Source organism: Thrips palmi, unplaced genomic scaffold (genome assembly GCF_012932325.1).
Source record: "Thrips palmi isolate BJ-2018 unplaced genomic scaffold, TpBJ-2018v1 HiC_scaffold_10, whole genome shotgun sequence".
In the NCBI taxonomy this organism is placed as follows: Eukaryota; Metazoa; Arthropoda; class Insecta; order Thysanoptera; family Thripidae; genus Thrips; species Thrips palmi.
Genome location: NW_023144621.1, coordinates 17,361,047 through 17,429,545, shown reverse-complemented (window position 1 = coordinate 17,429,545; position 68,499 = coordinate 17,361,047). Strand labels below are relative to the sequence as shown.

General features: G+C 62.8%; 2 protein-coding genes and 1 long non-coding RNA gene across 3 annotated transcripts in view; all 3 read left to right on the top strand.

Annotated features, from left to right (window-relative positions):
- Positions 1-362, top strand: part of LOC117653848 — a 61,707-nt gene extending 61,345 nt beyond the window's left edge. The window contains exon 3 of the long non-coding RNA XR_004588253.1: positions 320-362. This is a non-coding gene — a long non-coding RNA (uncharacterized LOC117653848). The remainder of the gene's footprint in view (positions 1-319) is intronic.
- Positions 363-48,326: 47,964 nt separating this feature from the next.
- On the top strand, positions 48,327-62,963 carry LOC117645793. The gene is made up of 30 exons (XM_034386221.1): positions 48,327-48,371; positions 48,461-48,637; positions 50,265-50,338; positions 50,384-50,528; positions 50,927-51,220; positions 52,412-52,593; positions 52,671-53,079; positions 53,154-53,764; positions 53,849-54,134; positions 54,210-54,317; positions 54,564-54,847; positions 54,920-55,103; positions 55,180-55,386; positions 55,514-55,560; positions 55,657-55,715; positions 55,794-55,915; positions 56,000-56,119; positions 56,231-56,358; positions 56,792-57,274; positions 57,362-57,532; positions 58,574-58,811; positions 58,896-59,182; positions 59,252-59,380; positions 59,490-59,694; positions 59,776-60,109; positions 60,296-60,486; positions 60,559-60,762; positions 60,833-61,019; positions 61,092-61,227; positions 61,314-62,963. The coding sequence occupies exons 1-30, from the start codon at positions 48,327-48,329 to the stop codon at positions 61,363-61,365; spliced, it is 6,099 nt and encodes a 2,032-aa protein (XP_034242112.1). The 3' UTR covers positions 61,366-62,963.
- A 396-nt stretch (positions 62,964-63,359) lies between these two features.
- On the top strand, positions 63,360-65,587 carry LOC117653845 (syntaxin-1A-like). Its single transcript, XM_034399801.1, has 10 exons — positions 63,360-63,443; positions 63,682-63,825; positions 63,928-63,990; positions 64,066-64,165; positions 64,242-64,316; positions 64,398-64,565; positions 64,751-64,827; positions 64,900-65,037; positions 65,186-65,296; positions 65,397-65,587. Exons 1-10 carry the CDS (start codon positions 63,414-63,416, stop codon positions 65,466-65,468), a joined length of 978 nt encoding a protein of 325 aa, XP_034255692.1. The 5' UTR covers positions 63,360-63,413; the 3' UTR covers positions 65,469-65,587.
- The last annotated feature ends 2,912 nt before the right edge of the window (positions 65,588-68,499 follow it).

Below are 68,499 nucleotides of genomic sequence, written 5' to 3'. Positions count from 1 at the left end.
GTAGGTCCCCGTGGATGACGCAGTGGTCCATTCCGAGGCGCCTTGCCTCCAACCGGCCGGCCATTCGTCCAAATAACGCGCCGCCACGGCGGCTGTAATGCGACTTTAAGCTTTCGGCTGTACCGGGCCGCCGCGCCGTGCCGTGCCGTGCCGCGCCGTGTGCAAGACGGATCGGCTCAACGTGCTCCGCGATCTTCCTACGCACTCGCTCACGGCCTGGAGCACGGCCTGGAGCACGGCCTGGAGGCTCCAGCCTGGCAGCGAGCCGCGCGGCGTAACGACAGTCCGAATTACCGATTCCTCTTCCTTTCTGTTGCAGTGTAACGGACGGCGATGGAGGGGCCGCAGCGAGGAGGGCCGGGCCTGGATCCGCAAGGTAAGCCTGCAATCACCGCCACCGCCCGCCGCCGTGCCGCACGGCCAGAGGCGATATGAAAAAAAAAAAAAAAAGTGTCACTGCGCAGCGCTTATGCAGCGACCGGTCCGATGAAGTGTAGCGAGAGACGATTAGTGGTGCACCCTGGTGTCCGCAGTGTCCGCAGTGTCCACTAGGCAGGCCGGGAACAACAGAGGGCCTTCGTGGGGGCGGGGCGGGGTGGGGCGGGGTGGGGCGGGGTGGGGTCGTGCTCCCGCTGTCACATTTCCGATAACTGTCCTGTTTGCACGGCTTGGCTCTTTCATCCTCGCCACCTTTTTTTTGTAACAAAAAAAAAACGAGAAAAAAATCCCAACGAACAAACGCCAGGGTTTCACCCCCTGGACTGTCATTTTCTTTTTTTTTCCTTTCACGCGCATTAATTAAGAAACAATTTTTATTCGGGTCACTGCCCGGGCCCAGCTTTTGTCTTCCCTCGTCGTTAGTGGACAGATAAAAGGGCAGTCCCACGTGTATCCAGTGCCCCAACCTCTCCTTCCACCGCCATATTTGTCTCTCCAACTTTGCATGTCCATCTTTGTTTCCCGTGTTTTTGTTTTTTGTTTTTTTCTAGCCCCTTGCTAGGAGCCCCGATAAAGCCTGCCGCCTCGTCCGGGCAGCCTCGGCCACGGCCTTGGCTACGGCCTGGTCCGCACCCCAGGCCGTGTCCGCAGTGTACGGTGTCGACTCGCCCTAATTTTACGAGCGGCAGTAACGCTGCCGGAAGTCCGCATCCCTGTCCAGCATCAAGTTGGCTGGGCCTGACAGGGCAGGGTGCAGTGGCCACGCCGAACCCGACGAGGAGCCGACGTCCGGGCTCTCCCAATACGCAGGGCTCCGCCATCCGTCCGTCCAACCCAACTCCCCCCAACCCGCTCCGGTCCGCCGGTTCGGCGGTTTTTGTTCAAATAATCATGACGAACGCCGCTCGGTGCGCGTACCCCTTTTTTTCCCGCCGTGGCCGCCAGCTGGCCGTCTTGCCGCCGTCGGAGGCGAGCTGAACCACTTTCCACTCGGCTAGGCATCAGTCCCGGGGGAGGAGGGGGAAGTTAGCCCGCGGCCGCCCCCGGGCCGGGCTGGGCCGGGCTGGGCCTCGCCACGAGACGCCGCGACAGCCAGGCGGATGGACGGACAGGCAGACAGACAGACAGACGGACAGACAGACGGACAGACAGGGCAAACGGACGGAAGTAGGAAAGGACTGCTGGACAGAGGCGATATCCGGGCGGCCTTCCGCTGGGAGGGACAGCTGTGCCCCGGTGCGACACCTGCCGCTGCGCCGCGCCCTGCCCTGCCGAGCCGCGCGGACGCGATGACGCCACCATTTATCACCTCGCCGTTCGGAGGCGTCGAGCCTTCCCGGACGCGGACTCGTCGCCTCGCGACAATCGGCAACCGTGGCGTCCGCCTGGCAGCGCCTGGCAGCGCCTGGCAGCGCCTGGCAGCCGCGCTAAGCGGAACGTCAACCCTTCAGGCTTGAGGCTTCGGGCCGCTTCGGGCCGCTTCGGGCCGCTTCGGGCGCACTGCGGACGGAGGGAAGGCGTTTGCGCAAACAGATGGGATTAAACGCGCTGCGGAGGCGACACCGTGTCCGCAACGGGTCCAGGTTAGCGCGACCGCCCCGCGCGTGCAGGCGTGGCAGGGGCCGTGGCAGGGGAAGGCGGATGGCGGCAGCAGCGTCGCTTTCGTCGCTCTGCCTCTCTCGCACCTGCAGGGGACGGCCCACGAGTGCGAGAGAGACTCCCAGTCTGCAGCGGCGGGGGCGGGCCGAACAGCGCGCATCGCTGCTCGAGGAACAACGAACAACGCGGCTTTGAAAGCTCCGGGTGCCGCGCCGCGCCCTGGCAGTGTTTCGATGGAGGCGGGGCGGGGCGGGGCGGGGCGGGGCGGAGGGGTTTTCACTCGCAGCCGGACGTGATCTCTCTGGGCGGGGTGGGGCGAGGCCAGTGTATCCGGGAGGTGAATTTATTCAATGCTGTTTGCCGCCTTCCGGGGCGCCGCCCCGCGCGACCCTCGCGGGCCCGACCCTCGGCCAGCAACCCTGTGGCGGGGCGGGGCGGGGCGGGGCGGGGGGGCGGGGCGCAGAACAGCCACAGCCAAGCCCTTAGCGCGGACCGCACTGCAACGTTGTACAACGGCCCTGTTTTCATCTCCCATTCATGCCCCTCCCCTCATCATCCTAACTCGCTCCGCGGCTCCAACCTACTTCTTTGTACCGTGCGGCACGAGGTGCGGTACCTCGCGGCCGTGCCGTGCCACGCCGCGAGCAGTCTTGGGGCGGCGGTGTCTGTGTGTGAGGGAGAGAGTGTCAGTGTGCGTGGCCGGGGTGTGGGTCGGGGTCGGGGGTGTCTGTGTGTTTTTGTCAATTCAATTCGATTCGCCTTGCTCCCCTCCATCAATCAGACCAAGAACCAGGACCAATGCTCGACACACGATCGCACGCCGGCGTGCGTGTGTGCGTGCGTGTGTGCGTGTGCGCCTGTCTGTTTTCCATCATTGTCTTTGTGTTTTCTGTCCGCACCCTGCCTTCCCCGTTTTATTCCTCCCCCCCCCCTTTCAATTGCGGCCCCACCCCTCCCGCTCCCCTCCGCGACCCCGCCGCCGGCCCCAAGCTGCACGCTGCCGCTGCATTGTTAATGTCCGTGACGAAAGCACGGCGACATGTCGCGGGCGTCTGTCACCCGCCAGCGCCGCCAGCGCCGCCGGCGCACCCTTCCGGCTCACAGAGGCGCTTAAAAACAAAAATAGTTGTTTTTTTTTTTTGAAAAGTAACAAACGGGGAGCGGAATCGAGAAAGTTATTCCGCAGCGCGTTGTGTTTTAATTCCAAACTCGGAGTGCGAGTTCGGCGCGCGGCTGCCGGTGTTGTGGTCGCGGGGCCGCGGGGCCGCGTGTGGTGCACTGGTTGCAGGGTTCGTCCACCTGGCGCGATGCTGCGGCCGGTGTGCTCTGCACGAGGTGTGGCACTGTGCATGTCGGCCGTCCAGTTTTACTGCCACAGGTGCGCGGCACGGCAACACTGTTACCCAATAATGCATGGCATGCTCATGTCAAGGAGTCTTGCTGCGTATTTCAAGCGGGGTGGTGCGGTGGTTGTGGTGGTGCAGGGTTCAACATTGCCACTAACGTAGCTACTCTCACACTGCATAAAAACTTTTGCGACAGGAAAGTGGTTGGGTAAAGCGGAGGCGTGTGCTGAGTCTCACCTCGGTGGACCCTGCAGCCGCTTGCTGTAGGTTTCCTCCAACCTCACCTTCTTCCTCCACACCCACATACAGTGTGCGCGCTGCTACGTGGCTGCTGGCTTCAATCTCCCCTTATTATTGGCGCTGGAGTCCGGCCAGCCCGGCCAGCCCGGCCAGCCGCCGGGGCTGCGAAGAGACATCCTTTCTGCTGCGTAAGGATGCCACCCCGCCCCCCTCCCCTCTTGGTCGCGGGCACCTGAGAAGTCTTCGTTAGGCGATGCCTCGGGGCGACGCTGCCACCCCGGGCGCCACCACTGGGCGCCACACCACTGCCTGTGGAGTCACTGCCTGCGGAGTCACCACCTCGGCCTGTGGACAGCAACCCCCACCCCCGGCCATTTCGCGCACCTCGGCACTTTGAGGCTACGTAAACACGGGGCCAGCCGAGGGCCAGCCACCCACCACGTGCCCCACACAGACCCACACACCATCTCGCAAAAATCCTCCACAATCTGAGGGAAGCCGCAGGACAACACGCACACACCTACACCTTCACACACGCGCGCGCGCGCGCACACACACACACACACACAGAGTCGAGGTCGAGTTTACCTTTCTGGGCCGGGCAATATGGCTGGAGGTCGGCGACGCGGCCAGGCAGGCAGGCAGGCCAGGCCAGGCAGGCTTTATAAGGACGCGGAAGCGAAGAACAACAACACAAGAAAATATGAGCAGCGAAGTGGCAGACGGGGGCAACAGCGGGTGTGGCGGAAAGGGGGGTAGGGGCTGAATTAAGCGCGCCAGATAGGGAGCTAGGTCAATGCAGGGTGCTAAGCCCGCGCGAATCTCTCCGGGGAAGAAAGACAGGGGGTGGGGCCCGAGGGGGGCCCGAGGGGGGCTCACGGGGACTTGAGCAGAGCAGCCAGCCCGAGCCAGCCAGTATCGCAGTGACGAAAAAAAAAAGAGAGAGAGCAACAAGTAAATCCCGCCTCCAAAGAAATTCGGGCTGAAACTTTTGCAACAGACACAGGTCTCTGCGCTGCCTGAAGTTCAGAATGGGATTCGTTCGGTCACCTTCTCGCGAAAAGTTTGAGTTTCTGATTAAACCCCCCCTCCCCCAATTTTCCCCGACGACGCCATAGATCTGACATACCATTGGGCTTTGGACCCCCCATTTTCATGAAATATTCAGAACAAACAAATTTTCTTTCCCCCACGGATATATATATTCCGATCTTTCCGGTGAGACCCGGAAACGGCAAAAACCCCCTTCCCCTTTAGGGGATCGGAAACCGGTCCATCCAAATTGGGAGGGCCCAAATGAGCGCGCCCCGCCCTCAAACACGCAAAAAGGGGCAGTAAATGATGATTCCCCCAGAGCGGCGTGAGATCGAAAAGGCCACAGCACGCACTCTTAAACAAGACCCCGCACCAAATTTGCAAATTGAATTACTAAACCCCTTTCCCTATTATACAGGATCTCATTTTTTTGAACACCAGACATCAGAAACATTTCTGACGGTTAAAATTTCTGATAAGTAGCAGGGGGTTTTCAGCGATCAGATCGACTTATCAGAAAGGCCATCCTTTTCGATGTCTCTATTCTGATAACCTATGAAAGTATCAGAAAAAAACATTTCTGATGACCTCTTTCTGATAAATCATTGATGTTATCAGAAAATACTCGAATCTGATGTATTTTTGTCAAGTTATCAGAAAATCCACCGTTTATCAGAAAATTTCTGAGTTGATTTACACCAGTGAAGAAAGAAAGAGTCGCAGGCCGTGGGGCGAGGGAGAGGGGAAATGGGGTGGAAGAGCGGGCGTGAAAGCTCGCGGACGGGCAGGACAGGCGAGGTCGCTGGGGGCCGCCGCCTTGGCCGCTGCGCCACTGCCAATGATCCCAGAAGTGGCATTCGTTCGCGTCGAGCCTCTCGCGACAAAAGGAGAGCACTTTGGATTAAAGGTGCGCTCCGCAGTGCGCAGCGCGCAGCAGTGCGCCGCCAACTCTTTCCAGCAGCACACGCCACGCCATACGACTCCCACGGCGCTGAGCCCCCCCCCCCCCCCCCCCCCGCGCCATACGGCGAGTCACTAGCAGCGCGTGTTTAGGGACGCTGCGACCATTTCCATGCAAATGGAACCCCGGCGCGGCTTCACCCGCAGACACGGCGCTAACAATTAGGCCTCGCTCGCTTGCCGCACGGCCTCGGCCACCACGGCCCACGGCCTCGACCACGGCCCCCTCGGACTCAGGCCGATCTCCCCGATCCGTGTCCCGGTGAGCCCACCCGAGAGGAAGCGGCAAAAAGCCGCACTCTGCCCCTGTGATTGGGCGATTTTTGCGGCATCGCCCGAACCCGCCCCCGGATCCACCCTAGCGGCCTAACGGCGGTGAGTTGGCAGTGTAGAGGAGAGGAACCTCACCGGGAGAGCGAGCGCAGCCTCGCATGCAAAGCACGCAAAGTGAGCAAAGGCGAGAGAAATACAAACTAAGAAGATTACCGGCCGAGAGCGGCGCGCACGAGCGTCGAAAAGGCACACAGCACGGCACTGGCTTAAACACGCGGCGGCGGGGCGAACCGGGACCAGGGCCCCGCAGGGCGGCGCGACCGAGGGGCCTCTCAGTCTTCGCACTCAGGATGCACCCCTGAATTACTCATGCATCGCCGTTGAAAATCGACCAATATTGTCCATAACGATTACTGTTGCGATTATTGTCACAAATTCTTCAAGGTGTACCACTTTATAGTATTACTATAAATGGGAAGTTGATTGACTGACGTCGGCGACGGCGTGGGTTGCGCCGCCGCGCCGCTGGAGTCCAAAAGACCCCGCCGAGTACGCGGTATCTTGGCGGCGCGCTCCATTGCCTGCCCGGCATGCCCCGCTCGTCGCGTTTCCCTTGGAGGCGTTAGCGGCGTTAGCGCTCGCCCGGGTGGCTCAGTGCTTCACTCTGGCAGCCCGACTGGCGGGACCACGCGCCGGGGGCGGGCCGCTGGCAAGGGTTATCGCCGAGGGGGAGACTCCGGTAGCGGACATACCCCACGCGGGCAGAGAGCGTTGCCCCCGCCGCTGGGTGGGGGAGGCTCCCCGGCTCCACCTCGCCTCCACAGGGGGTAGTGCAGCATCTTCCAGCAGCCCTGCCGCTGGCGCCGCCTGGCGGCCGCGCTGTGAAACCGGGAGGCTGGTTTCCGTGTCGAGTTACGCCCCCTCCGCGGTTTACTCTCCGCGACTCCCATTTCCTAAACCAATTCACTGTCTTGTCGGAAATGTAAATGCAAACACACAAACAAACCACAACGAGGTAAAGAGTTTTAAATACTCGAGCGTACAGCTTCTCTGCCATCCGCCGGCACAGCAAAGTTTTCCGCGTCGTTTCCTCGTAATCGGCATGTACCGCGATCCCTGCCTCTCGCACTGGAGGGGTGACGAAATGAATTCAATTGCTGCTGATTGTGCTCCTTCCTCGGTTCCCTCATAATGCTCCAAGTTGTCCGGATCCATCCTCTCCATCAAGGCCGCTCCGTTGCAGACGCGCGGAGCACAAAACGTTGCGCCGTGTGAAAGGATAAAGTGTTCGGAGTTGGCGATGTTTTTGTTTCGTTTCTCGTTCTTTTCCCGAGGATGGCGTTTCCGAACCGAGGACTGATCCGAGCGCCGTCTTCGTCGCCCTGTCTCGCTCGCACTCGTGGGGCGTCCCGTGTGGGTGCGAGAGAGACAGAGCGACGGAGACGACTTTCGGCGCCAGTCTGCTGGGGATTCGTTCGGCGGATTCGCCGGATCGGCTCCCCTTCCGTCAAGGGCCTGCCTGGCGGGGCGTGGCGGGGCCCGGCTCCGTCAAGGACGACGGCACACGTGGAGTGGAGCGTGAGCCTCCGCGACTCGCCGGGGACGGGGACATTTTCAATCCTAGGCTGTCATAGTCGAGGCGGCTCTCGTTTTCCGCTCGAGGCGGCAGCCAGCCACGCAGGGGGGCTCTTTTCTCCCTCTCGCCCCGACGGGCCGGCCTGCGGGTGCGAGAGGGGCAGCCTGCTGGTGTGTTCGGGGACGAACGGCAGGCCGGCAGGTTAATGCATCAATGTTGTTCCGCTGAGTAATGGCAAGCATCAGGCTCCCCCCTCCAGGGACCGCACGGCCCGCACGGTCCTTGCTTCTTGCTTCCGGTCCGTGACACAAACAACCAAACAGCCCGACAATGCCAGTGTGTTTCTCCGATTCGGCTCCCGGAACGGCCGGGACGGCCGGAACGGGCCAAACCAGCCTCATATCCGCCCCGCCCGCCCCGCTGGATGTCGTTGGAGGTCGGCGGCCTGCTGCTGCCGTGCTGCCGAACGAAGGCTGGCAAGACGGCAAGTTGCTAAGAGTTTTAGCCTGATTGGTTCCGGAGCGCAACGAGAGTCTTGCCCGGCCTCCATTGTTGATGCTGTACTGCCTGGTGCTGCGCAGCGCTGCGACGGTGAGGGGCGTGGACTCTGTTGGCTCGTGCCTCGCAGGAAAGTGGTGTGGTGCTGCGTTCTACAAGAGCGCGGCCGAAAGTGAAACCAGACCCGCAGCAGCGCCGGCAGCGGCTTTCTCTGTGACCTCATGAAATATATCACTGCCACGCGGACTGTGTCGGGTGAACACTCAGGAGGAGGGGGGGGGGAGAGAAAAGGCAGGAGGGGGGACTCACTCAGCATTAGCTTAGCAAGTCTATCTCGTTGGCCTCTTCGTCCATCTTTAATAATACTTTGGTCTGCTGCCGGACGCACGCGAGGCCCGGCCTAGGTTGCGCTGTCTCCCTCGCACTCATGGGCGCCGCGGCGTTGCGAGAGAGACAGACAACAAAGCAGTGTTCGAAGTCGTTCCGCTGCTACGCGGGATAAATAACCCCCCGGCCAGCGCGCGGCAGGGATTGTTTGCGATTGTTTTTTAAGCTCCGAATGGCCGGCGCAACGCGGCGCGCTGCGCTACGCTACGCTACGCTACGCTGCCCTTCCGGGCGTTTCGAACGCCCTAATTAAGACCCGGCCCGATGAGGTGTGCGTAATCTTCCCCTTTTGAAGCCGCCTCTATTTCAGCCGCGTGAATTGCTGTTTGTTTTCCCGCGCCCCAGCGAAAAGGGCGCAAATAGCGCGCCGCTATAGAATTACGCGATGAAAGGCCGTTTAATTGCAAACAAAAATCGTGAAGTACATAATCAATTATATTATTTTTTTCAGCGGCAAGGCAAACAACACGATATGCGAAATACGTACAGCGTGGCCGCACCGGTGAATAGGCTTAACGAATGGGGGGAGGGGAGAGGGAGGGGGAGATGGGGAGAGGGGGGAGAGAGACAGCGTCGCTGCGTTTCGTCTAACAAGCTCGACGGGTAGAGTTGCAAGGGGAGGCGAGACGAGAACAAAATAGAGGTGAGGTGTGGAGCTGGCTGGCTGGCTGCCCGGGGGCGGCCCGGTCCACCGCGGCGCTTGACCGACTAAAGTTTCCATTGAGGCCACGCGGTAATGAGACAGGTGCACCCGGGGGAGGGTGGGACGGGGCGCCACACTCGCGACACTGCCAAAAGAGGGAGGGGGGACAAACGAGGCGTCGGCAAGCAGCAGGAAGGGAAAGGCGAAACAAAACATAAGCAGAGATGAGCATTGTGTGGTCGGCACTACTTTGGCGTGGGACCGTGGGGCCGTGGGGGGTCTCGGCGCCCGGCGAGGCGTCGATGACGTCATTGGCTGGACGAGGTCAAGGCTCGACCTCCACTTGTATCTGCCAAGCCCGGCACGCCAATTAATTATTGTGCAGCGTAGGCTGGAGAAGTGGGCTGAATGTGGGCTCATCCGCCGGACCAAGCGGACTGTGCTGCCTTGGGACCGCATTCGGAGATGGTTCCAATCGGAAAATTACTCTAAGGCATATTTTTCCCGCCCGCTACTCTGTGTGTGTGTGTGTGTGTGTGTGTGTGTGTGTGTCGTTGCATCCGTGTTAATGATGGCCGTTAAGAGGTTGAAGCCTGCTGCACTGCACAGGCTTACTGTTTTGTTTTTGTTCCCGCCGCGCGAACTGTCTCCCTTGTTTCGAAGCACGCCGCGGCGGCCGCGGCTTCCCCAATAAACTGTGCCATGCTCGGTGCCATGCCATTCATCGAAAAGTTGTCGCTTTATTTTTTCATTCCGCGCCCCCTTGCCGCCGCTGCCAACTTTCCGGGGCCTTTTCCCCCGCCTCCATGGCGGGTTTACTTCATTTACTGCTTTGCATGGTTGTCGGGCTGGCGGGCTGGCCGTCGGACGACCACTTTGCGTCACAGCGTGACGTGACTGCGACGGTGTGCGTGTGCGTGTAGGTGTGTCCGGCCAGGCCGAGGGATGGCCGAGGGCACGGCGGCCCCCCACGTCCTCACGTCATTTCATCATCAACAGCCCCGTGCATTTAGGGGAGGGGACGCGGTGACACGGACCGACGGCCAGGGGAGGGGGAGGGGGTCCAGAGGTCAACGAGGGGAGGGGCGGGGGTGCTGGTTTGGCAAAAAGGCGTGAGTGGAGCAGGGCGAGCAGGCCGAGCAGGGCAATGGAGGCGCTTTTTGGCGGGGTGGGGAGGGGCACGTTGAGGTAGGGGCGTGCCGGGGGGAGGCCGTCGGGGTGGGGGGTGCAGCCTCCGAGTCGGGAGGCAGCTCAGTGGCGCTCCACTCGGCGGGCTGTTCGAACGACCACATCGCTCCGAGGCGCCACGCGGAGGCCGCACCACGCCGCACCACGCCGTGCGCGTCGCGACAGTCGCACGACGAGCACCGGGAGTACCGCGCCGCGGTCGACGGGGAGGTCGCGGCCGTCACGCCGGTGAGGGTCTTGGACGCGGCCGCTGGACGTCGTCACGGCGGTGACCATGTGGTGGTAGCCGCGGCAGCGGCACTCGCCCGGGAGGAGAGAGGAGGAGGCCTTCTCGCCTCAGCGACGCACAGGTGAGGGGAGGGACGGCGACCAGAGAGCTTTCAGAGTCGCGGCTCGAAACCGGGATTCCCCTGTCCCCACTGTTTATTTGTTTCCGTGATGGTGAAACTCCGCACACGAACAAAAAAAATTAATGTAATTAGTCAAAGTTTATTTAGGGAAAATGTGTGCAAAGCAGGCCCCAAAGTGCCAAGCCCGCGTCCCACAGCGCCGCTGTCCGCTACCAGCAGCAGACTGATTCAGAGAGTCGTTTTGGTCGCTCTGTCTCTCTCGCACCCGTGGGGCGGTCCGTACAGGTGCGAGAGACGGAGCAACAAAAACGGCTCAGTGTGCAGCAGTCCCCGCCGTCCCGGTGCTCGGCGGTCGCGGCACAAGCAGGGCATAACCTTTTACGCGCCGAGCAGCGCCGCACCGTAAAAACGCGTTCATCTCTCATTGACACTTCCGATATTGTTGTTGAAGCGGAAGATTTACGGTGCGGCCGCGTGCTGGCCGTGGAGGCCGCGGAGGCGGCCGTCATGCAGGCACTGCTTGATGCATGGCCTGGCCCCGCCCCGCCCCGCCCCGCCCCGCCCAGGCCTTCCCATTCGTATTCCGCGAATTTGATTCCCTTATCTCCGGGGGACCGTCGTCACTGGAAGTGGCGGTGGCGGGTAAAACTTTGGCCGCACCTCTTCCGTCGCCCCTCGCCGCCGCCCCGCCGCCACCGACGACACCACGACCACGGCCAAGAAGTGAAATCTTTATCCGCCGCGCGGGGCCTGCCGACTGATTCCGAGGGTCGTTTTGTCGCTCTGTCTCCCTCGCACCGAAACGGGCCACCCCATGAGTGCGAGAGAGACACAAAACGATTCTCGGCCGGCTAGCCGCGGCCAGCCCTCACCGCCCGTTATTGCAGCGCTTCGCTTTTATGATTCCCGGCTTAGTTTCATTTGGCGGACAAAGCCACGCGGGAGAGCACCGCCTCGACGACGGGGCCGTGCCGCCAGGGCCTTGGCCAGGGCCTTGGCCAGGGTCGCCTGCTAGGCCGGTGCGACGCGCCCAAACACGGCCGAACTGCTTTTGTAGTCGCGGCGCCTGCTGCTTCGGCCAAGCCGCTCCAGCGGTATCGTCGCTCCGTCCCTCTCGCACTTAGTCCCTGGGGTGTGAGAGAAAGACAGAGCCAAGCCCCCGCACCGCAGCCGGCCCCGCCGAAATCGGTCCGCGATCCTCCGCTCCGCCGCTCTGCGTCGCGCTGCACAATGGCTGGCCCGGGCAGCTCGCCGCCCTGGAGCCTGGCACGGCCTGGAGCCCGCCTGGAGCTGCCTGGAGGCTGCCTGGAGGCTGCCTGGAGGCTGCCTGGAGGCTGCCTGGAGGCTGCCTGGAGGCTGCCTGGAGGCTGCCTGGGGCTGCCTGGAGCCGCCTGGATTGGGCCCGCCTGGAGGCTGCCTGGAGGCTGCCTGGAGGCTGCCTGGAGGCTGCCTGGAGCCTGCCTGGAGCCTGCCTGGAGCCTGCCTGGAGGCTGCCTGGAGCCTGCCTGGAGGCGCCGCCGTTAGCGTCTGGTCCGCCCTTTTGTAGCCGCCCCGAATTATTGGCTACGTATTTTCTCCTCGGGGACGCGGCAAATTACTCACACATTGACCCCCCGTGCTGCTGCGTGGGGCGTGGCGCGGCGTGGTGGGGCGCGGCGGGGCGGGACGGGCCGAGGTGCGCGCGCTACTACTTAGTTGGATTGGCAAACAAAATTAAAGGCGGGCGTTGTTTCTTGACCCCGTAGAAAGCGCGTCGGTGGACGGCAACGCGGCGCGGCAAGTTATCGGCAAGGGTTTTCTCTCTCTCTGTCTGTCCCTCTCTGATTAATAGCAGGGCAGTAATGAGAACTAGCTGGGTGGGGTGGGGCGGCCAGGTTGCCGCGCCGGATATCGAGGCACCGGTAATGGGTGGCATTCCTGGGCGCCCCGTCCTCCGAGTCCGAGTCCGCCATCGGCCACTGGACGCCACTGGCCGCCAGCAGCAACTTTCCGACTGTCCGCTTTTGTTTTTCCCGCGGATTATCACTCGCATCGCGATCGTCGTCGTGTTTGTTCTGCCGCTGCGCTGTTTTTCCTGGGGAGAAAAAATTATCTTTTGTAAACGGAGAGCAGATTGTGCGCGACAAAAGGTCCGACTAGCGCTTCTGCGTGTAAGGCAAAAAAAAAAAAACTTTCGAAATCTTATTTCTTTAGACTTGCAGAAAATCAGCCACGCTGTTTTTAGACGAGGTGTTGTCAACCCCTTGAAAAGATCAGTCCATGTTAAGCTTCAAAAAATTTGACGAGTTTTGAGGAGGGTCCGAAAAAATGTCTTTCGCTAGCCGTGGCGGCAGCGTTCTCGGATAAACAGGCACTTGCAGTGTAATGACTTGGCGGGACGGCCTCTTAAGCGTGACCCGGCGGCTACCACCTGCTGGAGGGACTGGAGGGACTGGAGGGAGCGACGAGCTATTTGACGGGTCTGCCACTTTGTGGTTTCGCGGGGCGGGGCGGGGCGGGGCGGGGCGGGGCGGGGCGGGGCGGGGTGGCGTCCCCGGCGAGTGAATGGGGTGACCGCAGCCGGCCGGAGGGCGCCACTCACGACCGCGCCGCCATTATGCAATCTTGTCGTCCAGACGGAGAAAGGCTCTGCGGACAAAAAGGAGGGGGAGAGCAGTCCGGCATGGCTTCGCAGCGACCAGACTGCTGGTGTAGCGGGGGAGAGAGCGCCCGCGGTGGCGCGGTTAGGCAACCCGCGCGCACGACTGTGCGTCGCTGGCCTACCCGCAGTCCGCGGGCGCGCTGGTGGCTCCACTCCACAGGCCCTCCCCGGCGGGCCGCGGCCAAATTGGTCCACTAGCCGCAGCCAGAGGCCCACCCAGAGGCAGGCCCAGAGGCAGGCCGCGACGGCAGCCATCCATCCGGTCCGCGCGGCCAACTAATTGTTTGAAAAACGGTGGCCATTACCTCGAGCGCTGCGCGTCGCTCTGCGCCGCTGAGCGCCATATTTCGCCAGCCGCCTCGCGGTTTGCTGCAGGCCGCGGTTTGGTGCGGCGCGATTTGGCGCGGGTAAACGAGGCCTCCCTGCAGAGCCCCTGCAGGGCCTCGTCGCGGAGGGCGGGGCGGCGGGGCTCGGCGACGGGGGCAGGACGGGGGCAGGCTTTAGTGGGTGACACGGCCTCGCTAGCCAATTTCGCGGCCCTCGTTAATAAGTTTGGACGTCGCCACTGCAAGCGCGATGCGACGCGAGGCAACGGGCCGAGGCGCGCCAGGGCGGCGATGAGGGTGTTACTTTAGCGAGAGAGAGAGAGAGAGAGAGAGAGAGAGAGAGAGAGAGAGAGAGAGAGAGAGAGAGAGAGCAGACGCTGACGGGCCGTAATAACGACCCCGCCTGCCTGCGACCCTCTACTCGCCGTGCACCTTGCGGGTTTTCCTCTTTTTTCCCCGTAAAAATTCCTTTTTCTGTTTGTTTGCTCGTTTCCAGTGTACACACTTATGCCACCGGGTACCAGGTGGCGGCGGGGCCAAGGGCGGGGTCGCCGGCCAATCAGTGGAGAGCTTTCCCGAACGTGTCGCCTCGCCCGCTCGGCTCCAGCCCCAGCAGCCGGTTGCAGCCACCCGCCCCGCGACTCCCACGCGGGTTATCTGGGGAATTAATTTGGGGAAGTGGCTAATGCTAACACGGTGCGGCTCGGCACGGCGCGGCACGGCTCGGCACGGCGCGCTCAAGCCGACTGTTTCCGGCGCCATCGTTTACCCGGGCCGGAGTCGCAGAGTCTGCCGGGCCGGGAGGGCCCCGTGCTGCTTGATGATTGTCAATTAGAGAACTGTATCTCCGCCTCTGCGGAGGCTGCGTCCAATCAACGGGTGCGAGAGAGACAGTGATGCAGTTCGGGAGCAGCCTGCCGGGGTCGGCCGGGGTCGGCCCGCCTCGGGGCACTGCCGGCACTGGGGGTGGCGGGGACGGCCTTCCCGGCCAGGCTCGACTAGGCTGTCCGGCAGGACTGCAGCACCCCCCCCCCCCCCACTCATCGCCACTCCCTTCGGCCCTTCGGTCAACTCTGGGATGAGATCACTCGTGCCTTTGACGACGGCGACCGCCGTGCGGGGCCATTCCGCACAGCGCTCTGCCGGCTCTGCCTCTCTCGCACGCGCGCGGCGTTCCGTGGCGGTGCGAGAGAGACGGTGCGACGCAGCGCCGCGAGGAGGCAGCCCTCAGGCCTGGCGAGTCCGGACCGCAAATCGAGTCGTCTCGACTCGCCTCGTCCGGAGGCTTGTCTGGAAGGTCCACACACGTCACGTCGCGGAGCAGGTGGTGGCCGTGGCGGTCAGACCGCCCTCTCTCTCTCCATCACAGTGTCGCCGCCGCCGCACCACGTATTGGAGTCCACGGGAGTCCAGCATTAGCGGCCACCGTGACGCCGGCAAAGCGGCAAACACGAGGAAGGAGTCGAGTCACGGCCGAGGCGGGGACCGACGGGGACCAACGGGGACCTTGCAGGCGAGTCATGGCGAGAGCGAAGAAACGACGCGAAACAGGAAGAAGGACATGAGGGACGTCGAGGGGCGCGGTCGTCAATCACGGCGACGAGTCTCGAACCTCGAACCTCAAAAATCGAACCTGGAGCCTCCCTCAAATCTCGATCCTCGAACCTCGAACCTAGAATCTCGAACTTCAAACATCGAACCTCAACGGACACCGCGCGCCAGGACCGCAGGGCAAAGGCACCAAAGGCCACGGCCCTTAGACTTGTTGAACGTGCCGCCGAGCGCATTCCTTATTCAAAGTGATTTTAATGTAAATTTAGCGTCGGGGATTCAACTCTGCGGACCGCGTCTACTCTCGCGACCGCGCGGCCGCCGGAACAAAAGGAAACAAAAAGCGCACGACGCTCGGCGGGGAATTCAAAAGGCACACTCATCTCGTCTGCTGGCTGCACTTTAATTTGCTGGCTCGCGCGGTCACACACACACACACACACACACACACACACACACACACACACGGTGGCAAAAAGTGGCGGTCTGGCCGCGACACACGTATAGTTCCCTTTATTGAGCAGCGAGCTACGTAGTCGCGCAGCGGGCGGCAGCGGCGAAACGGCAAAGACCGATTGAACGACGGCCTTTGTTGACCGCCACATCGGAAGGGGGTGGCGCCTGGGCCGCCTGGGCCGCCTGGTGGCGGTGGACGCGGACCACACGGACGACGGGCTTGATGGAGTCCGGAAGCGTCGCGTCACTTGCCTGGGGCCCGTGGCGGCCGGTGGCGGCCCGAGGCTGGCCGAGGCCCGATACTGGTGCACACACGTGTTTCCCGCGTCCCTTGTGTGTGTCGCTGTGTGCGTTGTCATGGCGACGGCCATCGGCTTCCCGATCTCCCCCCCTTGGGCGTGGCCGCGTGGCCGCAGCGAAAGGCGTTTTCTATCCGGCCCACTGCGAGTCTGAGTCACGCCGCGGCGGCGCGGCAACCCGATCGCCTGCAAACGCAGGCCGCCGCAGCGCGCAACGCAAAGGCCGAGGCGCTCCCTCGCACAGGCGGCAACGAAAAAGACCATCGCGGAGAGAATGAGCGACACTGGTGCTCCTCGGAAGGAGCCGCGACGGCTTCTGTGATGTGGCAGCGTGCTGATTCTGGGGCAGCCTGTCTCTCTCGGCACAGGCGCGTCCTCGCGGGGAGTGCGAGAGAGATAGTCTGCGGCAGCCATTAGCCCGCGGCGACGCGTAATCGGCGCCATGCATTACCCAGCGCCACCGCGAGCGAACCGCGAGCCGCGCCGCAACACCGATGGCTCGCCTCAGCGCACAGTGGGCCAGAAGGCCGGCGCAGGCGCACAAAATTATAGACGCGTTTTGAGCTCCAGAGTTGCTAGACAGGACTCGAACCAAGCGTGTGACCCCATCAATGGATTCCTCGTTCGGAGCGCAATCCGCATTGGTGGGGTCACGTTCGGTACGAGCCCCATTTAGCGACTCTGGAGCTCAAAACGCGTCTAGAATTTTGGTCACATGCCGGTCTTCTGGCCCACTGTGCGGCGTTGGATGAGCCGATGGAGGGCGACTCTGGTGGAACGCTCTTGCGCCGAGAAGACGATTCCCTTTCACAATACGGCCCGCCGCGGCACGCCAGGCGCACGGCCCTGCGCGAGGCTACCCGCCCGAGAGGGAGCCAGCAGCCCTTCTGCCAGGCGGCCAGCCCAGGCAGCCAGCCAGCCCTTCGCGCCCAGCCGGCCCAGCCCCGCGCCCATTCTTTTTAACGGCACGCGCGCCGCGGAGCGCCTCGCCGCCCCAAATTCTTTAGTTGAAAAGAGAGGGCCGATATATGCCTGCCATTCGCCGCGGGTTCTCTAACGAGTGGGAGGGAGAAGGGCTGTTACTGCTGTTACGGGCCGCTGCCAAACGGCCGGCCCGCCTCCAGCAGGACCGCGCCAGGACCGCGCCAGGACCGCGCCAGGACCGCGCCAGCGGGGCAAGGGCGTCCTTACTGTGCGCCGCACGCCGCCGCATTTTCGCATCATCCTCGTGGACGTGTTGATCCTGTGCGAGCAGGCCGAGCGGGCCCAGCAGGCCGGGCGGGGTGGCTAGGCCCTGGGTGACAATGTCGGCCCCCCACCCCACCCCACCGCCCTCCTGTGTGTCTTTCTTGTCAGGCCGCTGCTCTCACAGCGAGGCACACCCAGGAACGGTCGCCCCCACCGTGTGGCCTTACGGGGACCGTTCCGGGGCGAATGCTAGGGAGCGGGAGTCAGGTGGATGAGCTTACCTTCTTATTCCGACAAGAAGCACACAACTCCGGCCGGGAAACTAAACCTGGCCCGGACGCCCGGAGCGCGGCGTTCCGAATGCGGCCGAGCACACCCGCTATATTCAATTTGGCCTGCAATTGGGTTTTCCGCATTTTGGGCCCGCACTTGCGGGGGGCCGTACCCTCCGGAACTTATCGAGTTTGGAACTGATTTGCGTTCCAAGATAATGCTAATCGGATGAATTTCCCGGGGGGAGGCCGGTTAGTTTAGGCAGTCGGCGCTGTGCGGTGTAGGGCAGGTGAGGTCTGAGGCGAGGCCCCGCGGGCCGTGGCGGAGGCGGCAGAGGCCGTGGCAGAGGCCGTGCTAGGGGCCCCTCCAGCATCCACGGCCTCCCCCAAGGCGGCGCAAAGGCCTCCCAGGCGCTCCGCTGGCGGCCCGGGGCGGCCCAGGCCCCTCCACCATTATACCTGAGACAGGTAACGGCGATATTATGTGGCCGTGTATCCCCGTCTGGAACATTGTGAGGTTTCTGCGGAGGAGGAAAGGGAGAGTGGTGGGGGAAAGGACCGAGACACGGGTTCAGCGCGTTACACAATCCTTCGTCGCCTCGGCGACTCCGCGGCGCGCGCTACGCGACGCTACGCGGCGACACGGGCGCCGCGTCGTCTGCTTTGTTCTCGGAATCCCGTCGCGATTACGGCCGAGGCTTAGCGCGCGGAATTGAGTCAGTCCCACACTCTCGCTGTAAACTAAACGGCGGGACTTGGATGCTAGATTTGCGGTCTCGCCATAAACAGCATGAGAGAGTATTGTCTCGGCCGTAAGGCTGCAGGAAAGTGTCGCCGTTCAGTTTACGTAAGCGCGACCGAAACGTTTTCGTTTTCGGTCCCCATTCCGAGTTCTGTGTGGGAATGGCGCACCTGGAACCGGATCCACCGCCTTTCATGCGCCGAGGATGCTGCTGCAATTATTGGCGCTCCGCACGAGAAGGAGAGGGGGGCCGAAACGCGTACCAAATTTCCAGCAGCGACGGGGGCCTTCCCCGGCCTTCCCCGCGCAAAGAGAGACAGCGCGGGGAAACGCCTTTCGAAAGGTTCTATTGGAATCTGGCAGTCTGGCAGCCGCCCGGCCCGGGCCGTCCCAGGCCATGTTTGCTAAAGGCTGCGGGACCCCTGGTGGTGCGACGCGGTGCGACGCGGTGCGACGGCACGGCGGCGTGCTGTCAGCGCCCCCCGCCTCGAAGTAGTGCGAGACAGAAGTTCCCGGTGACAAGTCGGCGGCAAAGCCTCGGCGGGCCGGGCCGGGCGGGCTGGGCGCGGCCGGAGACAAGGGAAGCGGGTTGCTGGTAGGAAGAAGGCGACACACTGCTACACTGTTAGGATTAGCGCCGGCTGCTGACTCGCGATAAGGAAGGGGACCGTCTGCCTGGGGCCCGGGGCCGTCGTTGGGGCAGGCCGTGCCGGGCCGGGCCGGGCCGCGGGGGGTACCGTCGCCCCGCCTCTCTCGCACCCGTCGGGACGCGCCAGCACAGCGAGAGACTCCCCCGCTCGGAATCGGTCCGCCCGGAGGGCGCGCGCGCTTATTCCACTGGCTCGCCGGCCCTTATTTGATTTATTTCCGTCAATTCCTGACAGCGGTGGCGCCCAGTCAGCCAGCCAGCCGGCCGGCAGCGTCTGCAGCGAATCATTTCATATTTATCGGCGTCGTCAGCGCGCCCGGAACGGACCGTGCGGTGCTGAATATTTTAAAAAACGGAAAGGAAAAGAATGAGCGGAGCGATACCGGACGGGTTATCCCCCGACGCGGCGCGGCACGCCGCGCGGAGGGTCCGTGTAAATTCCCTCGGCCGTCGCCGTAATCTCAACGAGCTTCGTCTCGGCGATAACGCGAGCCGCCCCGCCCGGAATTGCAAGTCATGGCGCCTAATGGTCGCTCAGCGACAACAACAACAACAACAACAAGATGAGGAAACAGGAATTAAAACTCGATGCGACGTTGGCAGGGTGCTGGGCTGGGCCGTCCCCCTGCCTTATCGAACTGCATCGCCCCTTCCCGGCCGCCGGCTGTGACGACGACGGCCTGGATGACGTCCTGCGGCATCCTGCGGGGCGTCGCCCAGTCCCCACCACGCCACTGCAAAGGGGAGGGGGGGGGGCTAATCAACCGATGGCTGCATCGTTATGGCCACTAATCAGCCGGAGGTGCTGTAGCGGCATCCAATTTTGCGAGTGCACCGTTCCGTTCCGTTCGTTCCGCGCGTTCCGATCCCGCTTTCCGGATCGCAGAGAGGGCCGAGGCGGGGCGAGGCGGGGCGAGGCGGGGCGAGGCGGGGCGAGGCGGGGCGGGCGCGCGGCGGGGCGAGGCGGGGCGAGGCGGGGCGAGGCGGGGCGAGGCGGGGCGAGGCGGGGCGGGGCGAGGCGGCCGGCAAACTCCTTCGTATAACGAATTGCACGCATTCCTGGGCCGGACGCGACAAACACTCCTGCGGCATTCCGCCTATCTCCTCGCTCTGGGCGATTGCGCCTAGCCCCCCCCCCCCTTTTCCCTCCCCTCCCCCGCCAGCACTCGGACTGCCGGCAGTACCTCAGCGGAATGCAGGCGGAAGGGAGAAATCTTGTTGGGATCAAACAGTGAATAAAGGCTCGTCTCTGTACCGCGGGCCGGCGGGGCGGGGCGTGCCGGGGTGGGGGTGGTGGCGACGAAGGCGAGGCGGTTGAGGGAAGGGGGCCTTCAGACGGGCCAAGTGACAGCGTAACCGCATCAGGCCGGGGTGTGGCTGGGGGTGAAAACTGTTGCGATAATACTCGACGCGTCTCCCGCTATCCGAAAAAGCCCGCAAAAAAAAGGAAGACACGAAAATGCCGAAGGCCGGGCAAGAAAAATCTCAACGAAAAAAAGGACGCCAGTCCTTTTGACACGCGTTGCTGACTACCTTGAGAAATGGCCCAAGGCTGGGGAAGGAGGCACGGGGGGAGAGCGCGCCCCTCGCTTTGGGAGAAACTTTTGCTTGGCACAGTGAACCGAAAACGTCCCCGAAACATGAATAAGCCGCGGAGTGCGTTTCTCAAACGCACGCCAAGAAGGTCGCCCAAACAAACATACACGGCAAGCCCTGCAGGGCACGGCGCGGCGCGGCACGGCGGGGCGCAAAGTTTTACCTCTGTTATGTGCTGGTGCCACCGCGTGGCGGGGCCGGGCGGGCCAGGCGGGGCCAGGCGGGGCGCAACCAGGGATAAGTAGTTGTAGGTTCTAGTCCCGGTGGCGGCTGCGCGGCGGGGTCGAGGTGGCTGTTGGTAGTTTGGCCCTTGAACGCTGCCGTGTGGGGCTTCGAGTCTAATCATGAAAAGAATCCCACTCTCGGCTTTTTTCCGGCCCGTTGGCGCCAGGGCGGCTGGCGCGGTGGCTGGCGCGGCGCGGCACGGTTCGCCGCACTCCCCCTCCGCCTTGGCCGCCTTGGCCTCGGCGAGGTGCACGCCGACGCGATGCATATGCAGCGACTGGGGCGCCTCAAACAGTGCGCGTCCCTTGTATAAACACGCCGCGGATTATCCAGGGCGGTGGCGCTAGCTCGCGCTGGCTTCAAACAACAGCACCCGCTGACGTTGTTTTTATTCGGTCAGTGTTGTCCTTGTTTCCAAACATGCTTTCGCACGGGTCTTAAAAGTAGTGGAGCACGCACTCGCGCGCAGCCTCGCTGCCCGCTCCACTGTGATATTGGCAGTGGCGGCAGCCGGCCCCCGCCGGCCAGCCTAGCAGTGCCGTGCCGCCCGCCCCTTCCATTACCCAACTTGGTGTTTGAGCGCTCCGTTTGCTTGCGCTGCCGATTGGCCGATACGTCTGCAGCTCCTTTTGCCGTGCCGTGCCGAGCCGAGCAGTGCCGCGCCAAACACTGTTTGCAGCTTTCACTTTCCAAACTGAGTTGCCGACGCCATCCATTTCGCTTCGCACCCCGTGTGTCCCCTCTCGAAGCGCCCCGCCCCCCTCCCCCTTACCGGGGCGGAGGAGTAATTACTTCCTGGCGTCATCGCGCTGACTCTCCGGCAGACTGCCCGACTGACTATCCGAAGGCGACCGATGGACTCTCCGGTAGACTGTCCGACTGACTCTCTCCGACTCACTCTCCGACAGACTGGCCGACTGACTCTCCGACCCACTCTCCGACAGACTGGCCGACTGACTCTCCGATTCAGTCTCCGACAGACTGGCCGACTGACTCTCTCCGACACTTTCCGACAGACTCGCCGACTGACTTGTCAACACTGTCCGACTGACTTTCTGAAAGCTCCGACTGACTCTTTGACAGACTGTCCGACTGACTTTCTGATAGCTCCAACTGACTTCCCATCACTGGGGGCCCTGCTAAGGGCCCGCCCCTGCAGGCGCTGCTTTTCGCAGTGTACGTTGCAAAAGGACGACAGGGGTGCTTCGGACGGAAGTCAGGCAGATTAGCTGTTCTCTAACGAGCGGCGATTAAAGAAAAGAAAACAGGGGGAAATTTAAAAAAAGATCCTTGACGAAAACTTGACAGGGGAATTGAATCACTGAAATCATCTTTTTGAAGATCAGACTTTGGACAACTTCGACGTGCTGGGGAGAGAGATCTGTGATGATGCCCTCGAGAACGACAAGGGATGCTTTTACAACGGCGGTGCCCTGGTCTCTACATTCTCATCTATCTCTGCCTCAATCCATCACACAAAACACACACGCGCGCTCACACACACACACGGCACAAACCCACACAAATCTCACACATACACAAACGCAGACACACACACACAAGCGCGCGCGCAGTTTTATTTCACTTCCACCTGCCTGAGTCCACGTGACGGGAGAACGCCATGATGAAAACGTTGCGGGGAGTTATCCTCATGTTTTCACAAAATGGGGCTACACTGAGATAGTAATGCGAACAGTCAGACGGGGGCCGGCGACGCGGCATTAAAGGCTTGACTCGCACTCAAAGACCTCAAAGACGACAAACATGGAACGTCGCAGGCGAGCCTTGAGAAATCAAGGCCGGCCACAGCCAGCCATGAAAACATTCGGAGGGGTAGATTCAGGCGGCGAATTCGTGATACGGCCTCCATTTCCCCGCTTTCCCTCTGCCATTTGTCCGTCCAATCCGACCTGGCCAAGCGCTGCTGTCCGGACTGAAAGGCTTCAAGTCAGGGTGTGTGGGGCACGGCCATTTTTGACAATTTGAATAAACATTTTTGCGTGCTTGTGGAGGGGGTGGCGATCGGGGCGACGGGGAGAGAATGCCGATGCGCAGCGTCAGGCTGCCCTGCCTGCGTGGCGTGGAGTAGCAGGTACGCCCGCTGTGTGCGACCCGGCCGGGCCGTGGACCCCAAGACCACGACCATCATCAAGGCAAGGCGGAAAATAGGAGGCTTTTGGTTCCAGTTGGCGAACGCCGGAAACATTGCCCAGCACCCCCTCCGAGAAATTCCCCAAGATGCATAAAAGATTTCGGCGCAGTGCCGATTCCGAGGGGGCCTGGCCTGAGAGTGTAGGAACATCACGGCCTTCCGCAAGGGAGCAAGCGGGGCCAGGCTTCGAGGGCGTTTTCAGCCGGTTCCTAACAGGTTTTGTCTTTTTGCAGGTGAGCACATCGGCGAGGTCCTGACTGGTCCCGACGACGCTGGCGGTGAGTGCCACCTGCTAAAGGCCGCGGAGGCCCTTCGCTTTAACCACTCCTGGAGGGATCTCACGGAAATACACATTCGACTGTTCCCTTTGAAAACAATATGCTAAAGCCTGCTATGCGTCCCCTTCAATGACGATTCTCTCCAAAGCCCTTACCGGAGCGAGCCGAAAAAGAAAAGGAGAAAACACGTCCTGCCTTGTCAAAGTCGTCCCCCACCAGGGCCCACCTGGCGACGCGAGACGCGCAGCGGACGACGACGACGGCGGCTTCAATTTGCATGGCGCAAGTTTATCGCTCTGCAGCCAGGCAGGCGGCTTAACCCCGCCACGCCCCGCCACGCCCCGCCACGCCCCACCACGCCGTACTTTAGTGTTCCTTAGAGCCCCGGCCCGTCGGGCCGTCACCGCGAAGGGTGTCGACGTGGAGTCACGCGGTGCGGTGCGTGCTTGTGCCATCCACGTCGTGTCGCTTTGGCGCCGGGACGCCGCAGCCACAGCCACAGGTACGGCCGCCACAGCGATCAGGGTCCGTGCCGCCGTGTTGCCGTCGGACCGCGGAAAGCCGATATCGGTATTGCCTTTCCGACCGCAAGGGTGCCGCGGGCCGTGCCCGCTTATGCACCACCGTTCAGATTGGCCAGGACGAGCCGATTCACAGAGTGGCCCCGCGATCGGGCGGGCTGTTGGCGGACGCGGGCGTGGGTCCTGGCGCACGCCTGGCGGCGTCCTGGCGGCCCGTTGAGCCAGGCGGCGTCCTGGCGGCGTCCTGGCGGCGTCCTGGCAGCGTCCTGGCGGCGTCCTGGCGGTGCCCTGGCGGCGTCCTGGCGGCGTCCTGGCGGCGTCCTGGCGGCGTCCTATGGCGGCGTCCTGGCAGCGTCCTATGGCGGCGTCCTTGACGCAGCCAGCGGGTGTCTCCACGGTAGCCTGGTATCATCGCCGCCTGGAGGAGACACTGGGACCCATCTCGCACTGAGCCCGAGCCGTCCTGAGTCAAGGCGCGTCCCAGGTCGTCCCTCGAGCAGCGAGCGGGGCGCTCAAAAGGAATGACGAAAGTAAAGCCCCGGCGGATCACTGGGGAATGGCTTCTTCTGCCGATCGCGGAATGTGCAACAGACTGGCGGTGCGCTGATCTCGCCGTGCCACTCCGATTCCGCGCCCCTCGCGCTCCGTCCGGGAGTTCAAACGGGTCCGCCCGCGCCTCGCCTCGCGTTGAGAAACATGGGCCTTATATTTCGGCGCCGCCAACGCCCTGCGCGGCCTGCGCCTTGGCAGGCGATCGCTCAGGACAGCGGCAGGCTGTGTGGGCGCCGGGCCGGGCCGGGCGCGAGACTGCGGGTACTTATAGCCGGCTGTTTCCGCCATTTCGCAGAAACACCGACCTGTCGGCGGCTCGCCGGGTGTGAGATGGGCCGGCCTCAAAGGAACCCCAAAGACCGAGAACATTTTACAGCATTCAAAGCCTCGTTGACCAACTGTTTGAGATCGGAGCATGCAGAGAAGGACCCTGCAAAAGCCAACACGGTGAAAGGAGGCCTTTGACCACAGCAAGGCCGCACAGTCCGCAAATTTCGCAGTTCTGCAAGATTTAATCTTTTGAACCATCTTTGCGAGACCGGTGATCGGCCGGTCTGAGGCATTCATTGACGATGAGGACCTTGATGCAGGACGGCTTCCTCGTAAAATAAACTCTTCGGCCGTCGTTCCCAGCCAGCCCATTTCTCCCTCGTTATCACGCTCGCCCGGATACATGTCGGTGTGGCGAGACGGAAGGACAGGTTGATCCACCCGAAAGCGGCGCGACTAATCCGGCGCGAATTCGGCCAGCGACGCGCCGCGCTGCGCACTCACACAACTGACAATCACAGACACACAATCGTGCTAGAATAATGCTGACGGTGGACGGTCCTTCCGATCCGGTCGACGAAAATGGGACGCGCGGATAACAGCGGACAGGAGGGGGATCAACCGACCCCGCTCGCAGCGAGCGACAATGACGCACTGCACTGACGGCAGCACGGCAGTCCACCCGGCTGCGTCCAGCCCGACGTCCAGGACGCCACGACCGCTAAAATTAGTCCAACCTCTCGCGGACAGACAGCCAATCGAAACTGTTTACTTGGCTCCAAGTGCCATTGCTCTCAAGCATTTTTGTTTCACCTTTAAAATTGAGTAACAAAGGGATTGACACTTGTTCGGGACCGCGGGACTGCCCCAGACAGACCGCCCGGCTGCAGCATGCTCGAGCGGGCCCCGTTCCTCCTCGTCGCCCTCCTCGGCACGGTGGCACATTCACGCATGGTTACCCTGGAGGCTGCGTGCTGCTGCTCCTACAAAGGGCCTTTTTAGGCGAGCACTTCAGGAGTACCCATGCAGCGCGTCGGCGGTCTTGGGGGGTCCCGGGGGATCCTGGGGGGTCCCGGGGCCCGGCCCGCGCGCGGCCTGATCCCTGGCTACGCGTTGTGCGCCGCCGCCTTCACCGCCGCCTCCCCCGCCGCCACTGATATCAATTCTATTGTCGCGAGACGATATAGACGGAATGTGGAAGCGAGGATAAGGAGATGGAGTGCCTGGCGCAGCAGGGCGAGGCTGGCGCGCGGCGTATTGATCGGCCGGCCTCTGGAGGGCACGCCGTGCTGCGTGTGTGTTGGTGTCTGTGTGTAAGTGTGTGTCTGTGAGTATGCGAGAGAGGGAGCGGGTGAATGTGTGTGTTTGTGAGTGACGTCGCTCACAAATAATTAATCAGGTGACAAAAATTTGCTTTTAGCTGCGGTGCCGGCCGCGCGCTTTCCAGCGACCCTGCGGTTTGTGGCGGCCAGGCAGGCAGGCAGGCAGGCCTCATGCAGGCAGGGTGGCGGGGTCAGTATGCACACGGAGCGGGCCTTGCAGCGCACAGCGCACCGGCGTCCCAGGTGACCCGTTTAGTGCGGCGAAACGGCAACGCACCCACACACACGCACACGCACGCACATGGACGTGCAGGGGTCGTGGGCGGCTCGGCTCGGCCCGACGTCGCCTGGCCCCGCCCGGCTCGTCGCAGACCGTAATCTAAACGGCTATCTGCGCTCGGCCTGGCGTATCACTGCGGGATGGGCCGAGAGCACGGCGTTGTGGACCCGCCCTGGACCCGCCGTGGGCCTGGACAGGCGGCTAGCCCCCTGCCCGGCCCGGTGCTCAATGGGTCGCAACGGTGGGCCCCGCTGCGTACGGAAACACTGCGAGCGTCCCTCTTTGAGAGAATCCCCCGCCGCGACGGGCCCCAGGCAGGCAGGCAGGCAGGCAGCCAGCCAGGCAGCCAGCCTCCATGTATCGCTGTATTCCCGCATGGCTTCCCCGCCGACTGTTTTCGCAGTGTTTGCTGGGCCGTGCGGACCGGACCCGACCGCTCATTGCCGACCTGGACGCCCTTCGTCCCTTCGGCTGCTGACCCCGAAATAACCGAAAAAGCAGTGGCGTGGCTTGGCGCGGCGCGGCGTGGCGGTGGACCCTTGGCGGGTGGGGTGGGGCAACAAGCACCATGCGGACCATGCGGCCGCCGCCTCTAAAACGGCAAATTATGCCGCGGTCCGGCCCGCCAGCCCCGCCAGCCCCGCCAGCCCCGCCAGCCCCGCCAGCCCCGCCAGCCCCGCCAGCCCCGCCAGCCCCGCCAGCCCCGCCAGCCCCGCCAGCCCCGCCAGCCCCGCCAGCTCTCCGCCTTTCTGTTGGCAACACTGGCTGGGGGCGGGGCAGCGCTTCGGCCCGCTTCGGCCCGCTTCGGTTCGCCGCCCCACCAGTGTGCCGCCACTGGGCCGCCACTGGGCCGCCACGTCCTGGAGGTTGTCGCTGCGATGCCGCTCCCTGGCAGGGCCGGCAGGGCCGGCAGGGCGGCGGGCGGGCAGGGGTTTGCCGCGGAGAGGGGATTTGGGCCGTATTGTGTGCGTATGGCCGGGGACTGGTCGCTGAATAAAACACGCAAACAGATTACAAATAATGGAAGCGTGGTGCGGTGCGGTCGCGCAAGCACGAACCAAACACCGAAGCGGCGAAGCGGCGCCCGCCCGTCGCGTTTCGGCTCCCTGTGGCCACTCGTGTCTTTTTGCAGTCGACTGTGCGCACGGCTGCGCGCGCCGCCAAACAAAATACCCGTTATTATTTTGGTTATTTTGCGCATCGCGATCGACTTGTTGTTTCGTTGCTCCGGCGTCGGGTTGCTGGAACCGCTTGCCCGGCATCTACTCTTTGTCGACTCGAGGACCGCCAGCCGCGCCAGCGCCGCGCCAGCATTGTGCTTTGTCGCTCCCGCAACCTCGCGACCTGCATCTTTCACCGCCACGCACCTCACGCACCTACTGGCGAACTCCGCGCCCCGGACCTGGACGTGAGGGAGGCCTGCTGTGAGCAGAGGCCCTGCGGGACGTAGAGGCCGTGTGGGACGCAGAGGCCCTTGGACATGTAGAGGCCGCGCGGGACCTAAAGGCCCCAGGACATGTAGAGGCCGAGCGGGACGGTCCGGGGAGACATAGAGGAGGCCTTGCGAACAGGCAGTACGGAGCCCGGCTTAGTACATCGGCGTCCCCCACCCCACCCCACCCCACCCCAGCCCGTCCTGATGGCGCATGAGGCCGCAGAGCAAGGGGATGAGAGGGTCTTGCGGGGCCGAGCGGGATGAAGGGGGCGGGGGATCAAGAAGCCAACCAAGCAATAGGTGAATGCGCTGCGGAGGGCGCGGCCCGAGGCGAGGCTGCAGCCTGCAGCCCAGCGCCTGCAGCCCATCCGGCATTCGGCCGGCAGATTGATGCGATGAGTGCACGCCGCACCGCACCGCTTCATTCCCTTGTTTCTTTTTGTTATTACGTTTCAAAGCGCTCCGGGTTTTTTGCTTCGCTAGCCAGGCGCGAGGGCGCCGTTCCGAAATTGACTGCTCGCGTCTCTGTCGCACTCAGGGGGCGTCCCGTGGGGCTGCGAGAGAGACAGGGCGACGAGGCGCCAGCGATGCTGCATCGGGAGCGCCTGCAGACAGCAGGGTAGGCAAGCCCGCCACGCGGCGCGGCCGTGCGGTTGCCTACCCTGCGGTTCGCGGGCGCTCCGACGGCAGAGGGGGGCCAGGAAGGCGCGCTTTGGCGCGACGGCGGCGACGCGGCCAGCCTGTCGGCCCGTCCGTCGGCCTTCCTCTTGGCAGCCAGGCAATTCGAAGGGCCTCGCGTCCTCGCGCTCTGAGCCGCGCCGACGGGTCCGTCGCAGCGCGGCAGCGCCTCAAGTCCCTCTCTCTTCTTTTTTCTTGCCCTGGTGACGTGACGCGTCCACAGTGTTGCCTCTCTTCTTTATTAAACCAACTTTGTTATTCCTAGGCCACTTTTTTTTGCCCTCCGGACGAGCCGCTGGAGGGAATAAGTTGCGGAGTTGGGCGTCCAGTGCGCCACATCACAGCGGGGCTCTTCCATCTCCGATTCTTTGCATTGTTTGCCGCCTCGCTGTTCCTCGGAGTTATCGGTTTACTGTGCTCGGGCGCGCGGCGTTCAATCCCAACCCGCGCGGTCGGGACGGGAAACTGTCGGGCTTATCCAGTGCGGTCTCGCTGCAACCTCAACGCTGTGTTCATGTGTGCGCCGTGCGCCGCATGTGTGTGTGCATATTTGCCCGCCGTGTGTGTGTACGTGCGGTTGCGCGTATGTCAGCGTGTGTGGATACCGACTTGGATAAAATGGACCGCGGACTCGGACACACACCGCGCGATGCAGGCGCCAGCCGCGCTAGCGAGAACGCTATGCTGCGCTGCAGCGCTGCCGCCACCCATTTTGATGGTAATCACTCCCGCGAGGCCGTGGCTGTGTTTACCTCGCGCCGCCGTAGCGGAGCGTCGCTCTGTCTCCGTCGCGCCCGTGGGGCGCCCCCGAGGGGTGCGAGAGAGAGAGGCCTCTTCGGCATCGCTCGGCTGGTGCCTGAAAGGCGCGCAAGCAGGTCGTCCGGGATGAGGCCCTCGACGAGGGAGGCGGGGATGTCGTTTTAAAAGTGTCAAGGCCACGGCGGCCGTGGTGGCCGTGGCACACACACTGTAATGAGGCGGGATGCGGGCCAGGGGCGGGCCAGGGTCAGGGTCGGGCCGGCCCACTCACGCGGCGACGTGTCGGAACGCTGTACAGCAGGCCGATTACACCGTGGCGGCTGGTCGGCGCCACTTCGGCCGCGGAGCGCTGCTACATTCGCGCTAGCGCGGCCCAGCGCCAGCACAGCCAGCCGAACCGAGAGCGTTCCAAGAGCCACTCTGCACGGTATAAACGGGACCTGGTTTTCCCAGGAAGCCAATGGTGAAGATGCGGTTTTCAGGGAGTTTCTGGGAAAATCAGGAATCGTTTTTACCGTGTGGCTTTTCTTTTTATGGAAACAATGCGGTTGATTGGGTGGACGCTTCCACGTCGCTCCCTCCTCCGAGTGACTGTGAGTGGTCGTGTGTGTGTGTGTGTGTGTGTGTGTTAGTGCGAAGAGAGAGAGAGAGAGAGAGAGAGAGAGAGAGAGAGAGAGAGAGAGAGAGAGAGAGAGAGAGAGAGAGAAAGCGCATGCGCGCGTGGTCAGTCGTGCGAGCCGAATCTCATTCTCCCGCTGCCTTGCCGATGCACACACCCCTCCTCCCCCTTCCCCCACAGACTCTCCCCCTCGCCTTCCGTGTTTTGTTGCCTTTACATCTTTCTCAACTCGGGCCGACAGTTGATTAAAATTAGACGAAAACGAGGGAAATGAGGGAAGGGGGTTGGCAACGAGTACGCGCGCCGTCCGCCTGGCCCGTCCGGCAGGCCGCCGCATCTTCAACTTCACAACCGCCAGAGTTTTTTCCCGCTTAAATAATTTGTCCCGCCTTGGTGTTTGTTTTGGTGGCTCGCCATCCGGGAGTGCGAGAGAGACGGAGCGAGGAGAACACTCGTTCGGAATCAGGCTGCGGTCCGCAGTGCCGGGCGAGTGGCACCCCTAGTCCGACGGGCGGCCGGTATTTGGCCCTCACCCCCCCCCCCCCCCCCTCCCGCGCAGCCCAAGGCAGCGCCACCGCAGCGGCCGCCGGAGTGACGGCCGGCGCGAATGTTTTCGCTGGCGCTATATTTGAGAGGAGCACACACTCGCGCAACTCGCACGCCGTCGCGAACGCAACGCACACACACGCACGCGGCGTAACGCACTCGCGCTCGCTCGCACGCGCAGTAGAGAGAGAGAGAGAGAGAGAGAGAGAGAGAGAGAGAGAGAGAGAGAGAGAGAGAGAGAGAGAACCACGTAACGCTTCGCAGCAGTTCCAATCAAAGCCGCCCCGGCGCATGATACTTCATCGACAGACCGCATGTACACAGTCGCCGCGTGACTTATGGCCGCCGCTGTGCCGTGCCGCGCTGCGCTGCGATGTGTCAGCGAGGCGGTCTACGCCCCGGTGCCGAGTGCCGAGCCCCGAGCCCTGGCCCCGCGACCGCCAGCCATCGCTCTGCCAGTGTATTAACGCTCAGCGGGAACGGCTCAGCCCACCCCCCAATGGCGCGCCAGCAGCGGAACAAACTGCCGCGGAAAAGGCGGCGTTTGTCATTTCGTCGGACGGCGTTGCTGCTGTTTTCCTGCCGGTGTGTATCGCCCTGAGGACGTGCGCGCCGCGTCCAAGGACGTGTCCAAGGACGTGTCCAAGGACGTGTCCAAGGACGTGTCCAAGGACGTGTCCAAGGACGTGTCCTGCGCGATCCTGGGAGGCTCATTCCGCCGCTCGAAGCCGTCCCACTAATGCTCTGCAGGCCGATGACGAAGTGCCGCTCTGTCTCCCTCGCACTCACGCGCGGCCTCCAGCAGGCAGGGGGAGAGTGAGGGAGAGCCGCTGTTGCGAATGCCCTGGCTGTCCTGTCCGGGCTGCAAACGCGTCCCGGCGTGTGGCGCCTACCCCCCCCCCCCCTCGTCGAGCGATCTGACAACAAGTCCCCATTGCTCCCCATCAGCATGCTGGAAGCAACCGCCAAGCAGCCGCAAAGGATCCGCAAAGCAAAGGCAAACATCCGCAAAGCAAAGGCGAAAAAAGAAACTCAAAGCGTCCGCAAAGCAAAGGCAGAAAATCCGCAAAGCGGCCATCCGCGCTCGGCGCTTCCCCGTCCCGACCTTCCACGACACCGCCGCCTTATTCCACCCTCTCGCTCATTTTTCTCTCCCTCTCTGTCGCCCGCGCGGGCGAGGCGAGGCAAGGCGACCATGATTGGCCACCGAACAAACATCCGGCAGCAAGGCAAGGCAGGGCAGGGCAAGGTGATTGCGCGTGCGCGCGTCACTGTAACTTGATTCCGAACGAAATGATTCGTCGTCGCTCCGTCGCTCTCGCACCTTTACAGGGCACGCCCCGCGAGAGCGAGAGAGACGCGGCGACCACTGTCCGCGCAATCAGCCCGAACGATGGGTGCGCGCGACCCCATGCAGTGCCATCCACTTCCCGTCGCGGCCCATCGGTCCTTCATTTCCGACAGCCCAGCTCATCATCACCCCCCTCCCTCCCCCCTCCTCCCTCCCTCCTCCTCTCTCTCACACACACAAACGCACACACACGCCACACACGCACTCCGATCGCGCAATCCACAATGGCCTGCCCCCTCCACTCCTTTGTCCCGACCGTGGATTTGTCACTATGAACTTGAAAACGAGTTGTGGGCCGTTAGTCCACTGCGTTGTTTGCCTCACCGTTTGTGATTGCTCGCCATTCACGGAGTGTTTTTGTCTGGCGAGTGTGCACACTGTGAGCCGAGCTCGCGGCCAGCAGCTGCTACCGCCGCTTTCCGCCCAACTGGCTGCCAACCCAAGTCCTTCCTTTTCGTCGCATTCAACTCACTTTCGCCGCGGGCACTTCGACGGCCCCCCACCCCCGCCCCAGCCGCGGCCAGCCCACTGCAAAAAAGAAATAAATATTAAGCGGATAATCCCGGGCGCTGCGCCGCGCTGCGATTCCGTGTCGTCAGCGCACTCTGTCAGATTAAGGGACTAATCCAATCTCCTTCCTTTGCTTTTTTTGTTTTTCTTTCCTGCCCGCCGCAGGTGAACCGCGCGGGGAGGTGGCACTCACGGCAGCCCCCCGCCCATCCTTTATCCGCGCCTCTCTCGCACCCCCTCCGCGCCCAGCCTCGCCGTCTCTCTCGCTCCGCCCCGCCCCGCGGAAACTACTCGCGACGCAAACTTGGGCTGATGCCACGGTGCAAAGTTTGCCGGCAGTGGTCACGCCTTGCTGGCTCGGCCTGCCAAAAGAAGAAAGGATGTGTGCCAATGAGGTTAGGGATTCGCTGCCGGAACTCGCGCGCCGCGTCGGTATGAGAAATAGCGCGAAACAGTGCCGCGCCCCTCCGGGCGCCTCCGGGCCCCTCCGCGCCGTGCCCGGCCCGGAAGGCGGCTCTTGGCTTTTTCCCGGTGGTCTTTTCGCGTCCCCCGCCTCAGCTGGCACTGGCCTGCGCCGCCGAGCCCCGCGTCTCGGCGATGACAGATTAGGTCGTCTTCTTGGTCAAGATGAAAAGAGAGGCCGCCGGACTGCGAGACAGCCAGAGACGGCGGCGTGGCGCCGGCCCTCTCCGGTGACACGGCGACGCGCGACGCGGCGACGCGGCGGCAGAATATCGTGTGTCCACTTTCGCGTCCCATTTCGGGCGCCTCCATTTTTCGCCAAACTTTTTACCTCGCGGGGCCCTTGCTCCCCACCGCGGCACCTGAGCTCGCCGCTCACCGCCGCGGCCTCGATGCCGTGGCCGCTATGGCCGCATGCCGCGAGATGGAATGACTTCTCGTTTCGTCTCGGGGCGGTGTGATCTTTTTTCAGTTTTTCAGCTTTTGAAAAAGGTTCTTGTGTTTTCAGAAAGTCACATAAATGCATGCATTTCTTGTGTGGCCCGTTGGTGTCGGCGCGGAGGCCGCCTGCAAAGTCCAGGGCAGGCAACCCGTGCGCCGGCCCTGTCGCCGTGTTGCCTACGGTGCGATCGGCAGGCGTTCCGGCGCCCAGACCAGCCAGCCCAGCCCAGCCCTTGGCCGGCCGGCCGGAGGTCTTTGAAGTGGCTGACCCCGCCGTCGCTCGCAGGGCACGGCGAGGCGGCCAGGGCGGCGGGACGAACGCCCTCCCAGGGGAGGCACTCGCGCGGCGGCGGGTACACTCGGCAGTAAAAGTGGTAATTGCAGTTGTAGTTCGGTGACCGCAGCCCGCAGCGCCGTGCACGCGGACAAACTAGCATCTACCGCGCGGCGGCTGTGGAGGCAGCGCTGAGCGCCACGCCTCGTGTTCCGTGAAATCGCTGTGAGGCGCGCCGTCATGATGCCCGCCGCACCCCGCCGCGCCCCACCACGCCCCGCCACGCCCCGTCGCGCAACGATGAATGGAATGCATCCGCCTGCCGTTTTGACATCGGCGCCAGGGGGTGCGCGTTCGCGGTGCCTCCCCCCTCCCCCCCCTCCGGCCTGAAAGCCAGTCGAACGAGGAAAGATGAGGGCCTGATTACGCAAGGTGAAGCGACGGCCCGAGCGTTCGGTCCGTCGGCTCATTTCGAATAACAGTGCTCTCGTCGCTCCGTCTCGCTCGCACTCGCGGGGCGGTCCCTCGGGTGGCGAGGGAGACAGCGCGACGGGGCACTGTCGAGCCTTCTGGCCGGTGAGAAAGGACGGATGCGGCGCGGAAATTGGCAATCCTTGCCCCTTCCTCGGACCGCTGCGCGCTGTGCCACGCTGTGCCACGCTGTGCCGCGCCCTCATCCCCACCGTGCCGGCCGTGGCGCTGGACGGCGGGCGGATCGAAGATTGAACCTCCGCTTGGCAGCATTTAGCACTGCGTCGAGCCCAGCCGACGCGCCGGGAGGCCGAGGCGGCCGAGGCGGCCGAGGCGGCCGAGGCAGTGGAGTGCACCGCCGTGTACGTCATGCCTTTCCCCGCGCCTCGCACGCCACCGAGTTGGATTGGAGGGCTTCCTTCTGTGCTCCGGCCTCGACGGCGACGCGCTCCACGTGCTGCTCGCCACGTGCTGCAGGCTGCACCACTGTAAAGGGCGTGTGGCTTTGGCGGGCCCTTCGGTCCCTTCGGTCCCACCGCTCCCTTCGAGGACCTTTCATCATGGTAATGAACTGGTGGTCCTTCATAAGGGAGCAACAACGACGCCGGAAGCGGGCAGGCAGGCAGGCAGGCAGCCCGGTGGCCAGGCAGGCAGCCAGCCAGCCAGGCTGCAGAAGTTACGTCGCTCGAGTGGAGGCGTCCTCCGCAGATTTTCCCGGATCTTCCTCATTTCTTTACACGACTGGATTGCTTCAATCGGTCTCTCTCTTTTTGGGAGCGCGCGCGGGCAACGCGGGTCGCGTCCTTTCAACCCGTTGCGAGCGTTGAACTTCACAACAACAACGACGAAAAACACGGCATTTTTCCTCGCGGTACCCGGATTCTCTCTTAAAGCAGCTGCAATGGATGGGCCAGACTGGGGGAGGGAGAGGGCTGGCGACGCGGCGACGCAGCCCATAGTCAACACAAACTTGTCTCGCTGAGGAGGAGGAATTGGGGTCGGCCGGGCCGGGCCGGGCCGGTCCATGGGCCGGGGATGAAAGTGGAGCGACAACGCCTTTGCCGCCGTCAGCCTCGCAAAATATTGTGGCGGCGCGGCGAGCACACGCCACGCCCTCGGGCTGTCTGTCTCTCTCGCACCTATGCGAATAACGCCCCGCGAGCGAGAGAAACAGAGCGACGAAAACGAGTCTGCGGCGCCTCGGAAAAGGACTGTCTTTTCGAAAGGAAGGGCAGCCACGCCACCTGGCGCGGCGTCCTTTGGCGGTGAGGGGTGGCCCATTCCACCACAAGTGCGAGTGAGAGGGACATAGCACTGGCAGGGGATGAATAAATTGGTCACCCTGCGCGACGATGCCTCTCTATTGCGCAGCATTGTGGTGCCCGCGCACTCAACCTCCACACACGTACACACACACAGCAGACACACACACACATAGACAGCCACACACACACTCACACACACACACACACTCACTCACTCACACACATACATACAAACGCCTCTGACGTCCGCCGCATTCCTATAACGGATTCCAACTGGAATATCGACTGCGCCGCTGACGGTGTTTGACCTAATTCAATGGCGGGCACGGTGTTGGTGGAGGTTGGGGGGGGGGGGGCTGTTTTCCAGATGACCGGCCGCGGGGAAGGCGAGGATCTGGCGAGGATATAGAGCCATCGAATGAGGCTCGAGTGTGTGCGAGCCTCTTTTGTGCGCGGGTAAAGGGGAGGGGCAGTTCGATTGTCTCTGAATTATAATTTGTCCACATTGTTCTTCGATGAAATCTGAATCTGCTCGAGTTCCTCTGTGATTTTTTTTGGTCAATTCCAGCCGTCTGTTTTTTTTTTTTTTTTTTTGTCGTTTTTACTGTTGAAGTTGTTTGTTGCTGTTGGTTTGGGGGTGGGCGCTGCGGCACGCTGTGGCGCGCTGTGTTGCCCGGCTGCGCCGCAACGCGCGGCACAGTCGCCGCACCACCGCCTCCGCTACATCATCGCACTGTTTGTGGAGCCTGCTGCTGAGCGCGGCTCGCTGCGCCAGTTCCGATGCACCCCGAGGGGGTCTCTCTCTCTCTCTCTCTCTCTCTCTCTCTCTCTCTCTCTCTCTCTCTCTCTCTCTCTCTCTCTCTCTCTCTCTCTCTCTCTCTCTCTCTCTCCACTGCCGTCACCACTCCTTCGGTCCCTGGGGCGCTCCATATGCGTCGCGCTCGCCATGCCGCCGTGCTATTAGCCCGCCTGATGGGACCTGCAGTGGGCTGGCCAGGCCCCGCAGCCCACAGCCTCCGGCCAAAGGGACGGCAGGCCGCGGTGGAGGCCGTGGTGTAGATTCAGAGGACGTTTTCAGTTGCTGATTTCCAAGCATGACCCAAATCAAGGACGCCAGCCTTGGCTCTCGGCCGGCCTGCCATAGCCTGCCCATCGCCAACCAGAGCGCTGCCTTGTTCCCCGTTGCTTATTCAACGCGGCTCGGTGCGCGGGAACGCGAGGTGTACTCGCGCTGCTGTCAGGCCTCGGGAACGGGGTCAGCTGGGCATGGTGGGGACTCAGGCACTTACCGGCTCGTTCAGATGCAAGGCAGATTTAGGGCGGCAACTGCCGCGTTGGTTCAAAATACCTTGAACCTTTTGAGACGCTGAGGCGGACCGTTTTCCTTCGATGCACAGACTGTTCCAGGCGAACGCGCCGTTCGAGTTGATTTTCAGGAAACCTCGCCGAACCTCGCGGTTCCCCGGCGGCGGGCTGATAGGGCGAGCGAGGACTGCTGGCGTGGCGGGTTTTTCCGCTTGGCTTCGTTTCTCTCTCGCATTCCCACCTTTGCTTTTAATTGAGGAGGAGCTCGCGGTAAATAAGGGAGTGGTGCATTCAAGCATCGCCAGCGAGTCGGCCCGGCCCGAGGCCCAGCCATGGTAATGGGCACCGAGGGCACCGCACTGGTATATCGTTACAAGATGGCGCAGTGCCGCGCTGTCTCGACGGCCCTCGACGGCATGCCGGGCTATGCAGCCCCGAATTCAAATTAAGGAAGCGCTTGTCCGGATCCAGGGTTGGCTCGCTCGGCTTTCGCTCGGCTTTCGCTCGGCTTTCGCTCGGCGCGGACACACGCAGCAGCGTCTCCAGCGACGCGCCTGCTGCTCGGAAACGCCCCAGAGCGGCCCCACTCGGCCCCACTCCGACACGAGACGACAGCCGGCGTGGCAAACCGAGGAAGGGGCACTTCTTGTCGGGCAGGGCGGGGTGCTGCCGATGTCGGCTGCGGCCCTGCGGCGTCGGTGGCGTCCAAAGTCTTGCGGCTGCGCAGTGTTGCCGTTGTTGACTTTGGAGCTGATCTCGAGTCCGATCTGGCCCTGAATGGTGCGGCCGGAACGGTCTGTTGTTTTGTTGGCCGAGGTGCGGTGTTGCCGTTGTTGCCCTCGGCGCGGTGTTGCCGGTGCCACCTTTGAGGAGGCAGTTTAAACGGCGCCGTGTCGGCTGGCCTGTCCGGCCGGCCCTTGATTGTTGTCTCTGCTAGGGCTGGGGCCTTGGCTGGGGCCTTGGCTGGGGCTGGGCGGGGCCCTTGGCGGGGCCGAGGCTGGAGCGCGCTCGCCTCGGGGACTGCGGCTCCGGGGAGACACGGCAGGCACGGCTGGCAGGAAGGGTTCGACTCACTCCCCCGACAAAGAAGAAAGGGGGGGAAAAGAGAACCGCAGCATCCCTTTGGGAAAAAGCAATTAAGTTACGCCCCGCTCGGTAGGGAAAGGAAGGGGTTGTGCTGCCGCGGCGGCGTGCGTGCCGTTCGGCCGGCCTGTTGTTCGAAAAGATTAAGCGGGACAAAAGTTTCTGTGGCCAGATAAAAAGAAACAGCGCCGAAAAGCCAGACGGTCCCTGAATTAGCAGGCACGGGCCACTGCGCTTTCGTCCCGATGCATCGATCCGGCTGCCGTGCCACAGTGGGCCAGAAGGCCGGTGCTGGCGGACAAAGCTCTGGACGCGATTCGAGCTCCAGAGTCGCTAAACAGGAGTCGAACCGAACGTGTGACCCCACCAACGGATTCCTCGTTCGGAGAGCAATCCATTGGTGGGGTCACACGTTCGGTTCGAGTCCCGTTCAGCGACTCTGGAGCTCAAAACGCGTCCGAGATTTGGCCGCCTCCGCCCTACTGACCCACTGTGCGGCTGTGCTGGACGTGCAGCCGGGCCACTAGGCTGGCCGCGGCACCTGGGGGTGGCAATAAATTCCGGGGCTGTAGTGTGTCGGACAAAGGTGCTAGAATTATGGGACCGTGGCGAAGGCCTCAAAGTGACAGCAGGCCGCGCCGCGACGACGACTCCGAGTGCCACGGCTTTGGCCCCGGCCCCGGCCTCGGCCTCGGCCACCCGACTTTCCCGATATTAATTTGCCGGAAAGGGGGCGAAAGCGAAAAGAAGAAAATGAAAGGGCGTTGCTTCGCGTTGCTTCGCGTTGCTTCTGGCGGGGTTGGCCGCACGCCGCGAAGGCACGCTTGTCGCGCCACTGCCAGGATTGCCTCCGCCTCTTCGCCGCGCGGCGCAAACGAGGACCGCTTCCCCGCGTGACTCGCGTGACGGCCGCGCTTCGTTTGATACATGAGCGGCCGAGGCGAGGGCGGAAGCGGGATCAACATAAAAATAATGACATTTGGGCGCGGTGGCGGCCGTGCTGCCGGACGCCCTCGCCGTCGTCCTGGAGGCCTGCTGCTGGAGGGCCGCTGGGGGACCGCGGCGCCGTAACGACCCCGGAGTGTCACGCACAGCGACGCACCGCGACGCACCGGGCCGCACAGCAGGCAGAGTCCGGACAGTCACTCCGTCTCTCTCGCACCCAGGGCGTCAGAGGCAGAGCGTCCAAAGGACTCTCGGCAGCAGCCTACAGGACGGCTGCTCCCACGAGGAGAGCCTCCCGGACTACAGGACTACAGGAGGCAGGGCAGAGGCAGGGCGAGGGCGGCCCGGACCCGCCGAGCCGTGACGCGCCTCTCCAGTGAATAAATGAATCGATTCGCACGGGGAAAGAGGAAAAAGGGGGAATGACACCAACAAGAGTCATTCGGATTGCGGGAACGGCACACAAAGACCAAGCCACCGAGCGCGGAGCGGCCTCATCAAGTTAGGGGCAACAACTCGCCGCGATTCTCAAATCACCGCAAAAACTCTTGCACGTGGCATGAGAGCGAAAGCCCCACCAGCGTCAAGGGGCGGAAAATTCAAATATGTCGTGAAGTTGCAGCGGCGTGGCGCGGTGGATAGGGCACGGAGTAAATCATTGATGCGGCAAGGCGGGCAGGGTAAAGGCTTTGTCTTGCCAGGCACTGTGGGGCTGAGGGCTGCGCGCAGGCGGGCGGACCCTTGGCCGACCCCAGGCAGACCCCAGGCAGACCCCAGGCCGGCCCGGACCCCGCAACAAGAAGATAATATTATCTTTCTTAGGAGAATTTGGACCCAAATTGGCATGGCGTGTACTTGAAAATTCTCCGAGATGTTCCGGAGCGGTGCCGATGACTGCCTCCAGCGAGGCGATTGCCAGGACGATTCCAGTGGCTGATTCCTGGAGCTTGTTCTGTCGCGGCATCGACCAGCCTGGACATTTCCATACAGGGCGTGGCGGGGCGCGGCGGGGCGCGGCGGGGCGCGGCGGGGCGCGGCGGGCGCGGCGGGGCGCGGCGGGGCGCGGCGGGGCGCGGCGGGGCGCGGCGGGGCGCGGCGGGGCGCGGCGGGGGGGCGCGGCGGGCGCGGCGGGGCGCGGCGGGGGCGGGGGCGCGGCGGGGCGCGGAGTAGTGTGCGCCCTCCCCGGGGACCTAACCACTCTGGTATTCAGAGGCGGGCCCGATATTACTCGGGAAGCGCGCCTATCGCCTCGGCGCGCCTCGGCGGTGCCTACACTGCCTTGGCTGCCTGCCTCGGCGGCCTCCACGGCTGCCACAAAGAACGCACCGTTAGCGCGACGTCAGCGGCGTCCGCATATCGAATGCGGCACGCGCGCCGCGCCGGCCTCGCCAATCCGAGACGTCCAAGACGACGACGGTCTCCAGGGCGTGAGGCTCGGGGGGAGGGGGGGGCTGTTGCGCGCCGCGCTGCCTCTCGGCCGCCAAGCGGCGCCAGGCCCGCGGTCTGGGGGAGTCGAACCAAGGCGTGAGCGCGCCGCGGTTGGGGCGATTATTTAGTGGTGGAGGAGCTTCCAAGTTTCCAGTCCACGGTACATTAACCGCGGCAGGAAGGCTGGCTGCCTGGCTGGCTGCCTGGCTGCCCGGCGGCGGGGAGGGCGCCGACGTGCCCTTCCGCGGCCGCGTGCTGTTTTAAACACTTGGCGGCCCGGCAGGAGTCGGGCACAGTGCAAAGTCCGCCCGCGGAGGCCGTCGTCGCGAGCGTCGACTCGCCGCCACGCTCGCCAACTCCTCATGACGGCCGGGATGCACTTACCCCCCTCTCCTCCGTCGGGCGGCAGTATCTCCACCCGCAGCGTGCAGCGAGCTCGCCGAGGGACGGCCTCGAAAAGTAAACAAGTGGGGTGGGAGGGTGGCCCGCCCGGCCCGGCGGCGATGGGTTGCCGCCGCCACTCGCCATGCATGAACACGCCGTCAGACTACACGACTAACGCGGTTTCTTTTCCCCGTGGAAAATCATTCCGGCGGCGTTTTGTTGCGTTGTCCGGACCGGAAGATGGTTCTGGCAGCCCCCGAGGAGGAGCTATGGACTCTCTTCGACCTGCTTTTGACGGAAGGCATTCCGCTGGTGGAGCGGGCCTGGAGCGGGCCGACCCAGTCCAGGCCACCATAAATTCCAGGGCAGGCGCTGGGCCGTGGCTGCCGTGGCCTGGCTGGCCTGGCCGTGGCGGAGGGCGGCGAGGGCAAGTAGTGGAGGGAGGCTGCACGTTTGCCCCGGCCGCGCCCCGCCTGCGCCCCGCCTGCGCTCCGCCGACTGCAAACTTGTCTAACTACTTGGACCACGTACTCCGTGCGCTGCGCGCCGCGCTGTCGTGTGCAAGGCCGCCTGTCTTGTGGGTCCTGTGTGTGGCCGCCGGTCCTAGCCCTGTCCTGTCTTCCAAGCAGCTCGTGGTCCCGCCCTACCGCAAGGGCGGATCTAGAGACAGGTTCGGTGGTCGCAGGATGTCGGAAAAGTTGCCTGGCTACAGGGGCGAAGTGCGACTTGTTGCCTACCTTGCCTTCGCCGCCTTGAAGGGCGACGCCCCCATCGCCCTCCTCTGCATCGCGCCTGCCCCAGGCCTGCCCCGCCGCGCGGCGATCCTCCCTGACTTCGTCGGTGCGGTCAGTCGCCTGACCGGCAAGCGGTTTACGAGATGGGAGTCCGTCTCTCTCGCACTCACGGGGTGCCCCGCGGAGGTGCGAGAGAGACAGGCCGCCCTCTGAGGCAGCCATAACAGCTACCCCGCCCCCGAACCGTACTGCGCGCACCGTCCCAATGCCTTTCCGTTACGCCCCGCGCCCCGCGCGCCGCGCCCCGCGCCACCACCATCACGGCCCGGGAAGACTCACCGGGGCTGACTGGTGCGGCGCCGAGAACCCCCTCCCCACCCCCTCTACTGGCCACTAAAATCCCCCTGGGAATGCCCAGTCCCAGTTCGGAAGTTGGTGGAATCGGGGCAGCCCGTGCCCAGGCGGCAGGCGAATTATTATGACCCTGTCCTAGACTTCAACCAGCTTGCCCATAGCTCATCATTCGCAGGTACTCATACTCGGGGTGGCTCAAACATGCTTTTTACGCTAAAGAAAAATGAGTCTATGTAGCTTGACCATGAAAGTTGACCTTGTAATAAAATAAAAATATCATATAGATATTAGAATTAATAGGGAAAAAAAGTAATAAAATGTTAAAAAAGTTGTCGCACCCACAGTTGACCTACCCTTATTTTGGGGACTTTGAAAACCACGCCTCGCTGGGGGGGAATGGGACGCCCTCGCTTCAGGAGAAGCGACAGTTCGCGGCACTGTAAAACCCGGGGTGTGGGAAGTGAACGCGACAGATGCCGACAGGAAGCGCGACAGTCCGGCAAAGCGCGCGGCCCGCCAGGGGAAAGCGCGACGGCCCGCGGCAGGGGGGCGACAGTGTCGCGGCAGGAAGCGGACGTTTCCGGCAGGTGGAACTCCAGTGTCGCCGGGGGGTTAGCGTTGACGGTGTGGCGGGGGAAGCGCACGGTCAACGGCAGGGGAAGCTCGATAGTTTTCGCGGAGGGAAAAGCGCGACGGTCGCGGCAGGGGAGCGCGACGTGTCGCGGAGGGGAAGGCGAAGTGTCGCGGCAGGGGAAGGCAAGTGTCGCAGAAGCGCGAGGGCCCTGCGGAGGGAACCGACATTATGGGAGTTCGAAGGTTTTTAGCCGGAAACCTTACGGTAGGCTGAGGAGAAGTTAGGAACCTTCTGACAAACAAAAGTACCAGCCAAGAATTTTGAGAGTACTCGTCAGCACCAGCCTGATGTCAGCGCGATGTGCGGTCGCTCCGACAATGAACGGAAACATGCAGATGGCGCGCGTCGCTGGGAGTGCGTTGGGATGAGAGAGCGGCGCGGCCCCGCGGCCCCACGACCTCGCCGACAACCTCAACAGCCGCCGCCCCTGAATCAAGCGACGCGGCGTAGCCGAGCCGCGCAGCCGGGCCGTGGCGCGCCGCTCTGGAAGAAACATAAAAAGATTTCTTTCTTTCCCTCCGTTTGGCGCTCTCTCGTTCCTTCGGGACCAATAATTATGGCCCCGCAGCCAATTCCGCCCCCACGCCGGGCGGGCCTGCGGGGCGGCCGGGGTGCTGATTGGCTGATGAATGATGCCGGGAACGGACCGAAAGGGCGAGGAGCGGCGAGGAGAAGTCGACTCGAGTCGGCGCGGAGGATTACTCGCGTGGCTGGGCCTGCACTGCCCGCACTGCAGTCTGCAGCGCTACAAGGCCCCCGCCCGGCCTCGCCTCCCAGCCTATTCCACGCCCCGACGACCCAGCCGAGCTCCGCGCCGCCGGGCTAGTTTGTTGGCTCACGGAGAGCGAGTCCTCGCCGCCGGGCCGCCGGGGGAGGCAGTGTCGTGCCCGTATCATCTCCGACGCCAACTAGAGCTGCACCTCGTCGTGCTGCTGCACCGTTAGAGCCGCAAAACTCATCCTGCTGCACTGGCGGGCACTGGCGGGCCGGCTGGGCCCAGCAGCGCGTGGTGCCAACCTGTCGGGGGGTGGGGGCCGTGGGGGCCGCGCCACGGGGAGGGAATATGCACTTACCTGCCGCGCCGCCGTGCCGCGCAGTGCCGCCGTGCCGCCGCCAGACTGGCAATCTGCATTTCGAGCCGGGAGGGAGGCCTGGTCGCGGAAAGCGGTAGGCTGATTCGTTTCTCTCTCTCGCACCGCCGGCACGCCCCGTGAGTGCGAGAGAGCGCGAGCGGCGGGAGCACTTTTCGGAATGAGGCTGCCGGGGGGCGGCAGTGCGACGCCGTTAACAGTGTGCAGCAAGCCGAGGCTGGTAACGAGCCGTGGAATAAAACCCCCGGCGGGTGTCCCTCTCTGCTCCGCCCCGCCTCGCCCTGCTGTTCCCGCGCGACTCTTTATACGTCATCCGAGCGGACAGGCGGCCGCGGCCATGACTCGGCCATGACCCCCGCCATGTCGGACGCGCCTGGAGGGCGTACACTGGGCGTACACACTGGCGGACACGCCGGGGAAAATGCGGAGATTATACGGGCAGAGTGTCAGGCCGCGTCCGCTGGGTTGCCTACGCTCGGGGCCGAGCTCGGGGCGGGGCGGAGCGCGGCGCGCCAGCCAGAGAGCTCTCATCACAATAACATACCGCCAAAAACAGTATTGGGAATTGGATTCCAGGTGGCGTCGGAATGCCGCCGCACGGTTTCGTGTTTTTTTTTTGTTTTTTTTTTTGTTATCAGTCGAGCCTTTTTTCCAGAGCCTTCCGCCAGGAAGGTAGGCAGTTCTGTTTTGTTTTAGGTTTTTTTTTGGCGCCCGCACTGTTGTCTGGAGGCCCGAGGCCCGTGTCCCTGCTCGGCAACACAGCGCGGCGGGGACGGCAAAAGAAAGGCGACGCCGTGCCGCTACACAGCGGTAATGCAAGTCACTGCGAGAACAATGACAATTAGCATCAGCAAGCGACGCCGAGCCGCCCTGCCCGCCGTTCCTTCCGGGGCACGTCGGCGAGGTCCCGGGGGCTGCACCATCCTCGTGATTCTGATGGCCGTCTCGGGGACGCGGAAGGGAGGGGGGCACTGTAGGGCGCCAGCACTGCGACGCCCCGCCCCGCCTTTCGAATGTCGTCACCAATTTATGCCAGAGCGAAAGGCGACGCGTCGGGATCGGCAAAGTGGCGGCAGCGCTGCAGCAGCAGGTGCCGCCCGAGGCCGCCGACGTGGAGGCCGACGTGGAGGCCGACGTGGAGACCGTGCTGCCGTGCACCACCCTCGGGATTGCTTCGGGACGTGTTCGGGACGCCTTCGGGGGCTCGGGGAGCGAGGGCTGCCGCGGCGGAGGCTGTAGTGTTCGCAGTGTGCGGGCTGTGCCGGGCTGTGCCGGGCTGTGCGGCCCCTCTGGGGGCGCGGGGCGAGCGCCTGGGGGTGGCGGTGGGGCGCGCGCTGATCGGCGCGAAGATGGCGGCCTCGGTGTCCGTCCTACTGCGGCACGGCCTACTTTTTGTCATTCCGCCGTCACCTTTTTAGGCCGACCGCGCCGCGCGGTTCCCAGCAAGGTTCCCGGCGACCCGCCGCCAGAAAGGACAGGACGGGGCCCTCCGCGAGTCGGCCGCCCGGTTTTTGCTGGTGTCATAGGGGATGGGCTGGAGTGGTGGGGGTAATTAAACAAGCCGCGCGCTGCTGCTGACGCCACAGCAGGCCGAGCAGGCCGAGCGAGCCAAGCAGCCCCCCGCTGGCGCTGGCGCGGTCCTGGCGCGGTCCTGGCGCTCCGCCGCGCGGCGCAGTGCGGCGCCACGGCGAGATGATCGGTGGCGGGAACGAGGTGCAGAGTGGCGCCATTTCCGGAGGGCGAGAAAGAAGACCACGGCCATCGCCATGCCCGCCCCGGCCATGCCGCATGACGACGCTGCCAATGGCCCATGGCCCCCCGCGGCCCCCCGATGGCCCCGCCGATGGCCCCGCCGGGGGTCCTAATGACGCGCTGGGCTGCGCCGCACATCTGCCGGCACCGCGTCTCTCTCGCACTCGCGGGGCGCCCCGCACGGGTGCGAGAGAGACGCTCTGGTGGGAATCACTCTGCAGACAGTTGCCGGCGTTGCCCGCTGCGTCCGCGGAGCCCCATCCATGCCCATCCAGCCGCCCCGTGCTGCGCGCTGTGCCCCGCCGTGCCGTTGGATGCTGGATTCACGCTCCGCTCCGCCAGGCTGCGCCGCTGCGCCCCGCCTCATCCAAGTTGGATCAGCAGGGGGCCGGCCGGACCTGCAAATCCCTGCCAGGCGCCGCCAGGCTAACGCACACACTCAGGCGGACAATCATTCACACATGCACGTGACCGCAGCGCCCCGCCGGCCGGTCTGCCGGACCTGCCTGCACTCTCACGCACACACACACACACACACACACACACACACACACACACACACACACACACACACACACACACACACACACACACACACACACACACACACACACACTGGGGTAGGGGAGGGCGTCCAGGCTGCGGCCCACGTGAACCGGGCGCCTGGGGAAATTAGGCAGTGCAAACGCAGTGGAGGGGCGGGCGGTGGAGTTGTAGGCAAAGAAGGAGTGGGGGGGGGGCATGGAGGTGATGGAACGAAGGGCGCGGCCTTTGCCTGCCCGCTGTCGCCTCGCCTACTTCCTCCCCATAGTGCGGATCGCGGTCAGAGTAACAATGTAACGGGATCAATGGGGGCGGGGCGGCCCGGCGGATACCCCGAGGGAGCGGCCAGCCAGGCAGCCAGCCAGACCCCTTTCTCATTCAGGCTGGCTGGTCATTTGACATGCGCGGAGGGTGACGGATCCGGCACGGCGCGGCCGCCCCCACAACTATGTCAAAACTGGTGGAGCGGGTGGGAACGCGCAGCGTGCTCGTGCTCGCGTCCGGCCAGGGTTGCCCCAGCCAGGTGGCCCGGCCGGTTGGCCCGGCCAGGGTGGCCCGCCAGGGTTGGCCGGCCAGGGTCCCCGCCAGGTGCTCGGCCGGCCAGGGTTGGCCCGGCCAGGGTTGGCCCGGCCAGGGTTGGCCCGGCCAGGGTTGGCCCGGCCAGGGTTGGCCCGGCCAGGGTTGGCCCGGCCGATGCTGCCACGCGAAAGCGGGACAAATCACCCCCTGGAGCGGTGCTGCAAGCTCCAAGCCAACCGCCAAGCTCCGAGCACCAAGCGCCAAGCTCGAACCTGCGGCGGGAGGGCCCGTGGGGTGGGGGGGGCTGAAAAAAGAATGACCTGGCCAACTTCGCGGCCGCGGCTGCGCGCACAGGGACCTGTAAACAGGAAAGTTGTCCCGTTGTTTGCATGTTCCATTCTGACGTGCGTAGTGCGCAGGTCGTGTGTAGTTATGGCGTTGCGCTGGCAGTGTATTGAAATTTCCCGCGGCGTTCGCGCTCGGCGAGGCTGTTAAGTTTTCTGGTCGAACGGCGCCAAACACCTCCCTCCCCCTAGTGGGGTGGCTGGGGCGCTGGGGCCAGCTTGGAACAGCGGGAAAAGCCGGAAAATCTGCCATAGCGTATACGTTGGTGGCTTCAGGCTCGGCCGTGTGTGAGTGCGTCGCGTGTGTACGCAGGGATCCCCCGGGATTCGCGCCGCGGGCGGGGGGCCGGAACTCGGGGAAAGGCAGCCGGGGGAAAGGGAAAGTGAAGACAAGGAACAAGTTTTGCGGTAAACAAATCGCCCCGCGGCGGCGGCGCCTCGGCCGTCGTGCCGCTCCCCTCCCCTTTTTGTGACGAGGCCAACGAGCTTATTCTTCACGCGGTCCTTGTTGTGCTTGCTGATGGCGCCCGGCTGCTGCCCGGCTGCTGCCCTGCCCCGGGCCGTGCGGCCGTGCTCCGAGTAACTCCCACTGTTGGGGCACTTTATTGGCCACGGCCGCGTCGCGTCGCGTCCGGACCGTCCGGGTCGGCGTCACAGCAGCCGGCGCTGTCCTAAACTCGCTCCATATATACTTACCCCTGCCGCCCCCACCCCCGGCGGCCCCCGGCGACACCGCCCTGCCCCATGTCCCTGCCCAATGATTCGGCTCCCTGGCCGTGCCATGCCCATCATACTTCCAGCTTTCAGGGGTGGAGGGGGGAATCGGGCGAACCTTGTTAGTGCTAACTACGCCCTGCTGCTGCCTCCGCGACTTACATCTGCTCATTATTCTCCACTCCCCTTCCACACTGAGAGCAAACACACACACACACACACACACACCACACACACACACACACACACACACACACACAGCATAACGCCCTCGCTTGTAGCGATCCATCGAGTTTCTGCCCATCGACTGCTAATGCGCTTAGTACCTCCCGAGGCACTCCCCTGTAAGGCTGGCAACAACCCCGAGTGCCTGCGATGGCCCCGTGGGCACGCTGGGCCACGCCGGGCCACCCTAGGCCACGCTAGGCTGCCCTTAGGCGTGCGGCGGCTCGGGGGCCGTCCAGGAATCAGGCGGAAGATTGATGTGCCAGCCAGGACCGCCGCCAGGCTCATTCCGAACCGCGCTTTCGTCGCTCTGTCCTCTCGCGCTCACGGCCCGTGCACGGGGCGAGCGGCAAGGTTGCGAGAGAGACAGAGCGAGGATGCAGTGCTCGGGCCCGCTAATGGTGTGGACACATTCCGAAGCGCCGCCTCGGCACAATTTCCAACAACTGGGTCATTCTTTATTTTTTCCCCTCCCCCGCGATGAGCCCCCCGGCGTGCGCGGGCTGAAAAGCAGGGAGCCAAGAGGGGTCTTGGTCGCCACGGGCTTATCTTCTTATGTTTGATCGGCATTAACCTCTTTACTCGGCTCCCCTCGATCACTTCATCACACCCCCGGCCGCCCCCGGCCCCCTGCATGGCGAGTGGGGCTGCGGCCCGGCCCTGCCTCCAGCCCGCCTCCAGCCCGCCTCCAGCCCGCCTCCAGCCCGCCTCCAGCCCGCCTCCAGCCCGCCTCCAGCCCGCCTCCAGCCCCGGCTCCAGGCTCTGCAGAGACGCCACCACCGCCACCACGACTCGTCTTCATTTCGACTTTTATCCCGCCACTGTATACCTAAGGCCGGAAAGGGAGGGAAAATACAATGACCTCAATCATTTTCCCACCCCACTTCTCCCTCTTTCAATCTTTGGGGCTTCTCGCTGCGCTGCGCGGCTCCGCGCCGGAGAGGCGCTAGACTACGCGGTGCTGCCCGAGTGCTGCCTCCAGAGCCGCCCGCCGGGACCGCGTGACCCAGGGCGTCCCACTGCGTTCCGCTGCAGAGCGATAAAGCGGGAAACAATTAACGACGATACTGTCTGGAAAAGGAAGGCGGTGGAAGGGGAAAGGGGGCGGGGACAGTAGTTGGCAAAGGCCAGGGGGACGGCGATTGATAACGGTGCTGAAAAAGAGGAATTGGAGGGCGTCCATCTTGCACTTTCTATCTCCTTGGGCTTCGTCCCTGTCCCTGAGCCGGCACACGGGCCATCCCTCTGCCTCTCTCTCTTTCTCCCACGCCTCCCCGCTGCCTCTGGTTTGTCTCTATTTTTTGCCGTCGCCTCTTTCGCCCGGGGACATTTGAATACGTGTCAGCAGGCGGTGCCCCGCCCCGCCCCGCCCGAGACTTGTTGGCTTTAGTCTTAAAGGGCACGCAACGCAGGTTCGCTCGGCAGCCCGATCACGCGCGCCTAACGTGGAAACGTGGCAACCTCGTTCGACCGCTACACTGCAACGCCACGCTGACGACGCTGACGCACTCCACGGAACGAGTTCACCGCGCCGCCCATGACCGCCGACAGATTTGGGGCGACCGCCTGCCTCTCTGCCTACGTGACCTGCCTCGGCCAACTCGATCATGTCTCCGTGCCGCCTTGCCGCACTGCTCACTGTCAAACCAATTGTGGGCGGAGAACTCCCCTCGAAGTGTGGAGACTGCAAACTCTGCTCTTTCAAGTGCGGAGACTGAATTGCCTTCCTACGCGTTTCCAGTGTGGCGTTGAACTGGGTTTCACAGTGCAGGGCCGCGTGGGCGGCGCGCCTCCAAGACACGTGCGATTGACGGAGGGCGTTCTTTCTGTTCCAGGACCGGGCCCGCGCGACCCGCCCCACCCGCCGCACAGCACGCCCCAGCGGACACCATCACACCAGGTCGACGTCTGCGTACAGGTGAGTCCACACACATTGTTTTGTCGCCCTCATTTATTTATTTTTTTTTTACCCCGGGGGGGTCGAGAGTATCCATTTCAAAGACGCCGTGCCGGGGAGAGCGAGGAGAGGGGGTAGCGCCCTTATTGCGAAACAGTATTATGATCCCGGGAAATTTCTGTGGAGGGAAGTTTGGTGCTATTCATGCGGGTGGCCCGGGTGGCCGGCTAGCCAGCTGCTTTACAGTGGCGGGGCGGGCGGCGCCGCAAAGCCGCTGCACAGCGAAACAAGGAGGGACGTCCACCAAGTCCGCGACGGTCTCGGAGACCGCGAGGGCCAGGTACAAGGCAACTCACAACGCCGAGCAATTCCGAACGGCGGCCACGGCGGCCACGGCCCCACCGCACTGCCGCGGTCCCAAAGTGCGTTTAAAAAGTTTCAGTCCGGTCGTCAAGTTGGCTGCCGTGGTGGCTGAAGAGGGGGGGGGACGCTGCAGGCAAGCCAAGGCGAGCCGAGGCAAGCTCGCTGCTTCAGCTCAAAGGAGCGGATCAGGGATGAGAGGCGAAGGCGATGCAGCCGAGGACGGCGTCGAGTCGCTGTCGAGAGCCTCGTTTCAAGGCACGCCAGCGACTACCTTTGATGACGTCAGATGACGTCAGAGGCGTGCAGGGCGCGCTCGGTGTGCAGCGGCACGCACGCCGGGGCGTCGTGTGGCGCGATCGCAATTTGAATCCCGCATTCCTTAATCCGCATTACCCGAGTCGCTGCAGCCCCCCACCCCGTCCCCCGCGGCCGGGGCGGCCCCTGTTGGTCCCCCGGCGCTGCGACGACGCCACACTGCGAGACTCCCGAAGTCCCGACGCCTCAATTTTCAGCCAACTTGGGCCAAAGTTGTTTCTCTTGTGATCGTCACCGCGTTGGGCTGCGCGGGGCTTCGCGAGGCTGCGCGAGGCCGCGCCGTAACGAGGGCCGGGGACCTCGAAGGCCGGACGGCCGGACGGCAGGCGAAGGCGGACAAAGAAAACGGCAAGCGCGACGCGCGAGGAACTTCGCAGAGAAGCGGGAAGTGGGGCCGGCGGAAAAATTAATCACGGGACAAGCAAGAAAAACAAGGATTACTTTGAAGGAGGGAGGGAGTGTGTTATAATCCGGGGGGCGCGAGGCGGGCGGCGGGGCCGTGGCTTCCAGCCTGCTGGGCCTGTTTAGCGAGGGCGGGGGGCAGCGGGGGCAGCGGGGGCAGCCCTTGACCCCCACCTGGAGGCGGCGGGCCGGACGTGCCGGGAGACGGGAAGGGCGACGTCGCTAAATTTGGACAGGATCATCGTTCCATCCCCCCGGCCTGGGCCTCGGCTCGGCCACGGCCTCGGCCACGGGCGCGTGAAGGCCGCCAGGGCCGCCAGGGCCGCGCCACGCGCAGGGATCGCGGTCGCTGGGATTTGGGCGCCGCGTCGAAAGCAATTCGTCAGACGGCGGGCTGCCGGGCTCGCGGCTGGCGGTTTGGCGCGCTCGGAAGCCGGGATAGGATGAACAGGGAAGGAGGGGATTGTGGTATCTTGTTGCTTTTTCTCTCGTTTTTTCATTCGCCTCGGCAAAGCCACCAATGAGATTCCCCCGTGCGTGTGTGTGAGTGGCGTGCTTTTTGTTCCAGGCCGACCTCCGCGGCGCAGAGCCGCTCTCGTACGAGTCGGAGGATGAGAGCTGCGCGATGGGCCGGCGCACGGGGTCGGGCATGGGCACGGGGACGGGGACGGGCTGCTCGGGCGGCAGCTCACGGCGCTCGCGGCGCCCCCTGCACGGCGGCGGCGCGCACTACTCCAAGCAGGACATCCGCGAGCAGTACTGCATCACGGACAAGCAGCTCATCGGCCTGGAGCGGAGGGGCAACCAGGGCATCTTCGGATGCCTGTCCTACGTAAGTAGCGCTGCGGGCAGTTTTTCAACAAAGTTGGGGGAGGGAAAGAAAGTACGGAGGTTCAGTTCTGCTCGACCAATAAACCACAAAACTTCGTGAGTTGCTAACTCGTATTCTGAATGATTCTGCCTCAGATTTCTTTTTACACTTTTTTGTGTTGAACGTGTTTCAAAAAAAGATTATTAAAATTTTCATCTTAGTTATGAATTATGAAAAGTGTCCGTCTAAAGTTGGTACAGGGATCTCAACCCTGTTGTTTACTCAGTCACTGACCCAGTTTGCACCGCGCAAGCCAGTTTCCTGCCACTCGCCGCAACCGACTTTGGCCATTTTCGCGTCCACTTGCCGTCCGTAACAAACGCAAAGTTTATTGTTTGTTGTTGTATTTTTCCTTTCAGGAAAACTCGCCGTGCGGGGCGAGCAAGTCGTCGCTGCTGTCGGTGTGCATGCGGCGCAAGGTGCCGAGCGACGAGAACCTCCACGAGATCGCGCCCCTGCCGCGGTGGTCGCGCTACGCCAGCGCGGCGGCGCGGGACGACCTCATGGGCGGCCCCGGCGGCATGGGCAGCACCATCCGGCGCCGGCCGCGCTCCGTGTGCACCGTGGGGCCGACGGGGCCGGCGGGCATGGCCGGCCAGGACCCCAAGCGCTACACCTGGGCCGCCGAGGACGAGGAGGCCACCCCGCGGATGGTGAGCCCCGGGGCAACACGGGGTGGGGGCATCACGGCGACAATGGCGGTGGTATTTACTTTCGCTCATCTCGCCTGACCGGCCGCCAAAAGAAGGAAGCGTCCACCCGGGTCCTCCGGTCGTCCGGGCGAGGCAGAAGAAAAGGCGGCGTCTTGGCCGGCAAAGGGCGGCGGCGGTCCGTTCGCCCCGCCGCGCCCCGCCGCGCCCCGCCGCGCATTCCGCCGACCCCATCCGGCCATCCGGCCCGTCCGCCTGAAAGGACCGCTGTGGTGGCGACAGCGGGGAGACAGGCGGCGTGGCGCGGCGGGGCACGGCGGGGCGCGGCGCGGCGGGGCGCACGGCGGACCACCCGACTCGACCGGACAGCCAAATCTCTGCCGCTAGATGCAGTGCGTGGCCGCAGAGGAAGAGGCCGCCGCTCCTAGTGGCGTGGCGTGTGGCGTCCATTGACCTCGGCGACGTGACGCCTGGCAGGGCTGGCAGCGGCGCGACGGCCCGAGAGGAGACGAATGGAAGCAGCGTCGGGAAATAAAATAAAAACTAGAATAACAAAAAGAAACTCCGTGGCGTTGCCGCCTGGCGTCGCCCTGGCACTGGCCGCGACGATGAGACCCTGGCGCAAGCCAAGCAGGCCCAGCCCAGCCAGGGGACGTAAGTAATTTTGCCACCGTCGCCTTGGCTCGCTCCGGCGTTCGGGCGAGACGTGCCTCGTCCTTCCCTCACCCTCAGCCGCTGCCGCGCTGCCGCGCCGACCTCGAATGAATTCAGCGTTTCTGAGAGGGCGACCACTCCGGGCCACGCCCTCCGAGCCAAGCCTCGCACACACACGCACACACACGCGACGCGCGGACAACAACAACCCACAAGGGAGTTTTCACACACCGTGTCGTGTCGCGGGGACTAAGCGTGCTCCACGAGACGGATGAGAAACCGCGTTATAGTTCGAGTCAAGGCCGCGTGAGGGCGCCCTGCCGCGCCATTCCGCACGGACGTGTCGTCGCTCTGTCTCTCTCGCACCCCCGCGGGCCACCCCGCGAGTCCGACAGAGACAGAGCGACTCTTTCGGAATCAGTGTACCGCCGCGGGACTGTCGCGGTGTCACGCTGCGGGGCAAAAAGGGGGCGACAGCGCCGGGGGGCCCTTGCTCCGGGAGGGAGATTTGAACCCGAGACCTCACCTTTCGTTTTCCAGGAACGCGCGCGGTCCGTGCGGCAGGACGGCGACTACGGCAGCATGGTGGACATCGACAGCGGGTCGCGCTACATGAGCTACAGCACCGAGTACCTGTCCGGGCCGCCGCAGCAGAACGGCGCCTGCCCCGCGCACCCACGACTGCCCCCGCCGCCACCACCGCCCGCGCAGCCCCCGCCGAGGTGCGTATACAGTGCACTGTGAAACTAAATTTTGACAAAACTCGATTCACATTCTCATCCCGTTGTCCTGATTGCAGGAAGCACGTGAGCTTCGCGCGCTCGCACACGCTCACGTCCTTCGACGACGCCGTGGTCGGGCTGAACCGCGTGTCGGCGCGCAGCCAGGAACGGCTCATCGACGGCAAGAAGCAGTCCGAGCTGCCCGACGGCATCCTGCAGCAGTCCGCCCACCAGCAGCAGCAGCAACAACACCAGTTGCAACAGCAGCAGATGCAGTTGCACCACCAACAGCAGCTACAGTTACAGCAGCAACAACAACAACAGCAGCAGCAACAGCAGCAGCATCAGCACCAGCAGCACGTCGTGGTTGTCGAGAAGGTGAAGCGCGCCCCCATGAAGACGCAGGCCACGCAGACGGAAGTGTGTCTCGGCCGGAGGCCTCTGCCCGCCAATTTCCTGTCGCTCAGCCCGAAGACGGCCCTCAAGGTGCGGACGGACGGGTTACACTCACATACACTACCAAAAGAAGAGAATTACTTCATTGATTTGTTTTGTTGCAGGTGAGAATGCAGGGCGCCACGCCGCGGCCGCTGACGAAGAGCTACTCGGAGGCTGGCGGGCACTTCGACCTGCACGACGGCCAGGGTCGCCTCGGCGGCCTGGGCACCCCCGCGCCGCCCTACCCCTTCCACCTCGAGTCCGTGGACCTGGCGCACGAGCCGCTGCAGCGAACGCAGTCCGAGGAGCCGCCGCGGTCGCCCAGGCTCGTCTCCGCGCCGGGGCCCTTGCCTCGGCCCGCCCCTGCGCCGCCCCACGGCCCGCTGGGGCACCTGCCCCACATGCCGCAGGGGCACATGCAGCAGGGTCACATGCAGCAGGGTCACGGACAGGGTCACATTCCTCAAGGACACAGTCCGCAGGGCCACGGTCCCCAAGGCCACGGCCCGCACGGGCTTGTCCCTCAGACGCACATTCCGCAGGGCCACGTTCCACAAGGACACATTCCCCAGGGACCTCCCAGCCACATGCCGCAAGGACACGCTAGCCAAGCGCACCACCCGCCCCAGACGCACCCCTCGCAGGGCCGGCCGCTGCAAGGCCACGGCCAGCCCTCACTCCCCGGACCAGGGTACCAGCATCCACCGCAGTCCACTCCTGTCAAGGACGCCAGGTGCGTTGTCCTGCCCATCCTCGCAGAGCTGTGTTGTCGGAGACTTCCCGTTGCTTCAACGCTTTCTCGGCTTTTGTTTGCCAGGCAACTAGCGACTCACGCTCAACGGGACCACCACGACCCCCGCGACGGATGGGACCAACGGGACCCCCGCGACAGGGACCCCCTCGGCAGCAGGAGAAGCTCCATGGTGAGGTTTCGTCGCAAGTGTTTAAACGATGTTGTGTCTCCACTTGTTGACGTCATCTTCACCAACCCGCAGGACATCCTGGAGGCGCGCGACCTGGAGGACCGCCGCGCCACCAAGTACAAGGAGATCCTGATCGACTTCGAGCCGCAGCCGTGCGGCGCGCCGTGCGCGGGGCCCTGCGTGGGGCCGTGCCCCTCACCGCCGTGCAGCGGGGTAGCCCCTAGTGGCGGCCAGGGCGGCGGCCAGGGCGGAGCGCAAGGCCCGGCCGGCAGGCGGCGGCACAGCTTCCTCAGCAATGCCAGCGACAACGAGATCTTCATCACCGACCCACCCATGGGCGGGCCGCAGGACATTTGCCACGAGGTGAGTCAGCCCCGGTGTGGGACGATGGATGTACCCCACGATGAATGTACCGGGCGATGGTTGTACCCACCCCGGTAGGCCGCACGCAAGGCCGCACGTCGGGAGTACGTTCATCGCGCGATGGCTGTACCTTCTTCCGATCAGATTTTAGTGGGTACAACCATCGCGTTATAGTTGTACCCCCTACGGAGAAGACTGCACCAGCACAAGTATCCACTTCTCCATTTCACGCTCCATTTCTTCCAGTGTGTGCTGTCGGACCACTCGGAGCAGGACGATGGCATGGACGAGGACGACGTCGGTGACGTGGAGGACGACGAGGACGACGACGAGGAGGACGAGGACGGCGTGGTGCCGACGGGCAAGCTGATGCATCCTCGGCTGCGCATGGTGGGCATGGCGCAGTCCGACTCGCTGGAGGACGAGTTCCACGAGAACCTCATCTACCGCGGCCTGCTGCGCAAGAAGAGCGTGTCGCTGGAGGACACGTCCACCGCGGACCCCGACCTCGCCGTCTTCTCCAGGGACCAGTAAGCCCCGCGCCGCCACACTCTCCTGCGCTGTTGGCGGAATGCCTGTCTCACGCTGACGCCCATGCGCAGGTTTCGACGCCAGTCGAATCGCTTCGAGGGGCAGCAGGGCTCGGCGGCCGGCTCCTCCGACAGCAGGGCCTTGACGGCGAGGAGGGTGAACGGCAAGGCGGGGCCGGGCGGCAGGTCTTCGCCCTTCGCGTCCTCGGACTCGCTGGCCGACACGAACGGCATCTGGAACGAGAGCCAAGCCACGGTACGAGGGTGGTGGTGTCGCTACGTGAGGCCCGGCAGGCTACTCGAACGACTTGACGAACGCGGTGCTCCCCCAGGTGCTGCAGGCCGACTCCGACAACAACAGCGCCACGGACCAGAGCCCGCAGCAGCAGCAGCTGCAGCCGCAGTCCATGCACAGCCTGCACCCGAGCTCGGCGGCGCTGACGCCGTCCTCGCGCAGGAAGCACATGCTGATGGTGCAGCACCAGCAGCGCTCCTCCATCGACACCGAGGTCCTGGAGGAGGACCCCGAGCCGGGACAGGTGCGTCCTCGCCGCAGGGCCGCGTGGCGGTACATAGAAGTCAACTGTATTCTAGAATTATCGATGGAAGTGTTGTGTAAATATTCATCTGGGAAATCCTATTCCTGACCCTCTTTCTCTTTTCCAGCGCGTGCAGCCTCCCCAAGTAACCATCACAGCCGCACGGGACCAGAGGCAAGTGCAGCGGCGTTTGGCTTTGGTTTTATTTGGGCTTCAGTCTCTCTATGACGCCAGAATGGGGCCCAACTAACGGTGCGTTCGTGTTTACAGCCACAAGCAGACCAAGCCGCGGCGAGACGAGCAAGCCCAGCAAGTGCCTTCGGCCTTCAGTACGTGCAGCTTTACGAAACAATTATCACAAATTCATAAATGTCATCAAATAATCTGACATTCTGTACTCGAATCAGAGCCAACGTCAGCGGGAGGCTCCGAGCACGGGGACACCACGACGGAGGACTACGCCACCGCCACCGAGAACAACTCCGGCACGGACACGTCGTCGCGGCGCTCCGCCGGCCTCGTGGGGGACGACGGCGCGGTGCTCGGGGACGCGGGGGCGGGCGGCGCGGCCGCGGGGGACGGCCACGGAGGGCGCGCCGCAGAGCAGCACCACCACCAGGCCGGGGCGGCGGCGAGGATGGAGCCGGTGAGGAACGGCGGCGGCAGCTCGTTCGAGAGCGCGTCCAGCCACTACAGCCTGTCCAGGGCCGACGACGTCTACGACGACCAGCAGGTGCGTTCACAGCCGCTGCTTCAACGGCAGGCACTCCTTCGAGCTTGTCAGCGAGGAAAAGTCGCGGTGGAAGTAGTCGGAGATTCCTCCCTAAATGCCTGTTCGTTCCAGTTGGTGCCCCTGGCGCCGGACGAGAGCTCCAGCGACGGCCAGACGCTGCGGGCCCAGCCTCTGGAGCCTCCGCCGGGACGCAGGTCAGCCACGCCCCTGAGCGCAGACGACAGCAGTAGTTGCGGCAGGTAGGGCAGGGAGGGCCCGGGCGGGGCCCAGGCTGAGGGGCCCAGGCTGAGGGGCCCAGGCTGAGGGGCGGCCGCCGAGGGACTCACTCTCAGTGTAGCGGCGGCGCTGCACCGGGACAAGCCGCCAGCGGCTCCAGCCCGTGGGAATGCTAGCGCACTGGGATTTATGTTAGTTCCCGGATAAGGGGGATTGGCCACTGCGAAACCCGTTTTTACCGAGGAAACCCAGCGGGAAAGGGGGAGCAATGGAGCGGGCGAGCCGGACTTGTGGCTCAGCCCGTCGTAAACACATGCCGGGGTCGGCCGGGCGGGGCTTGCTTACCTCCGGAGTGCTCCCACACGGCACTCTCGAGGTTGGCGGAGTACACCCACCACATCATGCATGCTCAGCCCCGAGGGGGACTTTTTCCGACGGCGGCCTTTTTGTCGGCAGCTACAGCGTGGAGGGGAGCTCTGTGGACGCCAAGCACGCCAAGGAGGACTACGACCAAAGCCCCGCGCAGCAGAAGCTGCAGTACCAGAAGCAGCAGCTGGAGCAGCAGCAGAAGGAGAAGCTCCAGCAGCAAATGCGCAAAAAGCAGCTGCGGGAGAAACTGCTCCGCGACCAGCAGCAGCAGCAACAGCAGCTTCAGCAGCAGCAGGCGCGCGACCTGCAGCAGCAGCTGCAGCAACAGCTGGAGATCGAGGAGCAGAAGCTGCAGTTGCTGAAGCAGCAGCAGCTCCTCCAGGAGCAGCAGCAGCTGCAGCTGCAGCAGCACGAGCAGAAGCAGGCGCTGGCGGGCCGCAAGGCGCAGCACGCCCAGCTCATCAAGCCGGGCTCCGTCTCGGACGAGGAGCACAGCGGCCACTGCTCGTCGTCCGGCTACTACGAGTCCCCCGCCGAGGACGACGACCACGAGCAAGTGCGGCGCACCAGGTGAGTGGGACGCCGGCACACTGGGAACTGCTTCCGGAAAAGTTTGCAGGGAAGGCGATAACTCTGTGGAATGTGCTTCCCCGGCAGGACGCGGCGCGACTGGACGGAGGAGGAGAGGCGGCGGGTGAAGCGCGGCTTCAAGCTGGACTTCGTGCCGGAGGGCGCGGCGGCGGCGGGCGTCTCGGCGGGCCGGGACGCCAACGGCAAGAGGACGCCGAACGGGCGCAGGGCCGCGGCCGACCGCCGCTCGCCGGGCAGGTCCCCGGGACGCGCTGGCGGGGCGGCGGCGGCGGGCCGCGGCCAGGAAGGCGGCGCGCCCGGCCTCACCCGAAGCCCCGGGGTCCACGACGGCCTCAGGGCCACCTCGCCGCGCGGCACTCCCGACGAAGTGAGTCGGGTTCAAGCACCGAGATGAGAGCTTTTCTTTTTATTCCCTTTCCAGCCCGAACCCTCCTAAACGAGGCCCCCCAGCAGACTGTTTCCGCGCAGCGTCTGTCTCTCTCGCCCCCACGCGGAAGGGTCTGACTTTTCCTTTTGCCACAGCTGGCGCCCTGCTCCGTCCACGGCGTGCTGGGCGCGCACGGCCTGGAGCCCAGCCCGGGCCACACCGGGTCGGGCTCCTCGGACGAGTCCGGCCGCGAGGGCGCGTCCCCGAGGAGACACCGTCGGCCCCGGCGAGGAGGGGCGGGCGGGCGCAGTCCCGCGGGGGGCGGACCGGGCGGACCAGGCGCCCGCAGTCCGCTGTGTCCCGAGCACAGGTAAGCGGGGCAGGCAAGCAGCAAGCAGGCCGACGGCCGCGTAATTTATTTCTTTCGCTGCCGCTCCCCCTCTCTCTCCATCTCCCTCTTCCTTCCGCGCACTCGCGACCTCGTTACGCCCCTCCTTTCCTGCCTCTTGCACTTTCACCCCGCGCGGCCTGCGGCCTGCGGCCCGGCTGCGTTGGCAAAAATTTATTACAATAATTATTCCGCGCTCGTCGTACTTTATGGATGCTGCGCGGTGCGGTGGTGGCTGCCGAAAGATGGGCGGGTGGGGCGGGGCGATGTGGGCAGGAAGGCCGCCGCCATGCCGTCGCGCTGGTCGCTCTGACTGCCAATGAATGCAGAGGCCGTGCCGCCCCGCTGTCTCCAATGTTCCCAAGACGTGCCACGCGTTCCAGCGTCTCGAGGAAGGACGGCCTGACGGCCACCCACTCTGTAAACGGAGGCATTGATCCGCGGCGATACCCCGTGCCGCCTGGACCGGCCTAGCCGACGTGGGGTATGTCCGCTCACCCAGATTGCGTGCCTGTTGTTGCAGGGTCCGGCGCTGGAGCGGCTCTGACAACGAGGCCGCCGATGAGGCCAGGGGCACTGCTGCAGGGGCGGCGGCGTCTCGACGGAGAGGGTCCATCCCCATCCAGCGGAGCCCCGACGCCCTGGCCGTGGACGCGACCGTCACGGGCGGCGGCACGCTGCCCCGCGCCAACCGCCTCAGCCCCAACCGCTACGCCGGCGTGGGGTCCGGGTCCCCGGGCAGGCGGATAGGCAAGCGGAAGGTAGGCGCAGGGCCGCTGGACTCGGCGATACTCCCTGTCTCGGCGCTCGGCGAACGCGGCGTATTGACGCGGTGGTGCTTGCAGAGTCAGGGCGCGGCCAGTCCGGAGGGCTCGGGGCTCAAGGCGCTGTCGGCGGAGTCCCTGCGGTCCGTCAGCCCGGGCAGCGACTCGGTGTTCTACAACGAGGGCCAGAGCCAGGTCGACCACGTGTGCCACCACTGCGGCCGGGAGGTGGCGGAGGGCGGCGAGGGCCACGACGCGGAAGCGCCCGGCCACCACCGCGGCCACCAGGGCCACCAGGGCCACCAGCCCGACATCGTGCAGCCGCCGGCGGACTTCGCGGACTCCCCGAACGGCCACGGCGCCGGGGCGTGCGAGGGCGCGTCGTCGGCCGCGGGGAGCGGCCGGTCCTCGCGCGGCGGCCGCGGCGTGCCGGGCAGGCTCTACAAGAAGGCGGACCAGCGCTTCCGCTCCGAGGAGCGATCCCTCGACCGACGGCCGCACCGCTTCCACGGCGAGGGCACGCGCGCGCGCAGCGAGGAGCGCATCCAGGGCGAGCGCCGCTCCAGGTCAGTCACTCCCGTCACTCCGCCATGTCCAACGCGTGCAGTAACTTCGTGATGTGAATTTATGATTTAATTGTTCTGCCCCTTGTGACGTTCTGCTTGCTCTTTGCAGGTTTCGGCAGCACGCTCGCTCCACGGACGCGAGCATGGACGACCTGGAGCAGCGCGCGTCGGGCTCGTCCACCAGCGTGGCCATGCGCAGCCCCGAGGGCCCGGAGGGCTCCACGTCGGACCCCGAGGACGAGGACGGCCACGTGTACGCGGACTCGTTCCGCGCGCACCACTGGATCTTCATCGGGGACTCGGAGGAGGCCAGGGTGTGGCAGCCGCCGGACGAGCTGGAGCGCGCCGAGGCCGCGGCCGGCCAGGACGAGGCGGCTGGCGCGGGCGGGCGGCGCGGCTCCACCGAGTCCACGCTGTCCGAGCGCGACTTCCGCAACCGCTTCACGTACATCACCCACCGCATGGTGCACCGCAAGGTGGCTGGCGAGATGTACCGCCGCCGCCTCGCGTCCGAGCCCATCGACTGCGACAAGACGGTCAACGTGCGCCGCGGCTCGGGCGAGTTCGGGCTGCGCGTGCACGGTGCCAGGCCCGTCGTCGTGGCCTCCGTGGAGCCCGAGTCCCCCGCGCTCAGCTCCGGCCTCGAGGTGGGCGACATCCTCATCAGCGTCAACGGCGTCAACGTCCTGGAGGCGCCACACTCCGAGGTCATCCGCATCGCGCACGCAGGTTAGTAGCCATGCGTCAATACCCCGTGGCGGCGATATACTCCAGGCCGGCCGGTCGGCCCATGGAGCGCGCGGGGTATAGCGCCTTGCGGCCGCCGCATAGGCACGCCCATGCGCACGGCCGCGCGCGGGCTGCCTACCCCGCCGTTCACAGGCTGACCCCGTGCTGACTTTGCACTGCTGGCAGGCTCGGAGCAGCTGCTGCTGGAGGTGGCGCGCACCTGCCACGTCCTCACCCCCACCGTGCGCGAGCCGGGGGCCCGCTCGCCGCTCTTCTCCGGGTACCTCTGGCGCCTCGGCTCCGGGGAGACGCGGTGGCTGCGGCGGTGGGTCGCCCTGCGCAAGGACAACTCGCTGTACTACTACAAGACTGACTCGGTAAGAGCGGGGCGTTTCGAAGGAAACGAGCAATGCGGGAATGGCGGGTACTCGAACCTCCACTGGTTGCAGGAGACGGACCCGCTCGGCGCGCTGCAGCTGTCGGGCTACACGGCGTCGCGGTGCTCGGAGGCGGGTCCCTCCGCCAGCCCGCACGCACACTGCTTCCGACTGACCAGGCCGCGCGGCCCGACGGCCACCTTCGCCGCGGACAACGAGGAGGCCGCCATGCGCTGGCTGGCGGTGCTCGGCCACTCCATCGAGAGGAACAACCACGTAAGGGCCCCACCGTCGGCAAGCTAGCGCTGCAAGAGTCCTTGTGTGAATCACCCCTGTCCCCTTCCAGGCCGAGCAGTGGCTCGAGATGAGCCGCTTCAACCTGCGGCTGGCGCCGTCCGCCGTGCTGCACCCCGACTGCATCGGCTACCTGGAGTGGCTGGACCGGCGGTGGCGGTCGTGGCGGCGGCGCTACTGCGTGCTCAAGGACGCCTGCGTCTTCTACTACCGCAGCGGTGGCTCCGATTCGGCCCTCGGTGCGCACTTGCCTTCAGCTTGTTTTGTTTGTTTTTAGTTTTTGGTTTTCTGATTTTCACCGGCTGTTGCAGGCATGGCGTGCCTCCACGGCTACCGGCTGCTGTCCACGACCATCGCCGGCCGGCGCCACGTCTTCGAGATGATCCCCCCGCTGGTGCACCAGCGCCACTTCTTCTTCAGCACGGAGACGGAGATGGACAAGAAGCGGTAAGTCCTGGCTGGAAGTTTGCCTCGTTAGCGCAATTTGTTTTCGTTACAAAGTTTACCCTGTTGTTCTTCCTTGCGGCCCTCAGGTGGATGTCTGCCGTGGAGTACTCCATCCTGCGCTGGGTCAAAGTGGCCTAGGGCCTGAAGGCGCTGCTGGAAGGCTGCTGAAAGCCCGTTTTGGCGACTTCACCTTCGCCGCAGTCTTCGCATGCATATCATTGTTGATTTGGAAGCAAGAGATTTGTCCGTTTTCTATGTTAAAAGGTAGAGTTATTTTAAAACCTATCGCTACAATTCACGTACGAGAGACGATTTTCTCAGTAACTTTAATTCTCAGACTTGATGCGTTTCGACTTAGAGGATCATATCGTCGATTAACGAATATGTACTTTACTAAAACGCCATATCGACAGAGTCTGATTATGATAAGAATGACAAAATGGTGCGGACAGCCGCCTGCCATCCGCCGGACACAGTTTTGTACGCACGATATCATCGACTCTTTTTCCTGACCCTTCCTCTATAGAACAATCCCTCCACCAAAATTAACTTGGAAATTGGCGGCGTTTGTCCCACATGGTGCTGCATTGTGTTTAGGTATAAGGATCAGAATAAGTGACTTTTTCAATTGAATTGGTTTTATGATAATGAGTTACCTCCTATTAGCGACATTACATTAAAATCCACCAAGGATTACAATCCACCAAGGATTACAACCTAGGGGCCAATGAATGCTTATCAGGCTCAAAAATGGCTCTTCCTTGTTAGATCAAGGAAATATGACTGTCCCCAGCTGACCAAAATATTCAAAAACCAAATAAAATAAAGTTTTTCTTGACATTTTGGTGTAGAATTCCGAATGGTACTAAGAGGCAATGGCCTCCTCTATTCTTTCTTTTTGTAAATCCCCTTCAGTGGTGGTCTCTTGACCCGTCCCAGCCCGTCCACGAGGAACACACCATGTGATCCGCTGCACTCTTGGCACGTAATAGTGCCCATTTTCGGCGCAAGTTTGGTAAGAAACTGTTCATTTGATTCTTTTTGCCAAGAAAACATTGCAAAATGTTTTTTAATGCATTGAAAACAACGTATTAGCAGACTGCTCGATTCTGCTAATTCTAAATTTCATTTTCACTGGCAAACAGTAAATAAAACTACTTGTCCAAGATTGTTTGGGTTATTCTTATATTTATTTGGGACAGAATAATGTGAAATGTCATGTTAGTGCTACTCACTCATGATCTTACGAAATGTAATTGAATTAGTTAGTTCTAGAGTTGTTAAAATAGAGGTGGAGGTTTGTCGCCTATACGGGACATAGATTGCAGTTTATGTTAATACTGATTGTTCATGTTTGAAAAATTTATTTAATTTATGTAAAAAGTGTACATGATCCTGTAAAGAAACAAGAATGAACTGTGAAATAAGTACTTTCAAATTGTTAACAAAGAACTGCCAATATTGTCATTTGACTGCCAGACGACATTTCATTTAATTCGTGCTCAATATTCATTTGCCAGGTGATAAAAATCACTGTGGTCGCACACCTGAAGCACAAGCGTGAGACTGAATTGTTCTTTGAGAGCTACCTTGTCGTATACACCTTACATACTCAGCGCATACTTGCCACAAGGTAACTTGTGCGACGAGCAGTACTTTTGTAAACAAATTTGATGGATTATTAAATTGAACATTAACAAATTTTGACCTTGAGTTCTTTTTCCTTTGAGTCATTGCATTCAACTGACACACAGCTGCACCCAAACTTTTATCTTTCGCTTCCGTTCTTCGAAACAGGCGCGCTGCTAATTTTGTTGGTGCTGTGAACGTGTATAAAAAACGTTAACTGGTTTCACGAAACATAAAAGCCAATACCAGATTCTCAGAGTCTAACAATGAAGGGGTCCTTTACATACTAAAACGAAATGAGAACTCACGTACTACAATGCAAATTTAAACGCACCATACGACGACAAATCTTTAAAAAAAAATTAAAAGTGATCGCAAAAAATTTTTGCGTGCTTGGTGAGGCCATTGGAGGTAAACAATGTGGGAGTTTAGTCGGAACGGCTCCGAAGAGCAAAGCTGTCTTTTGCGACGCCCGAGACCCGCCTCGCTTTATCAGATAAAAAGAGATAAAAAGAGGCGGTGAGCGCTGAAGCGCACAGTCGGGTATACGCCGCAGCATGAAGGACAGGCTGGCCGAGCTTCACCAGGTAGGACTCAGCCCAGGACGCGATTCAAGTGCTCACTTGCATGTGGAGCCTGACAACTCAAGCCATCATGTCAAATCATCCAAAAACCACGCACAGATGCGCCGATCGTTTTAAAACGCATGTCTCACACGTTGTTGGCCCCTTGTTATAACCTGCCATATGAGGCACGTAATTATGTATATGCACCATTAATGAGCCAAACAATAACCGAGTTTGCGGGTTTAATAAAACTTTACAGGAGGTGGTGGACAAGCTGGAAGACCAAGTCAGATCAACCCAATGGTACGATGTGCCCGTCAAGAAATCATCATTCAAACACACGGACGAAAGGCCACTGCTCGAAAAGTCAAAAAGTATCACACAGAAATTTTTAAGAAAGGAGGTACGATTAAGCATCAATAAAAGTACTTTTTGAGTGCATGGCGATAGCAATAACACTCACTTATTTTCTTTTGATTTAGTGCCTTTGATTGCTATGTTTTAGGATAACAAAAGCTCGGTCAAAAATGCGAAAACAGACAGGTTTTTGGCTAACCTTCAAGCCAAGGTAAGCACATTGTTTGCTTTAATTTTGCAAACATTCTGATAGTGACATGGAATAATTTATATACTTCCTCTGCAGATGCAAATCATAAAATCAGAAGTGTCGACAATACAATGTAATACGAAGGAAATCACAGCATTACATACCAAAGCTCTTATGGTCCCACGCTTAGCTCCAGGTATGTATCTATGCATGTAAGGACTTAAATTTTTGTAAACATATTTTTAAAACATTGTTCTTCTTATTACATGTAGAAGAAGAAATGAGGATAAAAGAACTGGAGCAAAAAACGCGAGAGGCAAATGGACGCATTACAAAACTCATGGCAGGTAAAAGTACAATTTACAATCAATACATTTTTTTGTTATAACAAGCTCAACAATTTTTAACTTTTTTTTGTTGGTTTGCAGAAGTGGAATCAATGAATGTTCCAGACTCAGCCCCGATTCAAAGAATCCACTCGGTGCAGCTTTCCCAGGGGTACAAGTCAATTGAACAGGCCATGGGGAGGTACGAGGCGGAGCTGCGACGCTATGCAAAGGCCCTACACCAGCAAGTGGCGCAGCAGATGGCGATAGGTTTGTACCAGGGTCTCGCCTTATCGGCAGATAGTGGTGGGTGAATCAGTAGAGGCAGGGTTTTCGTTGATCCGCCGTCAAAGCTTCTCAGCGGGACTAGCCCTGACATTGGTTTCCGGTCGGTAGGGACCATTACAAAAGGTTCTACTCTTAAAAACTTTATTTTTTTTAATGCCAATTTTCAGCCAATGGTGGCCGGTGTGACTCAGGAGTCGTGGACGCCTACATTGAAAATGGAAAACTCGGAATGTTTGTCGATAACGTGAGTGCTCTTTAACTGGTTCAGCTTGCATGCGCTCAGCAAGATAAAAGAACTTTGGAAATGGCTTTCCAGTACTTGACGACGGAACAAGAGGCGAGGACGATGCTGCAGGATGTGCAAGACCGGCATAAGGAGCTCCTGGCTCTGGAGAAGTCCATCGTGGAGGTGCAGGAGCTCTTCGTCTGCATCCACCAACTCACCGAGCACCAGGTGAGTGGCGCCGAAAGACAACAGTGGAGCAGCGTCGACAGTGTAGCCAACTGGAAGGCACGCATCGACCCGAGTCGATGCGCGGACAGCACAAAGTGACAGGTCTCTGCAACACTCAGTGAAGTAATTGACGAATGTGCTTCTTCAGGGCGACATGATCGACAGCATCGAGGCCCACGTGGAGGCCGCCAACGCCAAGGTGGCGGACGGCAGCAAGAATCTCAAGTCAGCCAAGAAGAAGCAGAAGTCTGCTCGAAAGGTAAGTTCAGTAACCAGTTACGGAGCGAAGATCGCGGCCTTGCGAAGGATTTTTCTTTGCTTGCATTATCACCAAAACTTACTTTTAAATCTTTTTCCAGAAAAAAGTTATTTTAAGTGCAGTGGGTGCAGCTGTTGCCACTGGACTTATTGCTACACTTATATTAGTTTGATAGTTCCGAGCTGTCTGTAAATTTTACCTGATAGTCCGTCCACAGAACACGTTATTCAGTTGAAAGAAACGAGAGAGAAACGATTCACAAGAATATTGTAAATAAATTTATTTTGGTGACATCTGGCATCTTTTTCCCCCCTTTGTCACTGTAAACACAAATCCGCGAGCTCACGGCCTGGAACCACGCACAGGCGGTGCTTGTGTCCACGCCCCCTGCCCTGCTGCGGCCGGGGATGCTGCTCTGCTACTTGAGCGCGGTATTCATGAGTTCAATTTCCAGGCGAAAACTGGAATAACGCGTAACGCCGACGGCCCCAGCGCACGCACGCGCGGGAGGAAAGGAGAGAGAGGGAGAGTTGGCGATCTGGCGGTGCAGGCGGTGGGAGCGAGGGAGAGCACGCGCGAGGCCTACCCCACCGCGACGCGCCGCCGCGCTGGGCCGTGCGGCCGACTGGGCTGGGCTGGGCTCGGAGGGGGGCCTGCTCTGCCTGCTCTGCCTGCTCCGCCGGACGGGACGGGGCGAGCGCCAGGGCACTGCCAGGGCCCCGCCACCGCGCCGCGCTCAGTGCGGACTGACGCCCCGCGACGACCGGACGCACGCAGACTCGCGCCGCGCCGCGCCGGCCGCCAAGCACGTGCCGCGACACGCGACCGAGCGAGCAAGCGGGGAGGCGAGGGATGACGGCGTGCTCGCCGGCGGGGCGGCCACCACCACGCGCTGCTTGAGGTCGCCCAGCACCACGGCGGTCCCGGACGACTGTCCCGGACGGACCAGGCCGCCGGCGAGGAGGCGGCCTCGGACACCTGTCAGCGACCAGCATGATGCCGCTGTCTCTCCTCGGAGGCGCGGGCGCCACGTCCGAGGACGCCCCGCCCCTCCGCGACGACGCCAGCGCCGCCTGCGACGCCACCACACCGGCAAGGCGGCAATCGCACTACAGTGACTAGAACGTGCCAAAGTGAGGGCTGATCCCTTCGGACGCCCCGTGCAGAGTGTCTGTGTGAGTGTGTGCGTGGGACGACTGGGACGCCGACAAGAGGATTGGACCAGCAGGGGCCCCTAGCAGCAAGCCTAGCAGTGCCGCAGCTGACACCCACCGCCTGCCACTGTTCCCGTCCCCCGGCTCCCTCAGGTCGCTCAGGTAAGGAGGCTTACTAGTGTTATTCCTCTTACAAGTGGCGCGGCGCCGAGCCGGGCCCTGGGCCGGGCGTGGGTTCAAATCCCCCGCACGCTAAGGGGCTTTGGGGTTCGCCATTGTTGGCTGACGCGCGAGTCACCAGGCCGCGTCGCCCGGGCTTACTGTCAATACACAATTGTCAATTTTATTTTCGTTTTACCTTTCAAAACAGCTCGGGTACCTTAATTAACGGTGAAAAAGCATCCACTGCCGACACTGACTCCGCGTGAGGTCCACCAGACCTCGCTGCTGCAGCCTCACTTTTCAATAAACAAAGCCCCGTGCCGCTCGCCGCGTGGCGCCATTAACATTACAGTTGTGGGTTCGACTCCCGGCGCCGCGCCGGTTTTTCCGGCCGCGCGTTGGGTTCGCCGGCCGGCGGGTAAACAGCGCGTTCGCTGGCGCGCTGGCGCCGGTCCAAGGCGTGATGGATCGCTCCTAATAGTGGGCGGCGTAATTATTTACAGACCATAAAATTTGGCGCTCTGCACTGCTCGGTCCTCTCCCAAGGCCGGCGTTATTATTGGCAGTTTAACGCACTCCAGCGGCTGCAGGGGCTGCAGGGGCTGCAGGACTCCAGACCCTGGACTCCGGGCCCTGGACTCCAGGCGGACCAACTTTACAGCCCGATTATCGCTTCTTATCAAAGCCAATCCGAGTGGCGCTGGGACGCGCTGGGACGGCGCGCGTGGCCCAGTTTAAACAGTGGGTATCGGCGCTTCTAATTGAACCACCCCTGCCCTGCCCGGCCCTGCCCTGCCTGTCCCCCGCGTCCCCGTCCGGCCGACCGGCTCGCTCCGCAGCCCCACAGCCTCACCCCACCCCGGGGACGGCCTGGCGTCCGCGTGGCCGCGCCGTGGCCGCGCCGTCACGCTCGCCGTCGTTTCAATCGATTTGGCTTTGCTAAGCTTCACCTGAGGCGGACGCCCAACACGGCCAGCACGCCCGCACGGCAGCCGCCCTCAAAGGCCGGGACTTGTATTAGCGACTCAAAGGGAATCCCAGTCCCCAGCTCGCTGTTGGACCCGACCAATCCGGTGCCTTTGCTATTGTCGGCGATGTTATGGCGACGGCCTCAAAGTCGCGTAAAGTCGCGCAAAGCAGGACGTCGTGGGCCGCTGCCTCTCCTTCTCCTCGCCCCTCTCGTTCCACGACCCCTCTCCATCGCTCTCTTTCTCCTTTGAAATCAATTTTCGGAATGTACTGAGGCGGCCGCAAAGGAGCTGACAGGCAGAATTTCCTCCCTGACGCCACGGCATTACTTTGCCCACACTCAATACCGAAGCATTAGTTTGCTCGCACAATGCGACGTGCCTCAGTGGGCGCGTGTGTGTGCGTGTGTGTGCGTGTGCGTGTGCGTGTGAGTGTGTGTGAAACGCAACGACACGAGAAGATCGCTGCTGCTTCTTCAACTCTCGCATTCTCTCGCGCATTTGTCACCACCCCTCTCCTCGTCCGTGTGTGTGTGTCGGGTGTGAGCGAGTGAGACAGTGTGTGCGTGCGCACGTACTACAATGTATGTGTTTGTGTGTTCTCCGCCCTCCTACTATATTATATGCCGAAACGTAGCGTCAGCTTCGACAGGAACAAATGGAGGGCGGTGCACAGTGTGGTGGCTGCGTGGGTGCCGCCACCCTTTCCCCGGCGTCCGGGCGGACCGAGGAGGGCGGACGCGCGGCCGGGCCAGGCCGGGCCGACACGCCACTACTTTGCGGAAGTATTTTGATGCGGCGCCGTTTATGACTCTTTTTATAGGGAAGCGGGTGGACGCACTCCACCGTGAACGACCCTCGGCCACGCCGCCGCACTGCCCCGCACTGCCGCACCGCACTGATGATGCGCCCAGCGCCC

Coding starts and splice junctions, on each gene's coding strand:
- LOC117645793 (XM_034386221.1), top strand. CDS start 48,327: ATGTCTCCGTGCCGCCTTGCCGCACTGCTCACTGTCAAACCAATT. Junction 48,638..50,264: donor AGGTCGACGTCTGCGTACAG/GTGAGTCCACAC, acceptor TTTTTGTTCCAG/GCCGACCTCCGCGGCGCAGA. Junction 57,533..58,573: donor GACCGCCGCTCGCCGGGCAG/GTCCCCGGGACG, acceptor CTGTTGTTGCAG/GGTCCGGCGCTGGAGCGGCT.
- LOC117653845 (XM_034399801.1), top strand. CDS start 63,414: ATGAAGGACAGGCTGGCCGAGCTTCACCAG. Junction 63,991..64,065: donor TGGCTAACCTTCAAGCCAAG/GTAAGCACATTG, acceptor CTTCCTCTGCAG/ATGCAAATCATAAAATCAGA. Junction 64,566..64,750: donor GGCGCAGCAGATGGCGATAG/GTTTGTACCAGG, acceptor GCCAATTTTCAG/CCAATGGTGGCCGGTGTGAC.